The sequence below is a fragment of the Clupea harengus genome, chromosome 16 (assembly GCF_900700415.2).
Source record: "Clupea harengus chromosome 16, Ch_v2.0.2, whole genome shotgun sequence".
NCBI lineage: Eukaryota > Metazoa > Chordata > Actinopteri > Clupeiformes > Clupeidae > Clupea > Clupea harengus.
In genome coordinates, this window is record NC_045167.1 from 2943491 (window position 1) to 3015579 (window position 72089).

At 43.1% G+C, this 72089-nt stretch overlaps 1 protein-coding gene across 2 annotated transcripts; it reads right to left on the reverse strand.

Moving 5' to 3' along the window:
- Positions 1-6116: 6116 nt before the first annotated feature.
- On the reverse strand, positions 6117-37430 carry arhgef39 (Rho guanine nucleotide exchange factor (GEF) 39). Of its 2 annotated transcripts, none has more exons than XM_012823763.3 (12): positions 37277-37430; positions 32285-32451; positions 31547-31641; positions 27846-27966; positions 25047-25165; positions 17876-17946; positions 15001-15129; positions 12135-12358; positions 8735-8823; positions 7423-7594; positions 7178-7293; positions 6117-6978 (listed from the first exon to the last, which is right to left on the reverse strand). In XM_012823763.3, exons 2-12 carry the CDS (start codon positions 32438-32440, stop codon positions 6939-6941), a joined length of 1332 nt encoding a protein of 443 aa, XP_012679217.2. In that variant the 5' UTR covers positions 32441-32451; positions 37277-37430; the 3' UTR covers positions 6117-6938. The 2 variants fall into 2 exon arrangements, with proteins under 2 accessions (XP_012679217.2, XP_031439070.1); XM_031583210.2 differs by lacking the exon at positions 37277-37430 and adding an exon at positions 37060-37200.
- Between the last annotated feature and the right edge of the window lie 34659 nt (positions 37431-72089).

The following is a 72089-nucleotide window of genomic DNA, read 5'->3' on the forward strand; positions in this document are numbered from 1 at the left end:
GTGGCGGGGTCACACAGGTGCCCCGTCACAGGGCCATGCAATCAGGATGACCACTTGAGTCAAACTCCATCTGATTGCAATTTACCATCCACCAGGGAACATGAATGGACAATTTAGTGGACAGTTTCTGTCTTCTGTTCCAGACAATGGCTGTGTATTGCTTATCTATGAAAATGCATGTCTTTCCTGACCTAATATGACCAGAAATGAATCTGCTTCCCTAAAATTCAAAGAGCTAACAAACATTCACCTTATCCTGATTCAAAACTGTGGCACGAGCACACATTTACATTTATTTTAGCATTTACAATTCCGCCCAATGTTTCAGTACAACCTAACCTCTAAACACTTATCCCCAGTATATTTCCACAGAAGAATGATGCCACATAAACTCTAAGCATTTTAACTGGCCAGTCTTTGCCCTCTGTCCTCCAGACCTGCCTGGGCTAACAGCTGCTGCTAGACATGCACACAGTTTCAGTGGGAATCAGTCTCCTCCATCATCATTACTACTCCCAGCATCATATCTGTCAAAACCACGTCCTGACATGGCAAGATCAGTAGTGCAACTGCCACTGGCAAATCAGTCAAAATCAACATCCTCTTTGCTTGACCTCCTCCACCAGCCACCTCTTCAACTGCTGACGACTTTGCTGTGTTCTTTACAGAAAACAATAGCAGCCATCATTGGCCAATTCTCTGGACTTCCCAGGCACAGATCTCACAGAATAATGTATTTGCTCCAAATCAGCCCAATTTTGAGAGTCACCATGGCACTGAAACAGTCCCGTTAGCCCTGGCAAAATATGGAAGTAATCAGTTCTTGTCTTGTCTTGACTTATCAGCAGCCTTTAACACTGACCCAACACATCCTCCACACTCTCTGAACTGGCACTGTTTGAGACCTACCTCACAGAGCAATCATTCAAAGTGTCATGGCAGGGAGTGACGTCCAAGTCTTTCTGCCTTTCCACTGCAGTGCCTCAAGAATTGAAGTCTGTCTATCCATCTGGACAGAAACTCAAAAGCCTGATGGATATCAGTTTTCCTCACAGATGTTCTAACATGGTTAAAATCTGCAAGTTTCCCATATAATATAGCATTGTTTTCTAAATCATGCCATTTCCCCCTAGATAAGATCAAGATTAGCAGACCCCCACTCACCTTGATAACGGCAACACCTTTCTAGCAGGTCTGCAGGCACAGTGGATGATCCAGAAAACAGTGGCCCAGGTGGTCTTCGATCAGCAGAACAGGGCATGTTATTAGACTTTAAATCACTATCCACTGACTTCCCGCGACTGATTAAATCATTTTCAAGTCATTAATGCTGACCTACAGAGCAGCCATTAGCTTGATATCTACTTGTCTGATCTTGACCATTCAGGCCTATCCTCCTCCTCTCTGGGGACAATATGTTAATGAATCATGTCTGGAAATGCCATCAGTTTAAAGCTAGGTACATTTCTCCTCTGTAGTCTCACTGTCGTGAAAGGAGGTACTGAACTCCATTAAGCGATCTGAATCCCTGTCTTCAGAAATCTGACTGGACATGAAGCATTAAATTGTATGAAATCTAAAATCCCCTAACACTTACACCTTCTTTTGTAGCTCCTGTCCACTCATGCCCTTACTCTCTGCAAATACAATAGTGTACACTTGTATCAGGCAGAATTCAAACTAAATGATCTATCACTTATCTCTAATGGCTTCTCCTAGATGCATTGTTTCTTGGGCTGTAATCTACATCTACTAAATTAGAGATAAGTGATAGATCATTTAGTTGCCTTTGCCTTTGTAAATGTCAATGAGACGATCTCACTAATTTGGATTGACTCCCATAAACCCAGTATGAAATGTAATGTAATGTATCCAGACCACAATGAATACCGTAACTGTGGAATGGCAGCACCAAGCTAACTTTAACCATACAAACTCAAGACAATGTCAATCTTCGATGCAACTTTTGCACCTTATCTACAAACATCCTCAAAATATTTTTGAAGCAGCTGTCTACATTTTCGGACCTTCACACAGTCAGTCAACAAGCTAGTTAAAGAGTTATCTTCAGTTCTTACAAGAAATATTTTTTCAACTTGTTTGGTTCCTTTAGGCTGTCAATTCAAGAGGCTGCCATTTGCCTACCGACAAACGCTTTTACCTGATATAAAATGCAAAGTGATTGTCCATATGAAATTATTGTAATGACGGAGCAACTTTGAGAGCATTCAGAGGACTGACAGAGCGCTTCTGTCACTCGTGGCGAGGGAGAAGGGGTAGGCGGCGCGGTTACAGTCTCTGAGTCCAGGACTAGCCAGAGGCCAGTAGGGTGCAAGCCGGTCCTAGTGAAGAACCACTGCTCTCCTCCGCTGAACAAGAGTGAACAAGAGTAGCTATGGATAAAGACAGTAAAGAGAGAGTGAAGAGGGAAAATACTGAAAGAAGGAAAGAAAAAAGGACTGAAAAAAAGTAGAGCATGGAAGGTGTCTCTTAATATTCCTAGTTATACAGTTGAATGGAGAGGGACAGAGAGAAGAGGAGCCTTGGAACCTTGGCGCAGGTGTCAGTGAAGCACAGGTGCAAGCCAGTTTATTGACCCTATTATGATGTCATAATGGCCCAATGTAAGTCAATGGGAAAATTTGTATTTGTTTTTCTTTAATATCTTAAAAAGTATAAAGTTCATTCTCTCGCAAGGTATTATGGGGCGAGTCGCATTACACATACACGTGTCCCTAGTGACCCATACATTCAAAACTAAGTCTCTCAAGTGCAAGGGAAACTGTTTTTGGAGTTTGGAGCGCTTCGGTCACTCGTGGCGAGGGAGAAGGGCTCTGAGTCCAGGACCAGCCAGGGGCCAGTAGGGTGCAAGCCGGTCCTAGTGAAGAACCACTGCTCTCCTCCGCTTGACCCTATACACCCTAGAGTACGTCTGACAGTCTGGGTAGCACAATACATGGAACATCAAGCACAGAATTAAACACTGAGATTCTCTCACAAGGTAGTTTATTAATACAGAGAAACTATAAAAGTCAGTTACTTATTCGGTGACAGAGTAGACCTTTATGTCGACATGAAGTCTGGCAGTTTAATTTAAAAAATATGTCCAGCTGAGGATGCTGAATGCTGATATTTGCTTTGAGCAACTGGTGGCTGTTAAATATTTCATTGACAACCATCAACAAAAGACGACTAGACCTCAGATGGCGGAGATTGAAGCATCCACTTTCAAAAAGGTCTGTGCATTTTTATAGTTTATAGTATAGTTATAACTAGAAATACTGAAGGTCAAAACAACTTAACTGTCAGTCATCACCTGCAGCCAGAACCCCCCAAGCTTTACTCATAGTGTTAGGCTATTCAACTGTGGAATGTCTGAGGATTGGATCATAAGTGCTGAAGTACAAACATAAATATATATTAAAGTTTATAAAAATTGTGGTACAAGACCTGGTAAAAGCTGCTTGTTGTCACTATAAACTGTCAAATCTGGCATGTATTTGAGGCATTCTCTATTAGTGATATTGGGATGAATGTCACATTCAGAAAATATAGTTCTAAAAGGGCACATTAAAGCATGGAGGTGGTTGACTAGCTGTGTGGGTCCGGTGTGAGGCACAGTGTCCTCCTACACTGGTTCAGCTACAATAACAACTAGAAAATGCATTTCCTGAAGGAAATACCAGTGCATGAAATGCAAAAGTTAAGAAAGGAAGAAGAGTGAAATAAGGAAAGAAGAGTGGAAGAAGGAAAGAAGAGTGGAAGAAGGAAAGAATAAAGGAAATAAGGGTGAACAAGAGTGGCTAAACATAAAGACAGTAAAGAGAGAGTGAAGAGGGAAAATACTGAAAGGAGAGAAAATGGAGTGAAGCAGAGATGGAGTGTGAGAGAAAGTAGAGTGAGAGGGATAGAGAGAAAGATGGAGAGTAAAGTAGAGTATGGAAGGTGTCTCTTAATATTCCTAGTTATACAGTTGAATAGAGAGGGACAGAGAGAAGAGGAGCCTTGGAACCTTGGCGCAGGTGTCAGTGAAGCACAGGTGCAAGCCAGTTTAATGACCCTATGTTGATGTCATAATGGCCCAATGTAAGTCAATGGGAACATTTTAGTTTTTCTTTAATATCTTAAAAAGTATAAAGTTTAGAAAAATGCATAGCACAGGTGTCCTTAATAAGACCTACGCGACACAGTTTGAACGAAGTTTCTACGTTAAGTGGTTCGAGCTGAATTAAGCGCAGAAAAAGGTAAAAAGAACTAGAAAATGCATTTCCCGAAGGAAATACCAGTGCATGAAATGCAAAAGTTAAGAAAGGACGAAGAAAAGAAAGAAGAGTGAAGAAGCAAAGAAGAGTGAAGAAAGGAAAGAAGAGTTGAAGAAAGAAGGAAGAGTGGAAGAAGGAAAGAAGAAAAGAAAGAAGAGTGAAGAAAGGAAAGAAAAGAAAGAAGAGTGAAGAAAGGAAAGAAGAGTGGAAGAAGGAAAGAAGAAAAGAAAGAAGAGTGAAGAAAGGAGAGTGGAAGAAGGAAATAAGAAAGGAAAGAAGAAGGAAAGAAGAAAAGAAAGAAGAGTGAAAGAAGGGAAAAAAAAGTGGAGAAGGAAAGAAGAGTGGAAGAAGGAAAGAAGAAAGGAAAGAAGAAGGAAAGAAGAAAAGAAAGAAGAGTGAAAGAAGGGAAAAAAAAGGACTGAAAAAAAAGTAGAGTATGGAAGGTGTCTCTTAATATATAACAGTTGAATAGAGAGGGACAGAGAGAAGAGGAGCCTTGGAACCTTGGCGTAGGTGTCAGTGAAGCACAGGTGCAAGCCAGTTTAATGACCCTATTATGATGTCACGCAGACAAGCACATCCAAGTTACACTAATAATGCCTTTTTTGTACAGTCCTTTTCAAACCTTCGAAAGGTGCTACATATAGACGCATCAAGTATGTGTACCTTTGTAGATATTAACCACAAACTGGAAAATATTGAAAGGAGAGAAAATGGAGTGAAGCAGTCATGGAGTGTGAGAGAAAGTAGAGTAAGAGGGATAGAGAGAAAGATGGAGAAAAAAAAGTAGAGTATGGAAGGTGTCTCTTAATATTCCTAGTTATACAGTTGAATGGAGAGGGACAGAGAGAAGAGGAGCCTTGGAACCTTGGCGCAGGTGTCAGTGAAGCACAGGTGCAAGCCAGTTTAATGACCCTATTATGATGTCATAACGGCCCAATGTAAGTCAATGGGAAAATTTGTATTCGTTTTTCTAGGGTTAATGTGCATGTGTCCTTTACAAGAATAAGAATAACAATACAGGGCATTTCATGCACTGTAATAAGAAGGAGTATAAGAAGCCTAGGAATAACAATACAGGGCATTTCATGCACTGTAATTATGGCAAGTAGTGGTCTTGAAGTTGCACAAAAAAAGACAATCTAAATTCTCAAACATTCTGCACCCCACACTGGGTATACTCAATAAGTGCAATACAAACACCTTCTCCAACGCGTTTCTGGGTTTCCTAGTTGATCATTTAGATTCTATTCTGTATTTCAGACTTGGAGTTAGCGGATACAGCAAAGCAGTATCATCCTCATCCATACTGCTGCAGCACATCTGATTTCTTAAAAGGCTGGTATCATCTGTTTGAGATCTATGAAGTATCAACTTGCCTTTTCAAGAACAAACCAAAAGAGGGCAGCCTTGTGAAAGATTTGGATAAAAGCCTGCCTTGACTTCAGGTCAGATATATCCTGTAAGTAGGGGATATTTACACACTACTTCTGTTCAGATCTTACTTCCTGTTTCCCAGAGTGGTAAGAGGTGATGGTTCCACTTAGTTGTTCTTGCTGTGACCACCTGTATTTGACCTGATGCAACTGCTTATCTATTTAAATCACATTACAGGACTTACGTATGACCAGCACAAGGCACCATGGACAGTAGGATTGAATGGGAGAAAATAATATATTTTCCATCAGTCAGTAGTGTGTGCCATCTATCCATCCTGTGGTTAATAGTCTAAGTCAGTGCAAGTCAATAGCAGAAAAACCTGTTAATGTGGGGCGTTAATGTTATTTCTGTTAGGGCTAAAGCTGTCTTTAAATCTTTAAAACATGTAAATAACAGAAAACAAGACAAAAGAAATTGGGCATTAATAACGCTGAATTTATTGCTTTTCAGAGTTCTTCAGCAATATGTCCAAAGTAATAGACATTGTTATAAAAAGCACCTATAGATTTATGACCCCATTACATTTAAAAGCAATGAACCCCAATGGAAATTGATTTTTTTCTCCACATATAATAAGATATTGCGACATAAAATCATTGTGGTATATTTTGCTGAGTATAAATACCATAATATTTGGTCCAGTGGATACACAGTCATCAGTGTTCGTGGGGAGTGCCTTATTTGAGTAGTTTCTTTAAAAATGGTAGGTTGCTGTCACACATCATTCAACTATTGCACACATTTCTTCCTCCCAGTAGACCACATAAGACATTTGAGTATTCCATAAGTAAGTAGTATTTGCAGGCATTGTGTTAGTAGTTAGTACATGATAAACAGCTTCATAAATGGAATTAAAAAAGTAGTTATATAGACATTTGTATTGACTAAGTGAAATATCATACTATGGAGTATGGAGTGTCATAAGGTGTTCTGCTGTCATATGCTTTGACTAATCTTCCGCTGCTGGTGCTAGAATCGCAGATCCATTTCAGTTGAAAAGCAAATCATTCTGTAACAGTCTTTTCCACAGTATATTTACCCCCCAATTCTAGTCTTTGGTATATATTACAGTTTAAAAACACAGGCTCAAAATACAAATCATCTGAATATACTTCAGGGCTCCTCGGATCCCATGTGGCGTCTACTGATTGTAAAGGATTCATAACCTGATAAGCATCTTGATAAACACCTGTGTGTAGTGCCTGAGCTCAGGGTGTTCTTAAGCCTCTCATCTCATCACAGAATCACACAGCTGGAACCCGAGGACTCCTGAGACCTGGAGTTAGATGGGAGAAATGACGACATGACTGTGTGTACCTTCAGTGTAAATCTTGTAATACTTCGTGCTGATGTTACGCCTTTATGAAGGTGTACATACATACATAAACTGTACATCTTTCAGGAAGGAAGGAAGGAAAGTCAATAAAAAAACATAAATAAACAAAAATACAATAATGCTCATGTGCGAACCTTACCCTGCCTTGGGAGCATCAGAGAGCTTCATTCTTTTGGGGGCGTAGGAAGCTGTTTGTGATGGTGTGGCCTGGGAGCTGGTGAGGATCTGACTGCCTCCTCCCACCTCGCTTGGCACCTGGGGAGAGCACAGGAACACTCAAGACACCTACTGGACCACTCAATATTCTACACAAACATGGGCCTTAACGTAGAGCAATGACTGCATTTATATAGCGCTTTTCTACTCATAGAGTAGGGATCTGACCATGTTCCTCTTCCTGCCGTGGGGTTGGGGGCTGGCTGTGGTCTGCTGGTCCTCCGGGGCTGATGCCAGGGCAGCACTGGGAGCCGTTTGCTGGGTCTCCTCATATGATCTCAGGGGCCTCCTGCACAGGTCATCTCTCCGGTGCACCACAGTGCTCTTGGACTTCAGCTGCCTGCGCAGAGGTAACGGAACGCTCCCATTGTAGGTGGTCATGACACAATGGAGTGGTGGTCTTTGTGGTAGCTATAGACCTTCATCACCAAATACGGCACAGATTGATCTATAGGCCTTGATCTCTAAGATTGTGTACTATGGGGAGTGATCTGCATGCTTTTTCAGATCCTATGGACCACACATATTTGAGGGTGAACATGTGTGGCTGTGTAAAGGTATAAGATAACTCCTCACTTTTTTGTGAGCTTAACAATGGCTACTTATTTTCTCCTCCAATGAGTCGATAATGTATGACATAAAGATTGCTGGAATGCAATAATGTGTATTAAGAGTATGGATTGGATTTCTCAACCACAAGCAAGAGCTACAACATGATCCCTTATTAAAATAGGAACTGGACACTCACTTCTGAATGGAAGCGATTATATTTTCAGAACCAATAAACAATAGCTATGGACAATGGATTTTAAGATCCATGGTTAGTAATATGATACAAATCCATACTATTATTCCAAACAAAAGCAGATGAATTAATTTGAGTAACTCAAAGACGGTGTGTACAAAATCTAGCAGAGCTGAATGAATGTTTAGTACGTGTTCCTACAATACAATCCTGCTCGTTCATTCACTCTCACTCTAATTTACTAATTCACTTCTAAGTGTGAACACATCCTGTCAAATGCTGCCCTTGAGTTCGCCACCTCCAGCTCACACAGACAGTCACCAGCTGTGCCACTCATTTGAGCTGTCAGTTTCCCTGGCCTTGGTCACTCCAAATAGCCTTACTGTGGGGCACCACTAATTGTGCTCCCGTGAGTCTCAAGTGAAGGGGGGCCCCTGCTCCGCTCAGAAACATCCCTCTGGTGTGACATGATGATGATGGACCAGACTTCCTCCTTCTCTTACTCCATTCTCCATGGCAAACTCATTAGCCCAGACACCTAGACGCTACTTTGTGAGCCACTTGCGCCAACTTTACCACTGGACTGAGCCTGTTTTGCTGCAGGGCTGCGGTAAGGACCGAGGCTACAGTGACAGGCCGAGGGCAGAGGGTGGCTGGCGGTGGGATCGATGCTCGTGAGCCGGAGCGCTGGCGTCGGAGAGGCAGACGGCCCGGGCCTCGGCTCGTGGCACTTACCCAACGGCTAGCGACAGGCTGCGATACCAGTCGTTGATATCCTCCTGATTGCTGGACATCAGCATGAGTTTGGCTTTGGGGAAGGTCAGCTGAAAGGAAGAAGAGAGAGAGAGAGAGAGAGAGAGAGAGAGAGAGGTCACTGTGTGTCGCCGCATATATACAGTAGGAACTGGACTCATCATTCAAGAGTGGAGAATTCTGAGGGATCAATTTCAAGGATCAGACAGTTGTCTCCCTCACAATCATTACTCATCGAGCTTCTTGTCTCTCTAATGCTGCCATGGCTTTGCCTGCGCTGATGTGAGCACAATTTAGCTCATCTGATACACTGTTGTGAATCAAGTGAACACACTGTAATGATACTCTATGAACACTAGAGGGCATCCCAATCCAGGTTGGGAAAAAATACAACCTCAAAGATTTTCTGATTGTCAACATTTCTGAAGGAGTTTTTTTCTGTGCAGACTGCCAGTTAAATTACAAGCAGTGAGCTGGAAGAAATGTCATGCCAGTTAAATACACGGAAGAGGTATTACAGACAGATAAGGACAACAGTACAATTATACACCCCATCAATGCTGCATGCAAGACATGTGGACAATAAACTGGACACAACACCTGTGGAAATGACTTAGTCCATAAAAATATGTTTGCAAGAATACAGCCACTTAAAATATAACTTTCATTGTTTCGTCTTAAAACATATTTTTTTTCTTATTTAAAATCAACAAGTCAGACAAAAGTAGTTCAGCAAAGAGCAACTGTTGTGATCACCTCTTGACACGCTGCCCCTGGCGTCTGAGACCCAGAGGTGTGTTGATACAGTCAAATGATCAGCAGTACTGTACAAACTGACAGGCCGTTTTCGGGCCCCTTTCTTCTCCTTCCTCCTGAAGCGCTCATATCAGATGGTTCATCCGTTGAGTCAACAGTAATTACCATCACTCATCCACATTAGAGAGACTTTAAAGCAAGATTACACATGTCAAACAAGAAAAACGCCAGCCATCCATCCCCAAACAAAGGGAGGGTTTTTATCCCTGAATAATTACAACAGAATCCCATTAGAGTGGATTATAATTAGGGTCCAGGACATTTGAAGTGACCCCTCGCATTTACCTGAGGGCAGGGGAATCATGGGAATCTTCCCACGCTACTGAGAGCATATCAGTCATCAACTTTAATCTTTAGTACCACTGGGTTTGGAGTTTTGATGTATGGAAGCAAAGTGGTGAGCACCTGCTTTAAACTGATACCTGCCAAAATAGGGGAGGCCTTTTTTCCGTGCGTGCTGGGGTGGGGTGGGGGGGGGGGGGTAGGGGGCTCTTCATATATTAAATGGATTAAGATTTCAAATGTACCATCATCAAAAGCATTATCTAATTACAGAGTTCAGTGAACGAGGCCAAAATAGGCGCTGCGCAGTATTAGGTACCAGCCACTCGGGGGGGACGCATGGCTTGATTTATGCACAAATAGATTCCACTTCTATGGCTGCGCAGTAATTAGGGATTTGTCAAAAAATCTGACCCTCTTAGGTGGAGATGACTTTGTATAATAGGAACGCTGGAGCATGGAGCCTCCTCACTGCACATAATTTCGCTTGATTATTTATACATCAAAGGGAATCTGTCACGGATGCAGAAAAATATTCAAGTAGCAAGGGGAAAGGGGGTGGGGGGGGGGGAGACAGGCAGAGAGAAGGAGAGGAGGGTGTGAGACAGAGGACAGAAAGGAAAGGAGGAACAAGAATGATGGAAAGAGAAAAAGATTTTTTCCCCCCTAAATAAAAAATGCTTTTCTCCTCCAAACATGTGCGTGGCGAAAAAAGGAGGGACATTTTCACCAGTCTCCCCTCTCTTTTTTCGCTGCGAACTTTGCATATAGATTGCCATGGCATTTCCAGCTGTCAAATTTAATTTGCCTTTAATTCTTCATGGCACAGATGAGGAGGGCCCCGGAGTGCTGACAGCCTCTTTCCCTCCGTCCAGGTGCGGCCGGTGGGGGTGGGGGTGGGGGGGGGTGGAGGCTCCGAGGATCAATAATGTGTCCTTATGAGAAATTACGCCTAATGCTATTGAGTATGCATGTGGAGCCTCCATGGGATAACAAGCTAATGAAATGTCATTTCTTGCCATTAGATAATGTGTAGCTGCCTGGCTGCTGGAGAGTACAGGGTACTGGCGACAGGGCGCTTGAGCAAGACGTATGGACTGGAGCAGAGGAAGAGATGGATCTGATGGATAATGGGGGGCAGCGGCAGCACTCCTCCACTGGACCACCGACCGTCAGCAGCCCCTGAGTGATGCTCCCCAGCGGACCCACGGCCTGTTGCGGCTTGTTGTCAAGGAAACCGCAATTGTGTATAAAAAAAAAAATAAAAAAAAACTCTGGTTGGACGGATCTTTGAGTGGGCAAAACTCTCTCGTTTGTGAAACGGTATGACAGCCAAGAGGCCACATTCAATCCGCACATGCACCAACTGACTTGAGTGAACATGTAAACTAATTAATATTAAGAGACCAACTAAAACCGTTTTCTTTGGAATCCAAATCTCAAATCTGGATAAAGTTCAAAGTTGTTAAGGGCCTTGCTGGCAATGGCAAGACATAAACTGGGGTTTGCATGGAGCTGCACAAACCAAGTTAATATTGATAAAAGCAAACCCAATCCTGACTGCCTAAACGCTTTCGTTTTGAAGCTCAGCACCACATTTGGTTCAATCTTTCATGACGGGAATCACCATCCACTATTTAGACATAATTTGTCACAAGCCGCATGGAACATGGTGCATGGAGACCTGGAAAAGGATCAAGCAGAGAGGAGTAAAACACATTAAATCTAAAAAGTCTTATCTCCTCACATGAGGAATCAGGGGCAATTAGCAGGGAAAGAAAGAAATGATATGGAGCTCTCCAGCACTCATAATAAGTCTGGCAGATAAACTCTCCATTTAAACAATGAATCATCTGACCCTGGAGGAATGCCTGTAACCTAGGGGCTCGCTGCTTGATGGAGAGGTGCTATTGTCTGCTCAGAGACAGAGGGAGATAAATTGAAGAGAGAAAAAAAAAAAATCGGATGAATGGCTTAACTCCCTGGCTGAACAATCATCAGTTATCTTTTCAGTTTCTTCATTATTTTTTTTTGCCTCTCAGTTGGGTAAACTCTCCTGGTATCACGAACCATGATGAAATATAGGTATGAATGTATGAAACCTAACTGGTTAAGTTGTAGAATGAAAGTGGCATGGAAATTCCCTCAGGTAACATCTCCGCCGCCTATTCAGGCACTGAAGGCTGCCGTTGCCATTATGTTTGTAAATATTAAGACTGTTGTTATGTCTAGAAATCTCAGACCCCATAGGAAAGCAATGCAGTCCAGTGCGGAAAACACTCACACTGATAAGGCCCCCTTGGCTCTTGGTGTGGCCAAACACCTTGTCCACGGTGCACTCCTTGAGGGGGAAGCAGCGCTGGCACTCAAACTTGTCTGAGGGATGCAGGGAGCCGCAGGGCTTGGTCAGCAGCAGGATGTCGGAAAACAGGAAGAACATCTTGGGTTTGGTCTCCATGCCTTTAGGGGGCACCGTTCTCAGCCAGCCCTCGCGGATATACCATCTACCTAAAACACAGGAGCATGGGAAACAAGAAGTGTGAAAGAAGTGTGTGTGTGTGTGTGTGTGTGTGTGTGTGTGCGTGCGTGCGAGAGACAGAAAATTTAAGGATTTCCAAAGAAGAATCTCCTCTTGGTGACTGACAGCCATTTGATGGTTAATAAATTAAATGCTGACATTTGGACAGATAAGATGAAATTTTCGCCCCGGCCACAGGTTCTTTAATTGCTCCAACACTGAGTGATTGCCGTTTGGGGACCAGCCATAGCTGAGGGGATCCAATTGGACGTTCTCAGACACAGACAACCTTTCCATGATTAGAACAGGGGTCAATTCGGGGTGATATTGCTTTTAAAATGTCATAGGTTTAATACGTAGTAAAAATGAGGAGACATCGTCCCACATGGTCCTCAGAAATGAGATTTCATGCCTCTAATACATTGGTTACACTGATTGGACCTCTCCCTCAGATTGACTCAAATGAATAGTCAGACTCCTCAAATATCATCTACTACGAGCACTAACATGCATACATATGAATGCTGAAACTTATGTGGTGTATCCTTTCCCGTGTGTTTGAAATAAGTTTGCCTTCAGTATCAGCATCCCACAACATGGCCCAACTTCAGACAGCCCAACAATCAGTCAGACGGCGAGCCGTCAGAGAAAGTCTTTTGCAGGAGGCCACTGTGGACCTCTCCTTAATTTGTGTTTGGGGAAATCAGGTGCAGCAGGGCAGACTGAGGCTCTGAAGACTCTACATCAAATCTCCCCCCTCTGCCTCTCCATCTCATCCCTGCCTGAGAGTGACACATCCAGGGAGAGACTGTCTGCACCATCAAGAGCCCCAGGTTCAAAGAGCAGGAACTTGGAGCTCCCCTCTCCATGTCGAGCACTTTCAACTTCCCCTGTCAAAGAGCACCTTTGGTCAGCTACAAAGGCCCAGTGGTTTGTGCGGTGCTAAAGGTTGCACTACAAAGCCAGCAGGTCCTCCTGATGTGGCCAGGCGCGAGATCATGAAAGGCTTAAAAGGACGCAGCTATGGGGATGACGGGGGTGACCGCAAGCATGATCATTGTTAATTTGAAGTGGACTTTGTTTGATAGGACGGGCTTTGATGTGGTGAACCTGGCTGAAGTCCACCGTTAAGGGGCTGGAAGTGGCTGCGGTTCCGCATACGAGTCGGGGCACAATGCTGACATCATTAGAATGAAACAAATTCTGTCTTTCTGGAATGTTCTCTGCAACAAAAAAAAAAAAAAAAAAAAAAAAAAAAAACGGTTTGCTGAGAAATGGCAGTCGGAAAATCTAGCTTCCCGAAGCAGATCTATATGTTTACTCCTCTGCTGCTCATGGTGCATGAGAGCTAGGTGGTGACTTGATCAATGCTCAGCGCTCCTCGCTGGCCATCTGTCTGTGGCTGTGAGGCTGTGAGCCATGCCAGGGCCTATGGACGACCACAGTGCCACCAGCGGCCCTTCCAGGACTCCAAGGAAACAGACAGTCTGTCTGGCGTATCGATGTCCCATTGATTCAGCCTTTGCGTCTCAGAGCCCTGTCGCCCCCCCCCCCCCCCGCCCCGCCCCGCCACTCCTCTCTGCCATTGCCATTCCCTCCCCACCCGACCCCTCCTTATCTCCTGAAGCGCCACTTAATATGTTTCAGGGGCTCAAAAGCCTCTCATCTGTATAGCATGGCTTTCTTTTACCCACATTCGATGCTGTGGGGGTAGAGGTGGGGATGGGCTTGAGTGGAATGGCAGGACTTCTGAAGTATAAGGGAAAGAAGTGGCACGAAGGTTTGTGGGTTGGGGGTGGGGGACGGGGGACGGGGGGCTCAACAGATTGGACAAGAGAGAGAGAGGGCTCTCGGTAGAATTCAGGGGGTCTGAAAACTGGGATGAGCACAAGCTTCTTCAACTTCCCACATCCGCATCAGCAGGAAATCAACCCGCAGCTCGTTGGGTATTCATCGCCAGCCTCCTCACCACCTTTGTGCACACACTCAGAAGCACTTGCCCGCACACACACACACACACACACACACACACACAGCTTCCTTTTCATCTGCCGGCCCACAAGATGAGGAGAGACGCTAATTGGTCCTGGGGGAGATTGGCAGGCTGAGGCATTCACAACGAGGCTCCTTCCCTCTTTCCCTCTGTCTCCCTCTTTTTTTTTACTTTCTCTGTCCTTCTCACACTCTTTGCCTGTCTCTCTCATCTGTTGTTGCACACGTGGCCATCTCCCTTGGGACAAACAACATGGAAGAAAGGGCCACCGCTCCACAAGTAGCGCAACACAACAAAGGCAGAGAGCTGACGAGAGAGAGCACAGTCCTCCTTGCCAATTAGTGCCCGAGAATCCATTGATACATTCCACTCATTCTGTTGTCGAGACACGACTGCTTACAACAGAAATTACACATCTCAAGTCATTTTGCACACGTTCGATCGATTACAGACAGGCTGTTGAATGTCTGTGAAATTACACATTTTCCCCTCTTTTCACAACTAACTTCTCTTCCGCTTTTTATTTGCCCCCTCCCTCTCTCTCTCTCTCTCTCTCTCTCTCCATCCCTACAGACAGCTGAAGGAGAGAGGCAAGTCTTCAGCAGGAGATAAAAGGAATGGCTGATCACAAGCTCTAACCTGGAGCCAGCAGCCGACCCTTGCGTCCCTTCAGCAGTTTCTGCACCCTCTGCAGCTGCAGGTGGTTCTCGTGGCTCCGGGCGTTGTCCTGGATACGCTGGGACACCTCAGAGACCGCCTTCGTCGCCCCTGCAACCATAAACATGGACATCTCAGACAGGAAGTAGCAGCACACCTACTCAATCTCAACTTCTAGCTGAATAATAAACTGTATGTCTACTTACAGTACTGTGCAAAAGTTTTAGGAACTTCAGTTGTTTCACAAAAACATTTGTTAGACAGTTATTTTCTATCCTTATTAGCATTAGTGTGCAATTAGGAAACATCATATTTTATATTAACACTTTTTGAAAATAGTATTCCAGTAAATATGCCATTTAGAAAGAGAGTAAGAAAGTAACAGACCACATTGCAGAATGAGAAAATAATTCCATCAGCTAAGAACTAGCAGAAACCAGTGTAACTTGGGATTATGTGAAGACAGAAATAATCAAGACAGTCTAAATCAACCAAAGGCTTGAAACAACCTCTGCTAAGCACCTTAAAAAAACTGTTCAAGTGTACCTATAGGCAAAATGAGGCTGTTTTGACAAAAGGGAGGTTTTTTTTTTTTAAGTTTACTGTATTTTATATGTTGTTATTTGTATCCTCACATCTTTTTCACAAATGCTAAAACAAAATTACCTAGAACGTTTGCCTGGTACTGTACATATTAGAAGGACTTGGCCACACACATAAACCACTCCAATTACTTATCCAACATTCTCAACCAAGAGTTTACACTAGCCTGAGTACATTCTATATAATATTGTATAATAGAATTTTGAAACGGCACACATTATGTTTCAGCTGAACATGATTCGAAAAGAACTGTTAGCTGTTTTGACGTACATGAAGTATGTTTTATACTTAATTATTACAGTATGAATGGACAACCCAGTGTCAGATAATATCCCAAACTGGGGTGGGCCAATGCGGTATAGCTAGCTTTGAGACCAATGCGGTATAGCTAGTTTTGAGGCCAATGCGGTATAGCTAGCTTTGAGACCAATGCGGTATAGCTAGCTTTGAGACCAATGCGGTATAGCTAGTTTTGAGACCAATGCGGTATAGCTAGTTTTGAGACCAATGTGGTATAGCTAGCCTTGATACCAATGCATGCGGTATGGCTGGCTTTGAGACCAATGCGGTATAGCTAGCTTTGAGTTCCATTGAGTGAAGTGCTTTCCCATTTTTCACAAATTTGATATCTGGTTGAATATCAAAATGAGAATAGCCTCAATAGCCTGTTCAACATCTGTACACACACACATACACATGTTTTTTAACACACGGTAAAATAATATTTCCAATTACAGAATGCTAGTTATACTTTTACTGCAGACATTTACATCATTACTAAAAAAAACAAAACAAGCAAACATTTCATATTAAAATTCATTGCATTTTAGCTGTGTAGCAAATAGCCTTGAAATTGAAACTCTGCATAAACTGCTTTGAGCATCATCTTGGCATTATAATCACCCAGCTTAATTGAGCTACTTATCTTCACAACAACTACACTGCAAACCAAGCTAAAGCATTTGTCTGGAGATGGTCCACTAAACTGAAGATTTTCCTCAATTCTAAATGTATAACCATTGCTATTGCTGAGGCAGTAACAAACTGGGACAATGTAATGACATATTCCAAGGACATACGTTATCAGCATGCTTATTTCATTCATCAAGTGTGCTTAAATAGAAACTTTGTTGCCGGAGCTCTCCAGTGTTAACTTTTTTAACATTAACCTCTGGCAGAGCCAGAGAGCGCGTCACGAGATGGCGGTTCAAGGCGAGGCAAGCAGAAGTGCGGCAATTACCGCAATTAAAACAACTGCTTTCCACTTGAAACACAAGAGGGGAAAAAAAAAACCGGCACAAACCAAAATAAAACAAACAAAAGAGACCAAAAAAAGAAACAAGAGAAGCCGAGTATGAAAAACAACAACAAAGTCTCCTGCGATTCTCACTGCTGGTTCACTTAATCAGATACAATGTGATTTGTCTGGGGTTGTTTTTTAAATAATTCCCTTTACAATACGCCCCGGCTAAGTACAGAAACTTCTTTTTTTTTTTATTCCACTCTAATAAAAAGCAAGGGAGTTTTAAAAAGCTGTTTTAATGAGAAGAGGAAGAGGCAATGGAGGGGCAAATTGGGATACGTACCTTCATCTTAGAATCAGGGGCTGTTTTAATTTGTAAGCAAAAGCAGCACACAACCAATGAGATTCTAATTGATACACATAAATAATTCCTTGTGTACATGGGCGCTTAAGCCGGATTTGCTGTTTATTTGACGATAGAAATTAGTCATTATCGAGCCTCTGTTGATGTTGAAGATTTTATTTATTTATATATCGCACACTTGATATCCTCTGATCTGTGCCCAATTAATTATGTCAAAATCCACATCCAGAATTTAGGCTCACGTTGGGCTTTACCATACTTGAATCCTCCAAGAGCGCTGTCTGCTGTGACCGTAATGGCTAATGAGAGATAACAAAGAGACTGAACGCTCCTGTTTGTCAGAAGAATAAACAGTAGACAGTGAAAGCCATCACTTACACTGACAAGCCCAGACCAGCCTACTTTCACACAACTGGTAAGCCACCAAAATATATAAGTTTTACTTGCAGTCAGCCCAGGAGAAAAAAAAAATACAACCGAATGTCACACTAAACTATATTGTTATGCCAATGCAGCAGATTCAAATAGATGCTGGCATGTCAAGAATACTGAAATGGCACAAGGGTTAACCAATCACCATTTCCCCGTCAGGGCGGCGTAAAGATGAGAGGTTGTTTGGAGAGGGGTGTGTTGATGGAGTCTCTTACTTGAAAGCTGCAGAAACTCAGGGTTGTCTGGACTTGTGTTCTCTGTCAAGTCTTGCAGGAAGTGCTTGTACCTAAGAGAAGACACAAATAAACAAACCGGGACAATGCCTCACACCCATTTCTAAAAATAACCGCAGAACAGAGCTTAGGGTTAGCAGGTAGGCTTTGTCATTCTAAACACGATGCAGTTTGAGTTAGGCATTGTTTTTGGCAACTGGCATGAGAACAGAAAAGAATCTGTCAGGGAGAGATCAAACACACAAATGGAGACACATTTTGCCGAAACCTTTAAAAACACACCAACACAAACACAAGCAAATAAATAAATAAACACACACACACACACACACACACACACACACACACACACACACACACACACACACACACACACACACACACACACACACACACACACACACACACACACACACACACACACACACACACACACACACACAGCACTGCTGGTCAAAATGAAAACTGGCTTCTGTTATTCCAACGAGATGGGCCATTACGGCAGACATTGAGAGTATGAAATAGAAAAATCCCTGCCCAAAAGAGAAGATCACAAACATCCAACTGTATCTACCAGTGTTACAATCCGCACACAAACCCGTAGCCTTCTGCAGATGGATTGCTGTGCAGGAAAAATTCAATATTGATTATTGTGCTATTGTGGGACCATCTGAAGATAAAGGTTATTAATGACAGGCCAACTAAAGGGCTCCATTAAGGAAATGACCCCCATCACAAGGTGATCCGAATGATGTGCAGCAGAAAGGGTTATTTATTTCACCGTTTCTGGGAGGGGAAAAAACCGCTAGCTGGGGGAGGGGTGGGGAATTAAAGGGTTGGGTGATGTAGAAAAGCCTGCCATGTAACGTTACACTTACCAAAAATTTCACCAGCCCTCAAAACACCAAAGGATCCTCAGAAATGAACCATGCCTGCTATATTTTGGGTAAAGTTTTTTTCTCTCTCTCTCTCTCTCTCTCTCTCTAAAGAAAAATTTAAGCAACTTACGCTGGGCCTCAGTGGAATTGATGGGTGGAGGAAGCATCATAAAAAGGATGGCAAATGATCGTAATAATCACTAACGAGGCTTATTTGCCTCACCTACTATTAGCATACTGGGCGCAGCCTTGTGAGCCAGCACTTGCTCTTGCACTCTCACCCCTTGGGTAGCAGATCCCCCTTCATGAGGCAGACTGCCGTTCCCCGAGGGCAAAGAAAGTTGAGCTTAAATATTCCGATTTGCGGCAAGCTCCGCTACGGATGGGGGCACGCAGGCTTGTTAACTGGGGTGGGGGAGGGCAGGGAAGGAGATGCCAGGGAGTGCTGTCTGACGTTCCCTGCAGTCATGTCGACGCAACGTAAACACTGGTGGCAGCGCCCGCATCACCCGTCATCAGCGCTGAAGATGACAAGGGGGGAGGGGGGGTTGAGAGGAACATGCCACCTCGCTTCTTTAAACTCCACTTCACAGGGCAGGTTCAAGCAAGCAGGCCTGGGAGGAGAGGGAGAGCCAACCAGCCCCCCACCACACCATCGCCCCATGCTCTCGTCTCCATGTCCCCCCTCCTTCCCCATCGCACTCCCGCCATCGTTGACACACATGATGAGCGTGAGTGATGTGTGGCTCCATAAAAAGCATGTTTATTCAGCGCCGGGAGTGCGGGATATCTGCCAAAGCCGCCATATTAAGAGCTCAGGCTGGAAAAACCCCTGATTGTGCTCATCCATTAATTTATCTCCTAAGTCCTTAATATTGTTTTATCTGCTATGGAAATGATGATCAAAGACCTGGAACCTGCTCCATGCCACACTAACAGAAGGAAGCCGGATAAACAAAAAGCCTAAACTCTTAATACCGCTGTTGTGGCTCAACTCACAATTAGCTCAGTGAGGTATGACTCCAGGTTCGATTCCATTCTCATAAAATGACAGATGGCAGACAGAAAAAAAAACGAACACATACTCCAGGCCCAGACTGACAGTGAAGAAAAAGACACCACAGCTAGTCTCTATAGCAAAAGTAGATTTTGAGACCAGTTCCCATCTCAGAATGCTTAACCTGGGTCATCAGAGTGACCTTGGAGTTCATTGACAACAGGCATTGATTTCCACTGTGTCTGTCTCTCCCCCTGTCTCTCCCCCTCTCTCTCTCTCTCCCTCTCTTCTAGTGGCAGACAGAAGTCCCTCTCAGTGAGCTGTCTGGGAGGGGTTCAGCAGACACACAGGTGCCCGACTGCCTTTCAGCGCCAGGAGTAAGTCTGGAATGTGTCAGCAGGCGCTGATACTGGGTGACAGGTTCACAAATTCATGACAGGAAAAGTGGTTGTGCTTGCTGTTTGTCTAAACAACCGCTCCGCTCTCCCTCCACACCTAGCAGCACCACTACATGCCAATCCTCACCGCTATATCTTAGCTGATACAGCACATTATGTGGAGAACACTAAGGCCTACACACAAGTCCTTTACATGTGTGTGGGGGGGGGGGGGAGGAGAAAAAAGGGAAAAGTGCTATATTACTTGTTTGAAATGAATGAAAAGCCAAACATGCCCCAATTAAGTCTTCAATTAAGGAGTGCTTTAAAAAAAAGAAATGATTTCACTTCCTTTTCTCCTTGTCTCATCTTGTAGTAACAAATACATTACAGGCATTACCAGCCGTGCGGCGCCCTTGTTAAGAAGAGGGGGGGCAAAGGCAATCTAATTAGAGACTCCACGTAACAAAAACCAGAGCTGTCTAATGAGCATTTTTTGAGGCACATTCCTAATAATGTAAACTGAACTCCCTCGTTTAGCCGTCCTGTCCCACTCATTAGTGCCCGAGTAAAGAGAGAAAATAACGAGACAATAACATCATCTGAACCAGATTTATAACAGTTCAGATATTCTAATGAAGAAGAGGAGTGTGGTATTAGAAAGCAGTGCTGGCCTAGTTAGCGACATAGACGCCTCCCCGTGCTCGATCCTTTGTAATATGCATAGGAAACGCGCTCAGTGCCTCTGCTCGCTCTCCCCCCCCTCTCCCTCCCTCCCTCGCCCGCCCGCCACCCACAGACATGTTGGGTCAGTTGCTGCTTACACACACACATCAGCGAGGAAGAGGCGAAAAGTGTCTAATTATTTTCCTTTAAATACGCACATTAAGAATTCAAATTCCTAATTAAGAGACAACAGGCGCCGTCAGAATTCGGCACGGGTTATTGAACACAGCATTGGGCTGTTGCATAATTACTCAACCCAACGTTTGCTTCTGAGGTATGAGAAATGAATATCTGAGCTCGGAGAGGCAGCAAACGTCTCATTACTCTTCCTGTAAACTCGGAGGTATCAAACAGAATGACAAATCATAGTATGGGTCGACAAATGAGAATAAACTGCTCAGAAAATGAAAGACAAACTATTTTACGGTCAAATTTCATTTCATTACTGTGAGAGGGGATGACAAAGGTTGTCTGGTTTAATAAATGTGAAAGCTATATCGTGCATTCAAATGATGCGTTCTTTTTCCTCTTTTCTAACCAGTCAACGGGGGATCTGATCACTCACTCGATAGGAGATTAAATGAATGTGTGATATTCAACCCCATAATTGCACTTTTTGTGTCCCCTCCACATGGACTTTTTTTTGCGTTATTACCTCCAACCAGGAAGTGTTGTTTTCGTTGCTGTATGGTTTTTCTGTCTGTCTGTCTGTCTGTCAGCAGGATTACGCAAAAACTAACCAGCCAATATTGGATCTGGATTAAGGGATTTTTTTTAGTTTTTCACCTTTCTTAAACACTGCGAGATAGGGCTGGCCTTGGCCTCATCTATTGGCTATGGGGCAGCATTGGCTTTGGCTGAGGTCTGCTAGTTATTCATGCAGTTGCTTTAGGACTAGGTGGCAGTGAATGGATGAAATGCAGTCTTAGCTAATGCGGTGTTGTGTAGCAAAAAAAACGAAATTTAGGAGAAGAGGGAGAACTGAAGATGAAATGTCGGAGTAATGTGTATTTCTATGCTGGTTCAGAATAAACTAAGACAACATTTCAGCACACTTGTCTATGATGTTGTTTATTCAAGTGTGCAACAAATGTGATGTACACAAAACTTGAATCAAAGTGACCCCTTCTTCAGAATGGCTTGAATTCAGGGCCCTCTCGCATGATGGTGAATACTGATGCTGGAGTACTTTTCTTTATTCCAGGTTGCCTTTTCAGCTATTTATGACACAGTTGAGTGGCAATGACCTGTCGACGTCTGGCGTGATAACAATCAGCACCAATTTCACTCCACTCCACTCACAATCCACTCCTAACTCAGTGAAAATCTTTCAGAAGAGGTGCTTTGATGTGTTCAATCTCGGCTTTTTTCACAGGACAACAAATAGACCTAATCTGAAAAAGGAAATCAGACCAACCTATTACTTTTCCTCGTCACACGGTTGCAAACCTAGAAACATCTGCTTTGCACCTGTACAAAACACTTTAAAATGCTAAAATGATCACCTTAAAGAGTAATTTCTTATTCTCCAAAAAACCTACCCTGTTCTTGAAAATGGAGACTTAGCTCTCTGCCTTGAGACATAGACCTTAGAACCCACACTGTTCCCAGGCCTTAAGACATCGACCTTAGAACCCACACTGTTCCCAGGCCTTAAGACATCGACCTTAGAACCCACACTGTTCCCAGGCCTTAAGACAGACCTTAGAACCAACACTGTTCACAGACCTTGAGACATCGACCTTAGAACCCACACTGTTCCCAGGCCTGGTTACCAATGCAGAGTTAACATAAAACTGTAGATTGCCACCGTGATCTAACAGCCCAGCCCAGCCCAACCCCACCCCCTCCTAGAATGCTTCACAGTTGTGTAAGTGTTCAATGGGCATGGTTCAACTCCACCTTCAGCAACTGATTATTGCATATCAACACACCCTAGCAACTGTTAAGATGGCTCCCTCATGTAGAGTTAGATAGCTAGGTGGCTAGGTTAACTGGCATGAGACCTTAACTATGACTGTGCCATGAATGAATGCTCTATTTGAACCACTATACTGGAAATCTGTGTTGATTACTTTATGCCTCGCAGAGGTTCGCCCTCAGTATTCCTTAACGTACTGTTTCATGTGGGAATGAGGACACACAGAACTTTGCTGTGATTGACAGCTAAGTGGGAATGGCAATTCGTTATCGATTACAGTTTTAAATCTGCCATTGTTACGAAATTTCATAGCTCTAGAGGAGGTTTCTAGTGTTACCTCCATGAGTCAGACGGACAGATGGACTTGTGGTTTACTCGCCGTCTAAAGATCACCTCAAAGCAGCATGGGGGCCCCCCATCACTGTCAAGGCCAGTGTGACTCCGGGGAACCTGCGGCCAGCGAGCTCCTAACAACCCTACAGAAAGCCTCTTAATAAGCGCAATGATTTTGATCCCACTCCCCGCCTCTGCGTATTAAGTGCCAGTGCTCCAGACATAGTGGCTGCAGCCATCCATCATCCTCAGAGGCGATAAGTGACAACAATCTCCGCCGCTTCCCGGTTAGAGGTGAGACTCCTTATTATGTGGGCTCTCGGTGAACGGAGCACTTCTACAGCGCCACTTAGGATCATCACACAATTATGTGTCCCCCGTGCCTCCTCGGTCTCTTTGTGGAGAGGCCCCCCGAATCAATGGGAGATGATGTGGAGGAGAAAAGCACTGATCAAGGCTGAAGTGGAGGAGCACCAGAGGAGCACCAGAGAAAAGGAACATGTCACCGCTGGCCGGAAGAAGAAGCTGAACGGCAACATAAATACATTCCATCTCTTCAGCTAAAATTCAAGGGCATTTCTCTTCATGGACGGACACCGATGCAGCAGTGCACCGATCAATGAAGGTCTAACATAAATACAAAAAAACTCTCTCTTGCTTGCTTGCAAACAGAGCAAAAAAAAAATGTGGAAAGGGTGAATTTAAAAGAGAGGGGGGCAGTTTAACAAGACGGATGACTATAAAGATGTAATTATCTTTGTGCCTAGATTGACGCGTCTTACCTCTTTCATGTTTAGATCTCATTTGCTAAGTGGAGGTGACACGCGAGCCTAATTAAGATAGACTTGCACAGCTTGATAAAGCAATGTCGTGTCATTTGTGCTGGTTCTTAAGCATGTTTCAGTCCGTTTCTCACCCTGTTTCACTAATTAACTATGGGGACTGAGACCGCGTGAAATTACAGCCAACACAATCGGCTGCTTAACAAAAGGCAGTTGACAGTTATTGGACAGTCTAGGGCCTGGCTCAGGTCCTATCTCAAACAATAATTGCATCTGTCGCTGAAAGTCTACAATTCGTGAGATGAAGAGGGCGACTCGCAAAAACAACAAAACAGCGAAGGAGAATTCAAGCATGAAAACCACGACCCAATGGTGACAGTTTTCCTTGCTGTTACACCTGATATCCTATAATTCAACAAAAAAAATCGTATCTCAAAACACAACCAGACACACACACTCTGTGCAAGCGCGAGGGGGGGGAGGAGTGATTTGACAGCAAATCAGAGGACTTTTGTCACATCACAGGAGGCAGACTCACCAATGTCAGAAGACACTGATGCAGAACCAAATGCACTGGCTTCATTTTAGAAAATGACTATATCAATGCTGCAGTCGACGCTGTCGAAACATGATCGCATGTTTTGGAAAGGAAGAAAAAAGGGCCTTCTCTTGCAAAGGAGCAGGTGGTTGAGAAGAGGAAAATGTCTGGAAGTCCTGCTTCAGTTTCTAGTATTTTCTCAGGGACAGGATATGACAGAGCAAGCATGTTCAAACTTTTCCTCAAGTGAGACAAAAAAAGCAAATGTTCCTTTATATCAAGGAACCTTATATCTTAATATCATCTCGTTCAAGCAGTTTACACGTAAGATGCATACGAGTTCCAAAAGGGATCTCTGTTTCCATAAGCTGGAAACAAATAATGACATATGTACACTTTCTATGAATGAAACATGAAACCATCAAATCCTACGCAACAATGCTTCTCGAAAGGGTGGGCATGTAACATGAACCTATGTTAGGATGAGGGTAATAAAAAGTATCACATGTACCTGGGCATCAATTCCAGCCACAGAATGACTAACATGTATATGATGCATTAAACGATGCGCTGGTGTAACGGGCGCTCCCAGGGGACTCACTGCTGAATGCGCTCCAGGGGCAGAGCGAGCAACTCCTCCAGTTTCATCTGGCGGAACTCAGGCCGCGACTCCTGCAGCTTCTTGAAGCGCCTGAAGGCTTTGTTCTTCTTGATTTGAATCTGAACATGGAGAAGGAGATGACAACGTTTAACTGCCACTTTAAAAAAGCACATCTAAAAGTAGAAACAAATACAGCATTATTGCGAGAACAACATTTAGAGGCCATCCCATAATGTCTAGTCAAAATGTGTATTTATTTATCAATCAATAGTCAGTAATGCAGGAAAGTTAGAGCAGTAAAGCAGAAAATAATATCAGTGTCTAGTGTATTTATCCATTGCTTTTACGAAAACTTCCACTTTGAGGGATATATGCTCACATTTCTTGAATTGAGAAATCGGCAAGAATTTCTTTAGTGCTTTTTGTGAACGCATCCACCATTCAGTCTAACACCTGGATCACACAACCATGAACAAATGTTGCCAACACTGCAATTAGTGCTCCAATTTAAAGCTCCATGTTCTTCCATCTCATTTGTTTTTGGCCCCGGTCATGAGACTGAACATAACGTGGTGTATTCCCCTCGCTCTTCCCAACATCACTGAACTCACTGAACCTATTCAATGGATGGGTAATAATGACCTGTGGCTGTGGGATTTAAATGTATGTGACCCATCAGATATTGGTTACATTTTCCAGCTATCATGACTGAAGAAATCACAGAAACAATAAATGATAAAAGGGTGGACTGGGGAACCATCGGAATCTTTGCTGTTTGTTAAAGTGTGGTGTGATTTATGCATGCTATAGTTTATCGTCTGTGGGTAGAAAGTTCTTCCAACATTTTTTAAACGTTTTCAAAAGTATGGCATGATGTGATATATATTTGATTTAAGACTTCAGGTTGCCTTCAATCCAAAACTCCAGATGTTGCAACACATATCCAGCCTAACACTGATCCTCCACCATGCTTGACTGACCACTGTAGACATGGTTCAAAGAGTCTTACATTCCTTCTGCAGCAGTCTATAGGCACCGCCTTCTGTTACATTTGAAAATCTTAGATTTAGATGCATCAGTCCATGAAACCTCAAACCCTGTCTGGGGTGTCCAGTTTTTGTGTTCAGCAACAAACCCCCCTCTCTATTGTCTAGATTGTCTTTTCAGCAGTGCCTTTTGTTGTTGTTCGAAACAAAAAAAATCCTTCCAAGACCTACTAAGATGAGTTGTCTACTGAAGGTTGGAAAAAGTAACAGAATTATCTGTAGATTTTAAACTGTCTGAGTGTTGAACATTTGTTGCTGTCAAATATCTATATCTGTGAGTTACATTTGATCATTTTCATATTTAAAACTCTCTAAATGAGTCAAGCATCTCATAACATTCTGTTGAGATCTGAGGAGATGCTCATGGTAAATGGTGACTTAGGCAGACATGGGTCTGTGTGGGTCTTATGTAGCGTAGTAGACTACATGCTTAGGCAGACATGGGTCTGTGTGGGTCTTAGGTAGCGTAGTAGACTACATGCTTAGGCAGGCATGGGTCTGTGTGGGTCTTATGTAGCGTAGTAGACTATATGCTTAGGCAGACATGGGTCTGTGTGGGTCTTATGTAGCGTAGTAGACTACATGCTTAGGCAGGCATGGGTCTGTGTGGGTCTTATGTAGCGTAGTAGACTACATGCTTAGGCAGACATGGGTCTGTGTGGGTCTTAGGTAGCGTAGGTGACTGCATGCTTCTCAGCGATATACTGCTGCTAGCGCAGAAAGCCCCATGTTCCAGCAATTACGGTCATGTAGACCCGGTGAAGGAATCAATGCGAACGTGTGCAGCTCAGTCCGTAATCAATGGGATCAGTCAATTTGCTGCAGACACATCGCTCCTCTTAATTAACACATTAATATCACTGAGGCTCAGGACATCCTGCACATAAATAAGAGCACATGTTAGCAGCAGAGCAGCTCCTGAGTCTTCAGTCAGAGAGCGGAGAAGCTGCGTGGTGAGGATTACACCGTAAACACCATTCACTCAAACTCGTGGCAAACAACTCTGGTCAATACAGACACGCACACCGAAAACATAGACATGAATTACTTTCCATTTGGAAAGAGATCAACCTAAAGCCACCCTGCCAAACCGGGGCCTACTAACACAAATCAGTTGACTAGCCATCTATAACTGAGGATGTGTTAGGATTTTAACTAACGGAAAAGCTAATTAGCGCATGGATTTCCCCCTGCGCTATTTCTTCTCCACTCAACTTGATGGGGGCTGCGGACTTACACGGAGGTGAGAGATTTAAAAAGGTACAATTGGTCTGTGGTTCGGAGACAGAGAGGTTGCAGGTGTCATCTCCCAGCCTTAATCCGAGAGAGGTCTCCATTTTTTTTACCCCTAATAGATTTTCAAGTGACTGACATAACAAGACAGAACACTAACGGCAGAGAAAAGGGGTAATTCCGAGAGAAATTGCACATAATGGCCTAATAGGATGGGACTAATTGGAGAGGGAAAGCAACAGAACTCATTAGCATAGATCCATGATGAATGCATATTCATGAATAAATATTGACAGCTGGTAGCATTAGTTAACTGTGATGCGGAGTCGTATTTAAATCCTCCAACTGTAAAGGAAAAAAACACACAAAAAGGCCCCTTGTCTTCTTGACAAGTCATTATTCAAAACAAAAGATTTTAATTAGACCCCTTTTAAATCAAGCAAATGAAGAGACAAAACGTATAAAAAGGTAATCTGCAGTTGGGCATCACATATAATGTCATTAGTCTTAGATCTCTTACCTGTAGGGTTTTGTGTGCAGTCTGAATGTTGTCAGCATAGGTGCTGTAATGCGGCAGCTGTGGGCAGAACTGCTCGAAGCCCAGACCAAACTTCCCCTGCTCCAAATGAGCCAGCAAAGTCCTGATGGCAAACAACGCATTCATGAGATACATACACACACGACCCAGCGGGGTTACTCTGTGATCTTCATGAGAATCATGGCTGCCCTTTGGGAACATTTAAAGCCTTACACAGCCTCTCCTGGCCTTCATGTACCAATATGACCTGGGTGAATAGAAGTTCACACACTGCCAACTCATGTCTCTTTTTTTCCCGCAATCAGATAAATAATATAATTGCCACGGCACAGTTTCGGTAACCCTGCCTTCTAGGTAAAAAAAAATAATGAGGAGGTTAAGCAAAGTTCAAAAGGTGACAGTCCTGACAGATGCAGCTGTCGGGTAGTCAATCGTGCGGGGTGTCGTCTAAGGTCTGCTCCCGGTGGATAACGTATTTATGTGGCACTCAGGCAGTGGGTCTCCCCCTGCGGGCACCGACGGGGCTCTTTGAGAACATGCTCACCAAGAGACAGGAACAAAACAATGGCTTTAAAAAGGCACGGCGCTAATGCAGACAGGCATCCACGCGGATGGAAGTCGGCGAGCGTGTTGACAGTTGGGAAGGAGCATATTCAACAAACTTGGAGACACTAATATCCACACAAACAGGCGTGCATGCACAGACACAAACGCACAGACACAGACACACACTCACAGGCCCCGCACAAACACACACACACACACACACCTTCTCTCTAATGATGTTCCCCGAGATGTAACGTTGTTACATGCTTGAAGAGGGAGCACTTTGCTGTTGAAGTTGATTTAAATACATTTTAATGAAGTTGCAAGCCAAGGTAGCCTCTGTTTGTACTAAGGCAAAGCCAGCACAGCCAAGAGAGTTCTACCGAGGGCAAGGGGCAGGGAAAAATCAGTTGCCGATTTTCTACCCCCCCCCCCCCCCCCCCCGCCCCCATACAGCCAGAGGCTATTATGATAAATATAAAATTATGAATTATATTTATATATTTATTTAAGGGCAATTTTCTTCTCGGGCCGTCGGGAAGACGCCAAAGATAACATTAGCATTCCTCCTACATTATGTTAATCCACATTAATTCTTGGCAATTGCGACATCTGGGCTGGGTATGGCCTCAGCCAAACAATGACAGCCTATGAAACATCATGCGTGGAGAGCTGGAGCAAGAGAATACTAATTATTGTCACCAGGTAGTTAAGTAAGAACACAAAGACATAGTGATGCACTACAATCACAAGACAATGACACACACACACACACACACACACACACACAAAGAATAAAGAAAAACAGGACATTTCATTTCAGAACTAAAATCAGTGCAGAGTGTAACATTTGGTTAGACGACTTATTCTTTTTTTTTTTCCCCCTCTGACAGTGACAAGGACCGACTTCCGTCATGTGGGGATATTTTTTGATCTATTTTCATACCACATTTACTCTCATTAAGAAACCCCCTAGACGCACTCTTTCCGGAATATTCATCTTTCAAATATGGTTTTGATTCTGCACTACTTACTCTGTAAAGTGACAGCACTTTCAAGTTTGTTATTATGGTTTTGTCATGGAGCAGTCAGGGATAATTGGGTTGCTCCTACCACGCCTGGTCCCGGCACTCCCATGAACAGCCAAACGATGATGAATAGCACTGCTGTATCAATATATTCTATTTTTTTCCCCTTTACTGTTCAGCACTGTTTAATAAAATCAGAATGTATTACAGTTGGTACTACCCCAAGAGTACACAAACAAAACAGGGGATGTCAATTGCATCTAGTCCCCACCCCACCCCCCCACCCCCAACTGCTCACGTGCATGTGACTGTAGCTTCCTGGGCGTTTTTTTTTTACCAGGCCATGCCCAAGTAGTCGGTTTATTTCTCGGAATATATGTATTGTTTTGTGAGTGTGGTTTCCAAACTACAGTGGTTAGTAGTTGATTTAGCACATCTTAGACATCAACAAAAGGTCATTTAGCAGAGATGGACATTTGAAAGCACCCCTAAAATATTTACAGGAGCATATATGAGGATAAAAAATAACTGGTTTTGGACTGACCACTTCTACCATTGGATGAGTGCTTCAGTAAGAATGCACCAAAGAGGTACGTAGCTTCAGTTCAGGATGATTTTTTAATCATCAGTCGAGCACTACCATTTCTGAGTGTATCCAAATTGAACGGGTGCCACTGCGCTTCATCCTCCCTCACACACACACACACACACACACACACACACACACACACACACACACACACACACACACACACACCATCACCCCCTCACAGATTCAATAACTGATCATAATGATGATGCATGGTGATAGGTTTCCAATTTAACCAATACATCAGACTTGGAGATTCCTCTCTCCATCTTCATTGGGGGGGGAGCAGACTAAGGATGCCTGTCAGTCTTGCATTGATGGAAGCCTTAGGGAGCCACTGTGATTCATTATTCAGACTGTAAATATAATTTTCAATCAGGCGGTCGGTGATGAAGCCCTCCCTGGCTGTCAGAAGCCTCCAGATCCTGTTGTTCCAAAGACTACGGAAACTCTAATCTGGAGTGCTGCTCCACAAAATGGGGCAGAAACTCGCGCCGGGGTTGATGTCAAGTCTGATGAGGTAGACCTCACTCCCTCCAAAATTGTCTTTCCAAAAATGGCAAAACTCATTGGCCAGGCAACGGGCAAATCTAGCGAGCACTTTGATTTAATGCGGCCAGGCTAGAGTCTGTTTGCAGATCTGTTTTCTCTAGGGCCACTGGAAGCCAGGACATGGACAGGAGCTGCTCGTTTGCCAGTAATTATTTGCTCAGATGTGTGAGGCCTGGGTGCATCAGAACGCGTGATGCCTCATCAGAACTCGGCGCCCAAGCCAGCTCATCCATGGCGCTCTGATGAGCCTCCCATTAAGCGGCATGGACTTCTGGACACCTGCGAGTTCATTTGCTGTTTGTTTTTCTCCAGAAATCAGCTCGCAGATCAATGCCAAGGCTGCACTTGAGGCCAGTTTTGTTATTTCATCTGTTCCTTCTCATTTCTCCCGTCTCTGGCTTTTTTCGTTTTGCAGTTTCTGTTGTGCCGGCCGGCCGGTCGGCTCGTGGACCAAACTTCCCTCGAGCAGAAAGTCTACAGGCCCAGAGACTGGGCCTCATGAATTAGTACTAAGGCTCGGCCCATTAAAAGAGTACGCTCGAGCCCGGGCACATTGATTTCTGAAGCCTGTCAAACTGACCCTCCAACAAAAAGTAACTATAAAGAAGGTTGCAATAGATGAGTGAATCCATTAACATGTCAGAGGTTGTCTGTGTTTTTCAAAATACGCCTTAGTAAACAGAACTAATGGAGAGGTAGGCATTAAGAATAACACATCCCCAAGGCAACATGGCTGAAACATTCCAAAGGCCTTCGGAGCAGATCAGCATCAATTCTCGGTCCCATTTGTATGAATAACATAGGACAAGAAAAGCCAGACAATCTCCAAGTTCATCTGAAACTTTGTTCTCATACTAGACACTTATTAATTGCCCAACGCCCCCACCGCCACACATACACACCCTTACATTCCTCCCCCACCCTCTTCACAGAGCAGATATGCAGTTAATTATTTAAAGCACACTTACTGGTTTACCAAATGAATGGATTTAATTGAACTGAAGATGCTCTCTCTAATGTCCTGCCTCAGGGTTCCTTTGGCCTTCAAAATCTCCACAAAGTACTGTAGAAAGAAGAGGAACAGAAGGAGGAGAAAATTAAATCTTTTTCTGAACCTCTTGTGTAGGACTCTTCATCTTGCTGAGCCAGCCACCTTCTATAGAGATACCCTTGGAACAATGAGAGAAAGAGGTCTTGAGAGAGGGGAGAGACACTTCTACATGGCTGACATCTCAATTACTCTTCACAACTTAGCGTGTGGAGTTTAGCTACTTCACCATTGCCAGGGGGCTGGGGTGGGGTGGGGTGGACAAGAGCACTGCACAGAATATGTAATTTCTCATAAATTGGCGTTACTTTAGATAATCAAACGATTCATTAATATAACACATATGCTAAACTATATGAAAAGAAATGTGGGTGGTGGTGGTTGGTGTGCAGAGTGCAGTGCAGTGCAAGGTAATTACACAACGACTGGAGAAGGGCATAATAAGATATTACATAAAGCCACCAATGGGTCATAGAGGACACCATACACAGCGGTAAACGTGGGTGAGATGCAGTTGGGAGAACATAATTACATAGAAAAACCCCATGGCATTGATGGCTGCATATAGGTTGTTATTCGTGTCCTAATCATAATAAAGTGACCAGTGGCCTCTGTGCTTTCAAACAGAATCCTAATATCTCAGGTGGTGTCCACTGACCGTGGTGACCAGCTCCAGCTGTGCACAGTAGCGCTGCTCGGTCTGGACCAGCTCCCGGCCAGCGCAGCTCCTTTTCTTCTCCCAGCGCTCCCTCTGCTCCCGGACGCTGCGGACACCAGAGGGGCAGGACGGGCTCGGGCTCGGAGCGAAGCTCATGGTGCAGGACACTAGGAGCACAAAACAGAGAGACAGGCTGACCTCAGATCAGGAAGTGTTGGAGAACACACATACAGCGAATTCCTTTAGTCATTTTGATGGTCACCCTGCCATCTCTCAGATACTGATATAGAACATAGTCATAATCCGATCATCTATGCATCAGTTCTTCTTCACTGCCTCAAATTCGTTTCTGCATTGTGTTACTTATGCTAACAAATGAAGCAGATCCTGTATTAGTTTTATTTACTAGCTACTTTTTCTGCAATAGATAATAATAAATATGCAAACAACATCTAGACGTGGCTAAGGAGATACCTCATGTACAAAGCCTTGTGTAGAATTCCTACTAAAACATGGCGTACACACTGGACATTGGGTACACACAACACTGGAAAGCTAAACACACAAAACATTTTGGATGCATGAAATCATGTGCACCCATAATTCTACACACCCTTTCTTTGTCAAAGTAAGTATTGGTACAGCATTCTGTGGCGAAAAGATTGGCATTACTGCAACCCGTGTCAATAGTGTGACCATTGGTATGGAATTCCGAGACGATAAGATTAAATTAATGTTCAAGTGTATTGGTGGCACAGGTACCTGGGTTCGGTTCTCAGTCAATGCAGGTTGTCTTTGTGTAGGTGCTTCAGGCCCAGTTTTAATGAATTGACTATGGTTAGTAACTTTAATCAATTTACAATGTCATAAAGTTACTGCCTAAACATATGACCTACACTGACTAAGACGCGTCATGGAGGTGCGCCAACAGGGGGCCATTGGGCCCTGTGAGGCTCGCCCCGAATGAAGGAGGGAGGACTAGTGACATTTCAGCGAACGCAAGGTGGAAGTGCACAAAAAATATTTGTATTAGGCAATTTGTGTGGTGGGGTCAAAGCACCACACAAAATAATCCTTAGCCTGTCTGGGAGTGGCCGATGGGGTTTAGCAGCCACATCTTTAACTGGGCATCCACGGTGTCTTGATAGGCCGTTAAAAAGTCTATCAAAATAACTGCACACATAAATGAAAAACATTCCGACATCAAATTAATTGTGTCCCAAGAAGCCACCAAACCCTGCCAACTTAGGATAAATTAATCATGAGTTGACCTAGGCCACCTTGCCACTATATCAGTCGGTCGCATTTCTGCATCACAGATCATTTGTACGACCGCTCTTGCTGCAACTTTAATGTTAGCCTCCTCAGCCACATTATATCGGAACTTTGTACACCTGGCAGACATACGGATGACCCTGTCCCATCTGGAATGCCCCTGTTGTTGTCAAGAAGCCCAGTGTGGTCGGCACATGTAAGGGAACGGGCAAATGCGTGACTGCTCGCAGCATTGCACTTTAAAGCTGGACTTCGAAGAGGATATCTCGGGGATGTCATTTATGGTTAGGGGTGCTAAGCCATCACTAGGGGCATCTACTTCATGGTCTTGTACATCTTTGCAGATCTATGTATGCAAATTAGTCCCGCCTCTGTCTCCACCCACCCCTCGGCCGCCCGCCAGCAGCTCCAACTCCACTCCTCAAACACACAAACCTCTGCTTGTTTTGTGTTTTGCTTGTTACTGTACAATAGCATGTGGTAATACGGGCGTAATTCAGGCATACATGTTCGATCAGGAAACCGACAACAAAGAAGAAGAGCAAATTGTACAGGGTCGGCAACAATCGATGTGTCAGAATGATACTGTTTTTTTGTATTGTAGAGATGTATCGCTCTCTACAATATTAGAAACATCACGGTAATTGATAACACGAGCCTTCGGCTTGACCACATTATCAAATAGCTAATAATGTGTCGCTAATGTTAGATAAATGTTGGTCCAGCTCTGACTTAGCTTGACTGAAATGATAAATACCCAGATGTGCCGTTAGAAAGAAATGTATTGAACACCGTATAAAGTCTGAAGAAAGCCAACTAGTTCATCAAAAGTAATATCATACATGTATACAGACGTTACCCCTCCTTCCTGACGGGATTGGTTCCTTAGGTTTGTGACATATGGAACCCAGGCTATTTGATTCTGTGTTTTTAAGGCTGTCCTTGGTGCACTGCAGATCTAAGATGGAAATATTCAGCCATGGCACTGACTGCTTATTATGCTCATGATATGATATGATATGTAGCGTATCATATAAAAACACCATATGGACATGTATACAAGGTTAAAAACTTGATTTTCACAACACATTATTCTTTTCCCTGTTACCTGTTAAATCTTCTAATTTGTAGCCTTAATTAGACTAATTATCATTAACATCATATCATTAATGTTAATGTTACATTTGTATGATGACTCAGTGGGATGCAGTTTGAAAGTACACTCCCCATTGTTTCTAGCAGCTATCATATTGTATTATTGGAAATAATACTAACGCCCCCCCCCTAAATAGGCCTAGCGATGCCCCGGAGATAGCTCTTGGAATACTGAAACTTTCTATTCTGCCATTGGCAATATCCTTTAATAAGCCTAAAGCTGTGATTGTTATTAGACTCAGTATTGTCTAGCATTTGCGCAGGCTTACATGTACATTTCTTTAACTCTTGATACATCCTGCCGAGAGAGTGAAAGATGGCCATGCGCAACGTTTTTGGGCGTGTGCAATGTTTGTACATGAGGCCCTAGGGTAGGAACAGAACGACGATGATGATCTCCATGAAACCATGATCTCAAAGAAAAAATAAAACACACTAAAATCAAAAGCCTGTGTGTGCTTGTGGAAAACAATTCCTCCACACACTGCAGCAATTCCCAGGAGCCAAATGCATTATTTCTGAGACCAGCGCTCAGTCCGCAGTGCTGTCTGGTTTATCAGCATACACCCCAGCCCCAGCAGCCCTGCTCCTGCTCCTGCCCATCCAGCCCACACCACCTCCCCACCACCTCCTGTGTTGTATGCGGTCCCTCTACTCAGGGGTGTCCTCCCTGCACTGCCTCATTAGTGTCATCTCTGTGGGCCCAGACCACCGCTTTAGCAGCAATTAACCCCTGTCTGGCCCCGTGGGAGGCCTGCGTCAAGCGCCCACTAACACACTGTAAACAAGCCGGTCTGATCAACGCCAACAAGCAGGGAGGAGGGGGTCAGGAAGAAAGGTCCCTCTCTGCACTGAATGACAAGATGGCCGACATCAGAAGCCCCATATTCTTGCTTTTGTGGGAAGGTTAGTGGCCAACGGCTCAGCAAAAAATAAACTGAGCAGATCAGCTCGGCCCTAGTTAAAGGAGGCAAGAGTGGATTGCATTTTGAAATATTTCCTCTGATGTGGGTAATGTAAGAAAACATGACACAAATTGCACATTATATTTTCATCTACTGCTGCAGTGTCTGTAGTGCTGTACTTCTGCTTTATCCATCACCAAGTGTTAGAAGGGTAAGGGTTAGTTTCTAGGTTAGTATAGGTGTATTATATTATATGTGTAGTATATGTTTAGTATATTGTACATTGTCAGTATATTTAGTATAGTTAGAATGTGTTTAGTTTTCTAAGCTAGTACAGGTTTTTTATATGTTTATTGTATGTGTAATTTATGTTCAGAGTATTTATATGTTATGTTATGTTATGTTATGTTAGGTCGTTGTGCAGTGTCTTGTCATAAGAATTTCAGTGCCCAGTCTGATTCTGTTCTGTGCATCTGACAATAAAAGACTTGACTTGGTTATCACAACGGTTGCCTCCCCCGCTGTGGTGAATCCTGCGACACCCAGTCAACGCAGGGGGCAATGGAGTACTACCTGGTGTGGGCACCTCTGGTCACTAGCTCTCTCTCTAGGGTCTGCATCACAGGGCCCAATGGCCCCTGTCGGAGCACCTCCATGACGCAGATTAGTCAGTGTAGGTAGGCCATATGTTTAGCCAGTAAGTTTGTGACATCATAAATTGATCATCATAATGCTGAAGTATGTACCAGAGAGTTCAGTTCAAAGCAACCTACACTGACCAGGAGTCAAACCCTGGTCAGCTGCTTTGGATGGCAGCTATGTTAACCTCTGACAACCAAATTTGGCATAAAGCACCAGAGGGTTGACACGGATCTTATGCAATAGTGACAATGTTATCGCCACTGAATCAGCACCAACTGTCACTTTCAAACCCAAAACAGATGCAAGAGCGGTTCTGCCAAATATGAGTGGCGTGTGTAGGCTAATACAGACACTGCATAGGCCTACGATATGGAGCAACTGGACAATAACAAAGGGCGGATTTCGTTTAACCTTCACTTGAAAAAGTAGGTACACACATTGCTTCAAGGCTGAAACCTTCCGCATTTAAAACATGCTCCGGTAAGTCTTTTTACTCAACAGACAACACTATTCGGGAAGTTTCCCCTCACATCTGCTTACTAAACCGCCAAGATAACGCCGTAGTGTAAAACGACACTAAATGACAAACAGATGTAGTTTTATGTCAAAGTAGACTCATTACCTTTACTAGCCACACTTGCCCAGTGTTACAAGTTAGCCTACCAGAGTAACTCAGTAACACTCTGCTGGTTTGTTAGAAATAATGTAACAATATCATCGTTTTTTGCTCATCACTGTACGATCAGCCGTGACACATGAATATGAGTGAAATAAATATAACGTAAGGCTAAAACCTACTTTGACCGTTACTGACGACCCTGTCCTTGCTACAATGCTAACAAACTAACATTCAGTAGTCTAACTTTGCTTTCGCCCAGTCGTTACAAGCTTAAGGATTTTAGGACATGGTAACCTAAATGCCACGTCCTAAAAGTACACTTAAATGAGGATTTTTACGAATTCTAGTTGTGCATTGGTTAAAGTGTGTATTATTTGTGTTTGCGAACAAACTGACCTGACTTGCTTCTCAAAATTGAATCCAAGCGGGCTTTTCAGTTTTCCGGGTTTACGTCAAACACCATTGGCTATTTCTCGAGCCCTCAGGGAAAGGAAAACCAAAGGGAACATCGAAACTCAACCGCCCACCTTCAGCCCTATAACACTAACGTGGCATTATTTGCTTGCAAGTAATAGTGGTTGTAAGTAATATATTGTATACTGAAATTATATTATAGAAAGTATCACCGAGACATGGAGATGGCATGTGTCTTTGTGTACTTCTAATAACAACTGTGAGAGTCTGTAGCATACTCAATCTAGCCTTTGCCTTTCTGTGCGTGAAAATCCATGTGTTTTGTAAAAAAAAAAAAAGAAGAAGTTCAGCCTGGTTTAACTCTGTTTTGCCTTCAAAGTTATTTACCGTCAGGCTGGAGAAGAAAATTCTTGTTGTGACTTTTGCTCTGCAGGAGTCTATAAGGGGAATTTATACTCCAGATGATACATCTTAGGAAATGAAGGAAAGAGAAAACATATCTCAGCAAATTTGTGCTAATTATGAAAATGAGTGGGTAAGATGAAAGTGATGCCCCCTGATCAGGCGTGGAACAGTAATAGCCCTAACTCCTCAAAGACAGTCCCTTGCAGATTAACAAATCCGTGTAGACCACGGACCATGCAAGTATAGGTATTAACTTAGTTTTCTTTCATTTCCACTGCCTCACAACCTCTGCAAGTGCTTGAGTGCTCCATGATTGTACTCAGCAGGAACACTGACATCTAGTGTTACCTGAGCTGATTTTAGGAATCGTTGCAATAGCCTTTAGACTGTTCAAATCACTCCAAAGTTGCTATTCATTGTCTCAGGAGACACCACTGCATGGATTTGTGGTGATCCAATTGATCCAAAACGATGTATCAATATGTTGTAGATCAATATGAGTGTTGATTACCTGAATTTACTGGAAAATCTCCCCCCTTCTCTCAATCATGTACTTCTGTTGCACAAACAGAACTGCAAATGTGGATGTTGCATACACCACATCAGTGCTTGTCCATTCTCAACAATACTGCTGGGGACTTTGCCCTTGAGTAATGTTCCCTCTATAAAGATACAACAGATACAATACGAAGAAAATATACTTCCACATAATACTTTATACAAGGTCAGATAATTATATACTATGAATTGATGACAAACTGCTCTAGAGTTCATGCGTTTACAACTGGCCATACCAGAATCTGATACTAGTGCATTATATTACATATATAGTCATATTATCCATATTATTCGAGTGACGTCTTTACCAGATGATTATTAAAGTGAAACATTGTAAAGAATTTTCAGTACAGTATCATCATTCTGTTCAAGTGCATGTTTAATGAGTATTTCATTAAAATGTATGACGATATTGGCTGGTCCATTCTTTATTGTTTTTTTTTAAATTTTATTTTCATTTTATTGTGTTTCCAGAGTATTTGGTATTATAATAATTGGCCCCCAAACAGACCTGTGCAAATTAGGCCCATTTTGCCTGTAGGCTATTGAGGCATGAACGGTAAGAGACACCACAGACAAAGGGGCTTTTTTTACCTGAGGAAAAAAATGTATGAGTGTCAATAATCTACACAAGTAAAGCAACTCTCCCAAGGTTTTTTAGGCCTGTGGTGCATTATTCATGCTCACCGTTGCCAGAGGACTCTTAATTGACCCCTGCTCCTTGCAAAAACTTCATGAGATGAAAGAATGCAATGTTTTGTAATTCAACTTTTGAGTCCCTCTCGCTCTATTCAATAGTATTGGATTCCGGGTCATGAATAATTCAAAACCTGAGGGGTTACCTTGGCTTGAAGATGTCATGAGGAACTATGCCTAAAGTCTAGAACAAGGTGAATCATGTAAGCACAGACAAAAAGGAGTATCATCATAATAAACATGGCCTGCGTACAGTCAGCCGACAGGTGATGATACCTGTCTTGATGAAGCACTACGGATATCTTATTTTATTTTTTGTTCAGTTACTGCCACGTCTATAAAAGCACCCTCACAGAAATGTATGGCACATGGTGTTAAAATCAACATGTCAACATTTATTTAAGAGAATCTTTAAAAAAAAATATAATATAACTAGTTCATCTTAATTTGTGTGAATTATTATATCTTCAGGTTATTATAAAAGTGGTTTCAGCCATGTCTGAGGTAGCGTCGCTCCAGGCTCAGAGAGGCAAAGCCCTTTTAGTCGCTAATTACTGATCTACATAGAACCTACTGCATACTCACATACCTCCACTAGACGTCCACGAAAGTCCTCTCAACTTTTCAAAAGGAAAACCTTTAATTACATGGCCATAACAGCAAGTAATAGATTAAGCCATGCAATGGAAATGAGGTTGTGGACAGAGTTGAACAAACAAACACACCCCAAAGATTTGGTGAAAAAATACAAATGGAGAGAAACTCTGCCCAGGATTTTCAAAAGCAATTTGCAGTAATCGCCTGTGGTCTACCTTTGGTGACCTTGATTAAAGCTCTCAATCAGCCTCCACAACCTGGCACTCCATACTTGTCAGTGTTCTGTATGTTTGAAAATGGTGAGCTCATTAAAGTGAAATGACTGTTTGGCCCTGGGAAAAATAATCACACAGAAACAAATAGACACACGCACAAAAATTGAATGACACTCTAGTGGTAAAGGACCATTGAAAAGCGTTGTGTTTGGCAAAACCCAGTGGTTTTCATGGATAATGATAAACTGTCATGGCTGCAATTACGACAAGCAGAGGATGGCAGGGTTTTATGCGTGTCAATGAGGTTTGCTCCTAATTGACGATGGGGGACACTAGCTCACTCGAAACCTGTCACTCAAACATCAAGCGTCAGAAAGAGCTGCTATTGAATTTGTGTGCATGAGGTAGCATTGGGGAATTGTTGAGAGGTGTCCTTGCAATACATGGAGGTCCACTGCTCTCCCTTTAAGTACTATTCTTCCCAGTTATATATGCAAACAAGTGGAAAGAATATAATAATCTCCATGCACTGTTTAATGGCGGTCACAGTCTCTCAATGGAGATCCATTTGAAAGTGAAACTGGTGCCAAGGGAATGCCATGCTTCAGTCTACTGAGTGTTACTGCTTCAGAAAGTGCTTGAGTTCATGGACTGGATGGGACTCTACACTAAGCATTGCCCCCTTCCTTTAGAGGAATAGTTTGTTAAAGGAAACGCAGTGAAAATATTGAAATATCAGTATTATTTCTAAAAGATGCTGTGACTTGAATTGCCCATGCATTGGGGAATATGTCATTGGATTTCACTTTTTTTTGTCCATCTCTTACTGACAAACAGAGCTTGTGTTGCAATTGAAGGGGCTTAACCAGTGCACAGACCTCTTGGATTCTATTGAAGTCAAAGCTAGACTATTCTAACCGTGATCGTCAACAAGAACAAACATGAGCAGCAAATTCCTTTTCAGTGCAACCTTATTTTTAGCTTTCTTTTATCTCATCATAATTGTTTTATCCTCCTGAGGTATTTTGCCTTTATTTCAAAGTGATTGCATGCAAAGAAGGTTTGAGAGTCTTGTTGCTTATTTCATTTGGACATATTATTAGCTCTCTGCTGTTCCTGAAATGTCAGTTTTAATTATTGTGATTCACTCTCCTTTGAACATGGATGCACCATACATTACAGCACTACCAAAATTCAGCTAGCCAGAATCTATGCCACCTACAAATGCAGTGGAGAATCCCTGATAGCAGAACAATGAATGGACATATCATGAATTGTTAAAGCTGTTTTGTATATTGTTTCCAAGTTATGTTGGAGTTATTAGTTGATGCGTGGCTAAGGATGATCAATAATAACAACTCCCTGTTGTGCCTTGAGTCACTCATGGCACACATACATACTGGATGAGAGGTGCCAGTGTAATAACCTGAACCGCCAGTAGCAGGGAGTAGCTAAATATCCTGTTCAAAATGGTCAGGCGCAGGTATGTGACTAATTCTACATTATAACAACAAATGCAATTCTGAGAAGAATATGTATTGACGTATAACAAATTATGAACTTTGCTGTATCATAGATTAAAACAGATGTAAAGACTTTATATTGTAATTATTTTCTTTTTTTTAAATAGTAGGCTTGTGTTTGAACCTTGGAATCACATACGGTAGTTAAGAACTGTGTCATTTCACCCAAGCAGTGCGGCTTGCTAGGGACATTGCCAGTGAGCAGTTAAAAATAATGAATACTTGGACAAATACATATACTGTATCAGTCGCCAGATCGCATAATCAACAGGAATAACTAAATGTGAATTAATTGTCCATATTTATGGTGTGAATTTTTTATTGGAGTTCGTGTTTTTTTATACCTTTAAAACAACCATGTTTTTTTCACCTGGCAAATGAGAAGATAAGATAAGTTGCAAGTGAAAGTATGCCATCAACAAAACAATGACCTGACCACCAGGTTGTTGCATTATTCAGAAATATCACATTTAAGTGAAGAGAATCGTTAAAATGCCCTACATCCATGGGGTACAGCATTCACCCATTCACCCAAATTTAGAAAAACACTGAAAGTTCCCTCCAGGAGATACTCCCATGCTATAGTTTCTGCATTCAAGAATGTGTTGACAGCACTGAAGTGTGTGCTGGGTCAGTCTTGTTATCATCATAGATCTCATTTGCAGAATTACCCTACCACTCCATTTCCTGAATCTGCAGCCAGAACCAAGGTGCTTTACTCTCCTAATGAGAATGAGTATCTCCCCACAGCTAAATCCCACAACGGGCTCCGTGCCTTTAAACTCAGCAGAAAGCCTATTTACCAGCAAATTAAAGCGCTGCATCGCCATGGCACCGGAATTCTGTGCATTCGGAAAAACAGGGCAATTACTTGGAAAGAGTTTGCCAAGGGAATAGTCCTCATCGCAGGAGAGTGGGTGCAAGACTTGCAAGCAGTCACAAATTTGAGGTTTACATACACAGACACAAAAACTATCTGTGCACACACACACACACACTAGCACACACTAGCACACACACACACACACACACACACACACACATACACACATACGTGCGCACAGAGCAATAAAGGGAGAGAGTGGCAATGTGAATATCGGTTTGTATAGACAACTTTAACAATTAAAGCAAAAAAAAAAAAGTACAGCCCAAAACCCGGCGCCGGGAGGAAGACAGAGCGGGTGAAGCCTTGCAGGTTCATTACTGCACGGGTGGAGAGGAGCCTCTCCTGGTGCACAGGCGGCCACGGATGGCCGGGTTCCAGTGGGGATTACTTTGTTGTCTTTGTTTAGGGTGTAGACCGGTGGGCCCATGGGAGAGGATGGGAGACGGGGAATTGGGGGGCGGCGGGGGGGAGGAGGGGGGGGGGGGGGAGGAAGTGGGAGCTTCATCTCCGCGATTTCATGTTTCTCCATCCCTCCTCCGGGCCAGTGCTGCATCGCAGCTAAGAAGCTTCTAGAAGGCAGGGTGTGCAAAAAGCCGTTTCCCAGTGTGCATTCCCTTTGGAATGGCTTGCCTTGGGAATGACTCCAAAGTGGAGGCATTGATGGGGATACCAGTCACTCAGGGACTGATCGTACAGTATATGTGCTGTATCTGACTTTTTAAAAGCAAAAGTTTTGCTATTTGATCAAGTGTGGAAGTTCTACATGAATATGCTCAGAACTACTCCTGGTTCTCCTTACTCGCCCCAAGCAGATGCTATGGATTTTGTTCAGGAACCGAATACACTCTAGTTAAGACTTAACAATTCTACAGCCTATCATTTGAGGCTCTGTGCCCTTGCTTTAGTTGTGATCTTTTGCCTTTTGTACAAATGAAGTCTTGGCCTTGAAATTCACAGAAAATGTTATAGCATTTCCTGTAAAATCAGTCAGGCTGAATGCTGTTACTCGCTAGATTTTAAAACCGCCCTCCACTACAAAAACACTGAATGTGTTCACAATAGACCTGCACAGAAATCAAAATGAGTTTGACTGAAAAGATATGCTTAAAAGCGATGAGCTTGGACTAATGCTGTCTTTACAACACAACTAAGTGGATTTTGCGGTGACTGCCTGTAAAAAGTGTGAATTCCTTTGTGCTTGCATCGCTGGCCTTACTGTCCCTTTAGTTGCTATGCCATTGACTCAAATTATATATCTGCTAACCTGAGTGCCCCCCGTTCAGATAGCTTTTGACTGCAATAAATTGCCTTCTGAATTTGCGCATCATAAATGGCTCTTAAATCGAGATCTTGAGTGGTCTGATGATGTTTTAATTGTAACTCCCAGAATGTATTAGCCATGACCTACAGGCTTTTTGTGGCAGCTTCCATTCAATATGTATGTGTGTTCCGACACCTTAGGGTTTAGAAAGGTTAATTAACCTCTGGTGGTAGACCTTTCCTTTGCACTTAACTTGGTCTATGTCCTGATAGTGCCATTAACCCCTGCCCTAGCCCTTTCACCTGCTCTATCATTACACATATAAAACCCATTAAAACTTCCCATTGATTTTCTCCGACTTATACTTTTTTTGAAAAGCTTGTTAGCATTTTTCATGTTCTGGGAGGTGAATGCCATCTTTTGAGTGTGGACAGGAAGGATTACAAATAAAAAGCTCTTAGTACGTGGACAGCTTTAGTTTGTGCGTGTGCAAATAAGTGGCTTTTCCTAGCAAATTATGCAGATGCCATCTACAAATGATCCATTGTGTTGGAGCTGTATATTTTTAAGTTGCGTGTAATCATTTGACTGCTTTTCTTTAATTAAATGCCAGGTGTGGCAATAGTCATGGGCAATGGAGTACGATTGAGGATGCAGAAAATAGAGCACTATATTGGTCCATAGGTGTGGATTCATCCCAACTGATAATGTCTCATGTGTGTCAGCCCCTTTGGATGCCCACCTGTATAACCCTCTGGAAAAATCGAAAAAATTCGGTGGCTGCACAGGATATTGTGCGACACTTCACAGGAAGCATGCATCCGGTCTATGTTTGAGTGTTCATGTGTTGTTTTAACGGGAAAAAAAAGCACAAAAATAAGATTTTATGTACATGTCATAAGCCATTTTCTACGGTGGCCCTACGGAGACATGGAGGAAAGACATTTTGAACGCTTCGGGTGCGGACGAGAAAGTTTACCGTTAAGAAAATATTGCGTGTGCATGAGGAGCGCACAGGAGACCACCCGAAACTTTCTTGTGCACCCCGCACTTTCTCGTGTATAATTGAAATGGGGGGGAAGGGGGATCCATAAGAGTTGACATTTATGATGTCTTAATTAAATTGACTGAAACATTCTCCTGCAGTGAGTTGTGAGTTTCCAAATGAAGACAGAGTGCAGACGCGGTGTGATGGAGAAGCAGAAACAAGTAGATCATCCCTGTAAACGGAAGTCACGCAGCAACCCCTGCTCTGCCTCTCTGTCGAAAACAATAAAGCACAATTAGTGGGGGGACTTGGTTTTTGCTGTTTGTTCCGTTACCTTGGCAACAGCATTGATTAACACTTCAGCAGTCTCAACATTAATGAAGTAAAAGCTCCCATGAGCGGCTGCTCGGTGCTCTAAGCGTCAGAGTGCATGCTGGTGTTCCAAAGAGATTGTTGAGCCTGTAAATGGAGGGGTGTACAGGTGCAACAACCGCCCCCCCCCCCCCCCCCCCCCCCCTCTCTGACATTTGAGATATCTAAAAAGTAATCCCTTAAAGAGACAGGATGCAACAGTTTGCCACATTTTAAGCATTTGTTTATAAGCAACTAGTTCTAGTGTCATCATCTTGGCATATGGTCATGTGACGGACAGATAAGCACACCTGTCGTTCCAACCAGCCACCTAGGCATGTGAAAATGCGAAAGCTTTAACAGCAGGAGAGCTATATAGTGAAAATGCTAGCAATCCAACTGTGCTGTTGTTGGTGTTTGTAAGGCTTTTGCATGCCTTTTCAGTAGTTACATTGCTAGTTTTCAACCACAACTCCTCACTGCTGCTTTAAATTGACAGTATTCCAGTTTATATAACTTTTACAGCACCAGACGTTTTGTAAGATATGAACTGTGTCAATAAGTATTATTATAATAGCTATTGCCTATTGTGAAATTTAAAATCCCTCCTACTTGAATTAGTTGTTCTCTTAATATCCAACACAACTGAGGTGAAAACATGCTTGAACTAAATTGATAATTCATTCATAGTAGGTGGCGGTTCTCTTGTATGTGCCCCAAGAAAGGACTGTCCCTTTTAATGGGCAAATCCTAATGACTACGCTTTGAAGGGAATACAAAAGACTCTGAGCTCCCTACCGAACCAGCAGGTGAGCCCTAAGACTGCAAAAAGCAACAGCTGGATGAATTGGCACTATGCATCCTCTGAAGCACAGCTCTGCATCCCTGTATCTATATTGGCTATTGATGTCCCCTTAATGCAGCGTTCTGCAAGCCATACCAAGGACAAAAGAAACGTGTTCCCCATTAATCGTGGCCTCTGTGTGGAGGGACATTTAAGGCACAGATGTGGGAACAAAGGGGAAATCCAAGAAAATATATAAGATAACGTTGAATTAAAGGACAGTAAATCAGAGGATTAGTAAAACAAAGGACAAACAAAAGGTTTAGGATTCTATGGAGTCTATGGTGCCCCTTTCTTCAGCAAAGTCCTGTTCAGGTATTCTTTGAGTGTCAACACCACACCAGTGTTACCACCACAAGTTCATAACGCAGGACTTCTAAATACCACCCTTCCTCTGCCCACTTTGTGTGAGTGGGCTCTGCTTGACCAGCCTTTAAATGTGGAGAGTCTGCTTGAGATTTCAGCGTGCGCCCTCGTTTGCTTTTTTGCGCACGTTAATTCCAGGCACACACAGCCTGTTACAATGTGACAGGTGGGACGCGCGGCAAGACAGCGAGCTCGTGAAGGCTGACTCTCATTAGGCCCGCAAAAGCCCCACCGACAGGCACTTACAGCTGCTGCACCTTCATCTGCACCTGCATCTGCTAACTGTGGGGAGACGGTGGGAGAGGAGGAGGAGGAGGAGGAGGAGGAGGCAGAGGCAGAGAGAGGGTTTAAAATGGGGGGTGAGAGAGAGAGTGCTCTTTAAGTCTGCTTAGAGTCTTGATTTCTACCCAACAGAATCAGCAGAGAAACATCCTATCCGCAACCGCCTAGCAGGCCTAACCCCTGTCAGGAACACCCCTGACGCAGTGTGCACGCCATACCATGCATTTTAGATTCTCTAATCCCAATTAAAGTCCAGAAGGAGAAAGAAAGGAGGAATCAAAAGGAAAGCTGTCCCAGAGATGAGCCGTGGGGTGGGATGTATGTGTGTGTGTGTGTGTGTGTGTGTGTGTGTGTGTGTGTGTGTGTGTGTGTGTGTGTGTGTGTGTGTATGGGGGGAGGAGGGTGAACCAATTATTTTAAAGGGTATTAAGTCATCAGATTTACTTTTATCTTGATTGCATTGTGGAAGTCGTGCATAATTAATGGGGGGAGCTTATTAGGAAAAGATGATTAGGCAAATTACACAGGTGTCGAATGCATTTTTCATGATGAATTTTGCTGGGACAATCCTGTATTTCCATCTGTTCTGCTCCCATCACAATGTCACTGCGGGGGGAAATTAATGCGACGGCACAATGAGGAAGAGGCCGAGGGGCCAGCAGAAATGCACAAATGAAAGAGTAAATAAGACTTCAGGGCTCGCACAGCAATAAACATAAACAGGGAATTAACATTTTTAGAAGCAGCACAATCATCACCAGCTTTATGGCAATGGGGGCTAATTCAGTCATAAAATAACTTGGTTTAATGGACGCAGGACCTCCGTTTTATGATTGCTCTGCGCAAAGCCCCACTTCGTCCATCATACAAATGTGTACATCAATATACTGAGCTCATTCTCAGGGCACCACAGGTTTGTGGTCTTTTTGTAGTTATAATTAAGACAGCGCTTCCATTTGGCCTCCCTTAGGGACCAAAGGTGAGGGAGCGTCTGCAATCTTCAATTTCTTTGCCGCCTCGTCTGCTTAATGGCGATCAATTGAAAGGAAGTAGTGTGACGCTGGTGCTTAGGATCAGCTCTTAAACTCACCTCACCTATATTACTTCATTTCTGCAGAGCACTGCACCAGCCCTGGAGCTGTAAATTGGTGAGAAATTACAAAAAAATATATTCACCGCAAGTGTTTGCTTTCACTTTTTACACACGCGCACTTTAGTTTTTAAAACCAGGAGTATCAAGTTTATATTTTATAACGTGTTTATCTGAGGGACTTGTGACCAAGATCCCTTTATTCCATTCATTTTTGGCTGCCTCTCTTTCATGGCCTGGTCCTCTTCCTCTCTCTCTCTCTCTCTCTCTCTCTCTCTCTCTCTCTCTCCCAGTTCCCCAGGGACCACTTCAAGGACCCCTTCTGATCATTAGGCACACACATGGTTTTGATTCTCACCTCTTGCACCTGTGCCACTGGTGCCTCCTTATCAGGGATTCCTGCTCCCCTACTCACTCTTTCTCTGTGGGCCAGTCATTAATGCGCTCTGTTTCGCTCCGCGCTCCTCTGTCCCTGCTACGGAAGCCCTGCTTGGCCTGAGTATGTTTTCACACATTGTTTAAATTGGTCTCAAGTTTTGAGCCGGCAGTGGCATCCATTTTGGGCCTCGTGCTTACCTTACACGTATCTTTTATTCTCATGGCATTAGCAATTGGATAGATCTGAGAGCTCAACCATCTGCTTCATGGCAGGTTCTAAGACGGACGGAAATGAGCCCTTGTCTGTTATCCAGTTCACTAAGTACCTTGTGATACTCCATTACCTCTGAGTGACCACAGATGAAGCACAGTTATGATACCCGATGTCAATGACAGATAGAGAGCGTTTGATGGATGGATGAATGGATGGACAGACGTGCGATCAGAGAGAGGAAATTGGACTTGGCTTGTGTCTCTTGGCACTGGCTGGGGGTGGTGGCAAGCTTGGTAAACACCCTGATGCCATTCCCATTTCATTTTCCGCAAAGCATGAAATTAAAGCTATTTATAGCCTGGCTGATAATTACATTATACTTATTCCGTCGTGATTAGATTTCTGGTTTTTTATGATACAATGTCACAGTTTTAATTAAAATGTCTCTCAAGCAACCTAGTGAGCCAAATGGACTGTTTGCTGATGTGCGCGCTCGCAGGGTGCTCCTGAAGCTTTGAGTGCCACTGCAATCTACATACCAATTCCAATGTGTCCAAAGAGTCAGAGACTGAATGTAAAGTTTAAATCTCAGTTATCTATACCCACGGTTTGGATATGTTATTTTTGGAAACCTAATTTGTGTTGTACACACTGCACTTGCATGTATGAAGTTCTGAACAGACATACAGTACATTACCAATGGCACTCCCTTTCTGTAAGCCCATGAAATGTTACAATAAAATAAAAAATTGTATAATTTCTATCATATCTATCAAGAATCTTGATATGATAATTAAATGAGTGAGTCACCATTGGTTGAGAGACTGGATGCATGGCAAATAAGAATCCATCTCCTTGAGCGTTGCAGGAAAGTTAACATCTAAGGCCTGCAGTGATACAGGGGAAATAAATCCCCAAAACGCAGCCCCTAGGTATTCTGTTCTGAGACCTGTCTTAGGGCTAAGAAAGAAGTAGGGAACACCCACTAAATAATGGATAGCTGATATATACTCAATAATAAATAGCTGGTTAATAAAATATGCTTGCTTGTCTTGGTATTCCACTCCCCTGATGCCAACAGGCCTTTGATACATGTATCTATGTGTGTGCAGTCCTTCTTCTTCTCTGCATTTCCAACATTTCCACTTTGTGTAACACACTTGAAAAGGGAATGGTTCTTGGCTGGAGGGATGTTGTACAGAGATGAGCCAAAGAAACGTTTCGCCGAAGGCATTGACTCAGGGCATTGATAGAAGCTGGGGCCACCCTGGATGCTCATTCATGTTTCATGGTGGAGAGACTATCACTTTAAATGTGTCCCACTTGAATGAATACTGAATGTGGCAACGGAAGATGTGGAGAAAAGCAGTAATTAATACCTTGTGGATATTTTACTTTTTTGACGATCGATTAAATCATGCAAAACACTCCTAATTAGAACACCCCCCACCGGATGTGTGTTTTCTGTTGACTGCACCTAGAGGAGTGTAGGCAACATGGCTGATTGCTAGGTAATTATTAATGCTTATGGGTTTGAACTTTTAACGCAGAGTGTTCTCTACTGAAACATTTTTTAGACTATTACAACACACATTGTTCAGAGACAAATGTTCATATGAAAACCCATGTCTATATGTTGGAGAAAGTGAGGCAATAATTGTTTGAAGAAATGATTGACATGTGACTGTCAGGCAGTTGACAGCTGGGGTCCAGTGTCCTTGACACCTCATTTTCCCATGTGAGCTTCAGAAGTCCAAGCAACGTATGATCTCAGAGAGGTTTCTCTTCCAGCCTCCCAACCCAATGCTACAACCCCGTTCCCATATTTTCAGTGAATGCATGAAGACTTCATCCCTGCATGCTGGCATGGCCCCTGTATGTCACCCAATGACTGTAAAAAGCATGAATATCTTAAGCCAATTTCAAAAGTGAAGCAACCAGAACGAACTATAGCATTGAGCAGATCGAACCACAAATTGGTTGGTTCTGGGCAGACCTGACCAATATTCTGTTTACTGCGCATGCCCTGGCTCCAAAAAGCACTTACTGCACAGAATCTGACTCCAATTTGGCTCCAATCACAGGGCAGCTCTCATCAAGACTAACTTTGGCTTCATTTCTATGTAAGGGAGGGGGGTGATGTCATACTAATTATATGGCATGGTCAATGAGCTCACCTCACGTTGAAGTCATGAAACAGACCAGGTTCTTCTTCAGGGATTTGGATAGCACTTGGATACCAGAACACAGGAGGTCCAAGTACTAACATTAAGATACGCTTGATGGTGTAATTAAATGTTATGCATCATGGATAGGTTTGGTTCATAAGATGTATTAGTCTGACGCAATTCCTTAAAATACCTTGCACATCCCGTTTAATACGTTTTCCTTGACTTTGAACCGTATTCTGAGGCATTCTATGGCACATTTAGTCCAAAAGCAGCCTCACAACATCCTGTGGTCATATGTATTCAGGTCAGAGATCAGCCCCAAAGGCCTTGACAGAGCAGCCAAAAGGGTAACCCAAAGCATAAACAGCACATATGGCCTTTAAAGTGCTGTTAAGGTGAAATGGATTGCCCCCCCTCGATGCCAGGACACTAAAGGTTGCGTACACTTCTCTTGGCAGAGGCCTCACCGTTTTGACAGTCCCTCAGTGCCAAGCTCTCATAGTGGCTAGCAAAAGACCGCTAAAGGTTTTAGCAAGAGGTGCCGCTGACCTTTTCTCTTTGGCAAATGTGTGTTTAAAGTCATGTCTAAGGCTAAGTTGAGCTGGAATTAATAGGCCAGTGGTCCTCTGTGTGTACCAAGGCCTTTATTTGTAAACTTCTTTTTAAAGATGCTATCGGGCTTATTATCAAACAAAGTGTAACCCTCTTATGTATCTTTCTTTCCCCATGGTAGCTTTGGTGTCTCTGATACAATACATATTATTCATATCTCAGAGTTATGCGGATGGAAAGAAAAGTTTTTATCTTAGGTTAGGGGTTAGGAAAGCAAATGGGAGCAGCTAGGGCAAAGTAGAATATAAGAATATAAGAATACAATCGATAGAATAATATTTTGTGCTTTTTTGGATGAGGTACAAAGGAAGAGGGATGTACACCATCATTCACAGGCTTCCTAAAAACCTTAAGTCGCTAGAAAAAGAATGTTAAGCAAGAGATCTCTTTGGTAAAGAGGTATCCTGATTATTGATCATCATGAATACAAGGAACAAATTGTCCACTCAAGCACCTAATTTGATTCAGGATGGAGTATGCACTACTCTAGAGTCTGAAAAAAGGCATTTCTGTGAAAAGCATGAAATGAACCTGACATTAACTGACATTCATGTGAGAGTAAATGGACTGTAAACAAATTGAAAATGAATTAAGTGTCCGTTAAGTGGTGTATTTGGCTGTGGCGTGAGTCTGTTCAGAGAAGCTGTCCTTGGAGTGATGACTAAATGAACTTTGCAGCATTTATGGCCCTTTTCCCATCAAAAGCATTCATCAGTTGTCCTCAAGGTATTACAACAGAATAAAAAAAGCCAATGAAAAGAAATATGACAGCCAATTGATCTATTTCTGAAAGCAGGACAATCTCTTCATAAAAATGTTCAAATTAAACTTTTCTCAACAAAATCAAAATCAAATTGGATTTATTTCATGGCCTGCGTGTGCATCGGGTAGTTATGCCAGTGCTAATAGATGTAGAGCAGCATGCATCGTTTTCCATTTCAGTTATCGTAGGCACTTTCTGCACCTCCTCATGCCTACTGCAGTCACATCAACAAGCAAAAATGGCTTCACAGCAGGAAATATCTTATCTAAACAATATTAGGAGTCAAACCTTGGCTGTTACTTCAGCAAACCCTGTCAGGTCCTAAAAAACCTGCGAATTCTACCGAATACACTGAGCCCAAAAGACCTTGCAGTATTCAACAAAAACGCAAAGGACTGTGTTAAGAAATGGGAAACTGCCATTTAACTATCACGCTTCAGTGAAACGAAAAGAAGAAGAACTTCAGCAAACAAACAAAGCAAACTACTGCCATTTTTCTGCGTGTAGACATGCAGAGGTTTTTGCAACCGGCTTCCATGGCACAATTTTCTCCGTTACCTGCTGGTTTAAAACACGGGGTGGGTGGGGAGCCTCACATACAATCATGAGGTCCCTAATAGCTCAATCTAAGACCTGCCAGCATTTCTATTTTTAAAGGCAGTTCCAGCGCTTTCATTAATGAACACGGAGCCACCTCTTGCCACGGCGGCCGTTTTCTATTGTGCAGTCTGCCACTCTGCTTTCATTAGGCACACCCACGCTCGAGCGGAGACAATAGAGCGGTTCTGCAGCGAGAGGAGGTAATCTTTATGGAAGGGGCGCAAAACAATGGGGAGCCGAGGGGGGAGTTCACATGGTAATAAGTGGACAAACCCAGGAGCCATTAACTCTGTTGTAATCCCAATGAGTTCAATCAAAAGGGAGCAAGTGGGACTTTTTCAAACGCAGGCGAGAGTGAAGAGCCCCCAGGAGATGAAAGACGTCGAGGGTAGGCACCTGTAGAAATGTGGGGCGCAGCCAGCCAGAGTCGGCCCGTAAATGAGCCCCACTCCGGCTCCTCCGGTGGAGGCAGTGTGGCAGGGACTGAAGCAGTCACTTGGAGGGGGGCATTCAATTACCTTACACAGAGGCCTCCGCACAGCCGGCTTTGGATTGGCAGTATGACTATCAATCTGTACAACTACATCATACCAGAAAAGTCGCTTTTTTCGCTCTGAAAAGTAATTTCACAATTACAGGCACTTAAACTAAATAGTTTACATATCTGATAATGATAATCTCGACTCGACTTTCTCGACTTAAACTGAAAGTTGGTTGGTGCCCATGTAAACTTTGGAACTTTGGCCTCACTGCATCACCTGATACACAGTGCTTTGGCTGCTCTAAGCAGGAACAGTAGCATTGTGTTATCCAATACACTCATAGGCCAATATCTTCGGTTTTTTTCCTCCCAGCACAGGAAATCCAAATCCAGTTATGGATTTAGTGTTTACTGAAATGATATGCTACTGTGATATTTGAATATGTGACTAGTCTCTCTGTCACATCAAGCATTCCCATAAGGAGAGGGGTCGATACCTAATCATCACAATGGCAATTCATAGAGCCCATGCTTCATTGATTGGAGGCTGTGCCTCTAGACCACTGGAGACAGGGATATAATGAGAAATCATACGGCACAGCAACATTTGTTTTCTTTGTGACACGAGAGAATGTATGACCTCGCAATCAATAAAGAAAGAACAGCAAACAAAGAATTGCCTCAAAGGTTTTCATTTAGTCATAACTTGCACATCATTTAGACAGTTTTTCGTCTATGGTGATCACTAAGAGATTTAATGAACGTCCACTTTCTCACTCTATGCATTACATCTAGTCATTTCATTTTAAGCAAACATATAAGAGTTGCACCAGTGCCCAAAGTAACCGTCCTTAACATTCAAAAACAACCTGGCCTATTACTTCCAATGATTTTCAAGACACATTCACACTTTTACAATATAATAGTTTTTGTGATGAGAATTAGCCAGCTATTGTTTTACCACTGGTTGCACAAGCACGGTACAATGGCAGGCTATAAAAGCACGAGTGACTGGAATAGGCAGGGGCCAGGAAGGGGACAGTATTGATAGGATGAGTAACCTGATCACAACAGTTTCCTCTACTTTTGAGAAGAGAATGGGGAGAGATAGACAGGTTTGAGAAGAGAAGGGGAACGAGAGATAGACAGGTTTGAGAAGAGAAGGGGAAAGAGAGATAGACAGGTTCTGCTGTAGTGGAAGAGAGATAGACAGGTTTGAGAAGAGAAGGGGAACGAGAGATAGACAGGTTCTGCTGTAGTGGAAGAGAAGGGGACAGAGAGATAGACAGGTTTGAGAAGAGAAGGGGAAAGAGAGATAGACAGGTTCTGCTGTAGTGAAAGAGAAGGGGAAAGAGAGATAGACAGGTTCTGCTGTAGTGGAAGAGAAGGGGAACGAGAGATAGACAGGTTCTGCTGTAGTGGATAGTTGCTCTCTCCTTTCTGGCTGTATCGCTCTAATCAGTGGAGGAGTGGCAGCCATCCTGTGTGATGGCCATTAAGCAGCTATCCCAGGGGCTATTGATGGGCCTTCAGGACAGAGAGACCGCCCAGCACTGCACTTTCTCATCGAGCACTGGAGTCAGCCGGTCTGTCCATCTTATATCCAAAAAGAGACGCCCCGAAATGAAGGAGGGTGTGGGCTGGGAGGCCAGAAGGGGGGGGGGGGGGGGGGGGGAGGGAACCAGGGCTGAGTTGGTGTATCATATCAGCTCGTCTGATAATGCCTTGCCTGCTCTCAGTGAGGGATTGGAAAGTGGCACCAGTTTTTAAGCCAGACTGATCAATGGCTCTTATGTATTGGGTCGAGCAGCACTGAGCAGATGTATGGTTCCACTTGTCTGCTTGCAATTAAAGGGAAAAATAGATTGCCAAAGCATTGCCGGGTAAGACGAACCCACGCACACTCTGTCCCTCCGGAGTCATTTGTCTTCTACAGTACATTTGAGTGTGAAGAGCCAGCCTTCTACTTCAAGGGTGAAAGGAGCAAAACGCACTCCTGTTATAATAATTGCTGGTGTCCTGGATAAGGATTTAACCTTGTCTGCAGCCAAATCATGCTTTCAGAAAACACCCGTATTTAACGTGGGTTTTCATTCAAAATTCACAAACAAGGTAATGATCCAGATGCACTGTGTGGAGAACAAGCCACGGGCAATGTCCATGTTCCCCTTCAATATTGCAGCGTTCTCTTATGCTCTTTATGTATGCAGTGTACACTTGCTCCACTGTAGATCTAGTAATGAGGCTCAATTATACTGTGGTGATGTAGTTACTGAGAGAGGGTCACTCGACGTCGTTGGTCATCCCGTTCTCCCCTCCCTCAGGCCACAGTGTGGGTAATTAGAGTTCAGGGGAGAGAGGTTGGCTGACCTCTGTTGGTGCACCGAAACTCACTGCTGCACCTCTTGTTTGATGTCTGAGCAGTTTGCTCTCCCCTCTGCCTACCTGAATGTCAACCAATTGGGACGGTGCAAGGGCTTGACATTATGTCTGCGGGTTATCATTATATGTATTTTTTTTTTTCCACCTGATCGATTGGCTCTCGTCCACGGTGGTGCTTCTGGGGGGAACTGTCACTGCTAGTTAGGGATTGACCAGTGGGTATCATTAGGAGAGAGAGCACAGGCTTGGGGGAGGCTTTGTTGGGTGAGGGGGGGAGGGGGGGAGGGGGATAGAGGGTATTCTGAAGAAGCCGAGCCTTTCTCTTTTAGCCTTCTGGACTTAGATGACCTTTCACTTAGGGAGCAGCTGGAGCCGAGAGATATTTAATTGAATGGAGTCTTCAGATGTATTTTGGAGGGCATGATGCGCTGGCGCGCGAGAGAGAAAGAAGGAGTATAGCCTACTGCCAGTTGAAGAGGGAATCTAGGAGAGTTGTGAGTGAGAGAGAGTTTGCTTGACCTTCAAAGCCTAATTGATAGGCTTTTCATAGATCTTGTTTGAGATGTGCATAGTCCCTGTTGTTCAGCAGACCCTTACAACTCCTGCAAAAGTACAAAGTCAACTGCAGGTAGGGAGCCCCCAGTGGCCCGGTGCAATCAATAGCCTAGCCAGCACGGCTAATGAGAGCTGCAGTCACTCTCTGCCTTTCACCGGCCCCGTGCACAAGTGATGCTCGGCCTAATTCTGGAAGCCAGCGCCCAGTGTTGTGACCAAAACCAAGTGAAAGAGCAGAATGAATCCAGCATGGAGACAGATGGAGGCAGATGCCTCATGCTTTATGCTACACAACATGCATAGTAGAAACACAGCACATATACTTTCTGTGCACGCACACTAAGAAGCACACAGTGTCAACTACACACAGAATATAAAATTTGTGCAGAGGAGTGAGTAAAACTTAACTCTGTTAGCCTTATCTGTGCTCTCAAACTTGACTCTTTTTCATTCCCCCCTTGAGCTGGTATATCTTGCTTTTTTATTTTCTTGAAATATTGCTACCTTGCATGGGGCTAAAAAAAGATTAATGACAATTCAATTTCTGAGCCCCTGTGTATCAACAAGGTAAAAAGCTGAGGCTTAGCATTAGCCCAAAGCCCTGGTGGTGGCTAGGGAGGGCTGTAAGAGGAAGAAGCCCAGTCCTTATTGTCTTTGAGAGCAATTTAATTAGGCCCAGTTCCCCCTCTCTCTGTGGGCAGAGCGAGGGAGAAAGGCAGGGGCTGACTCCTCCAGCAAGCTCCTGTGCAGGCGCTAGCCCTTGGACGCACAGAAAGGATTTCATAGGGATCATGTACGGAGATCAACAGATAAGCAGCTAATTTTGTGTACTTAGGGGAGCAAACGATTGAGCGCAGACCCCTCCGGAATTCCACCAGCAGAGAGGATGAAAGGGAGGAGGAGAGCCAGGATTTTGGCTGTTTTGGCTATTAATGCTGATCTTTAAAATTAAAGATTTATACCACTTGATAGAGCTCACTAGCAGCACACAACGGGTAGCAGTGGGGGAAGGGGTGGACGCCTTGAAGGTCTTTTAAAGTATATCAGTACAAGTGAAAGCAAAACAAAACAGTTTCAGTCGTAATGGATAATACAATACATTTGATCATTGTGGGCAAAAAGAGTCTTCTCAAGGTCATCGAGCACGGAGTGATCTAGGAGATCATGGAGAGTTCTTTTAAAAAAAAAAAAAAAAAAAAGTAATAGAAAACTGAAAGTGTTTTAATTTCTAACTAAAATTTAACAAACACAGGCCAAGCTAGTTTTCAGCTTTGCAATGTACTTGTCCATTTTAATAAACATAGCAGTAACTCAATCCTTGAAGGGAGCAAGTGTCCTTGACATCACTTCATAATTAATTTTGTGTTAAATGTGTGGTGATTTCATACATTTTGTGCACTTAGCATAAATCTAATAGTGCGGCTACAAAGCCAAAGGCTGAAAGAAACTGACTACCTGAAGAAATACCGGATAAATAATGACATATTTCACCATCTGTGGCAGAGAGAAATAGGAAATACATCACAGTTGTACAGTTTTTCCTTGGAGAGTTTTTGGTGCAGTGGTGAAGACTCCTATCTGGAGGTTTTCTTATTTCCAGGAGGAGTTGTCAGAATAACACCCAACCAAGCAGAGGTCTTTTGTTGACTAGTCCAGTCAAATGTGACTTATATTAGTTGACTAGTCCAGTCAAATGTGTCTTATATTAGTTCACTAGTCCAGTCAAATGTGTGTTATATTAGTTGACTAGTCCAGTCAAATGTATCTTATATTAGCCAGGAAGGCTGAATCTCAACCGCCAGTGGTCAAAGTTAGAGTGTGGTCTGATCGCTGTTGGATTCAGCTGTGCCTATAGCATGTCTAATCTGAACATTGAACATGTCTCTGTCCTGAACAGAACATTGCTAAATCTGCGCTACAACATGAATGGGCTGATAGCTGTGAATTAGCAGCTCCCTTCTAGGCCTGCCTTAAAATGAATGATATAGTGCACAGGCAGTACACTAGGCTACAGTTGCAGTTGTAGGATAGGCAGCAGTGCTTATCTTTGCGGAGGGAAACAGGTTAGTAGTAATGGAGCCAATGAAATATACTGACACCGTTAATTGGGCTACCAGCAGCCCTGTGGTGAATCATTGACTGCCTTATTACACCCAAAAGTGCCAACATACAAAGCAGTTTGTTTTAACACAGCATGATGTCACAGCAAACTGAATTATTTGGTTAGTTTGGTAAAATGGGCAATAATGTAATTTGACTCAGATTCTATTACCCACTATAACCATTATATGCAAGGGGTTTCGGCTATGCAATTAGCCCTTATTCATTTCACAAGGATGACAGTGTGTTATATTGTAACGTGAGCATGTTTACATTATCTGACAACTTGCTGCACTTTCAGTGTAGATTGCCATGATTTTGGCCTTTGACTTGGTTCATTAAGCATCCTGTGAAACCACACCACCTTCTTGTACACCGTCATCTTCTACTGTTAATTAGGTGTTAAAAACGAAAAAGAAAAACTTTAGACACTAAACATGTTGATAGACTTAAGCTGCAGTCTAGTGTAAAATCGAGTGTGTTAATGTGATATCCTCCGTATCATCACCTCAGGCAAAGTCAAAGCTCGGGTAAGAATGGTGTCAGTCAGTCTGGAGAGAATTTACATTAATAATCGGGTCTCTTTTCTGAGTTACTTCAAATACACGTCATCAGCCATATTCTATGGCATATTGCATGCTATTTATTTTAGTCACCTAGATCCTACCAGTGCCTCCATTACCAACGATGTGTTGAAATTACCAGATGTAACCAACGGTTTAAAAAAATACATTTATTGCAATTTCCAGATAAACCAATCAACCAGTTAGCATTACAGACATGAACGAAAACGATTAGAGTAAAAGACATCCTCTTTATAGATGAGGCAAAAATAACAATAAAAGAGACGCAGAGAGCAAGTGAAGCAGAGAAGCTATCAAACTAAGAGACTCTTGTTTTATTTATAGGGCTAAGCCTAGACATTACATCATTATAATGTGATCTCTCATTCCACCAAACAGAATAACACAACAACATTAAGCAAATCATTTCACATAAAGCCTGAAGTCCGTTGACTCAGTGAGGTTAAACTAGAGTATCTAACATTATGATACATAAATGACAATTCATCATAACATATACTGAAACATCTTCTTTCAGGGGTCTAATAGACATTCACCAGGAATCACTCTCACACTCTCAACTCTTCCCAGCCTGGCTCATCAATGACTGGTAGCTGGGTGCCTTTAGCTAGCATAGCATAACTGCTACATGGCTAAGACTGTTTAACTTTTGTCTATGTATATATATCGATTTGGTTTAAATGGGATCTCTTTTCATGGTAAGGTTATTGGGTAGTTGGCTTCGCCCCACCCCTAAGTTGATGTTAGTTATGCTTCACACAGACACAGGGTCTTGCATACCAACCATTTTTTCCTAACCTGGCGCAATTATCTTATGCTGACTACACGCACTTGGTCGTGAAGATAGCAACACATTTAAAGAGGAAAGTAAAAATTCCCGCTTCATATACTCTACACACTGTGTGTTCATGACCATGGTGGCCGTCGACAGAGCCATTGTATGTACGTAACTTCCCTGCGTGAGGACCAATTGGTTCAATACATCAGGAAGTAGGCATATCCTCCTGGGAACCAAGAAAAAAAAGTGTCATCCAATTTCTCTTTTTTTTGTGATTTCCTTATCAGTTAGTGTTTAAAAAACTGTCAACTACAGAGGACACAAGTCTATGGGTTGGTCCTCAGGAGGGTATTACTTACACCGCCAAATGCCTACATGTACATAAGTTCATAAGGTCATCAGAACTCAGCAACAATCACGTTGACCTAAAACAGAAAACAGGTTACCTAAGGACAAGGGTACATGAGGACATGCACATGCAATCCTAATTATTAACTCACTGCTACCCCAACTTCAGTGACATTAGACTCACAGTGGAAGATTGCTTTATTATGGCATTAATAAAGCCTTATTTTTACATCACAATATTTTCAAGTGTATTGAAACCATAACCTATTTTTTTGCAAAGTTCATACAAGTTGTTCATTCACAAGGGCAAATAATCAGACTTCCATTTGTTATGTTTATCAGGCAAATAAAAAAGGAAATATATCTAAATTACCCATGAAGATTCAATCTATCACTTGCTCTCATTATTTTATGCATTCACTTTTCAGACTTTGCAGCAAAATGGGAGCATACTCTGTCTGGGGACATCATCACAGCAGACCCAGTGGATCTGTACAAAACATAAATCAACACGGTCTTATTAACAATGACCTTGATATTCTGAATGTGGTTCGAGCTGCCAGTCAAAGTCCCACTCTCCCTGCCTTTGCATTTTGTCCCTTTCCTTGGCTTGGAAGGGCTGTGTGAGGCCGCCATCTTGTTTTTGGTCATGAATGATCAAAGTCCTTTTTTTTCAGGCCAACAGGGTCCAGTTGAGACTTAAAGGAGGGCAACAGGCAGGGTACTGCAGCCAGTGGACAATAACTAGGGGAGACTCCCCAGAGAGTCTTGTGGACTCAGAGCAATGACGTAACTCCGTTCTTTCTAAGCTGATGTCCCTCAATGTTTAATCAAAGTCCAAATCTGTCTTGGTTTGAGTTTTTTTTTGCAGGATTCCATTTTTCTTCGTTAAGAACATGTTGCTGAAAGATCAGAGCAGCGGGATGATATGATCTTGTGCCAAGTGTTATAATGAGGTTTGAAACAGGTTTAGGCCATGAAATGTACCTCTGGATAATGGATGAACCAGTTGGAATTAAGAGTTATTCTATCATCTGGGCAACACTTTTCAGATGTCAAAGTCATGCATGTACTCAGCAATGTGAATCACATCCAGGGTGCGATTTGTTGGGGGGGATTCCCCCCCCCCCCCTCTGGTTTAAAAAATAATAATTAAAAACCATGTATTTTATAGATTTTAGTTTGCATTAAATGTTCAACTGTTCAAAATGTAACCTAATAGGGCCTACCGTTAACTTGAAAAGAATTAGGCCTATTTATTGCTTGTTTAAAAAAAAAAAAAAAAAAACATCCCCCTGTTTTTTTGACAAATCGCACCCTGATCACATCAAAGCATTAGGACAAGGGCCCTGTCAGAGAGTTATAGATATAAAGTTTATAGACGCTTCTCCCAGCATGGAGATGACATCATCCAAATGAAAAAGTTAGTCTGACCACTGGATGCCTGCTGTTCATAGTGCCACCTTCCTCAGTCTTGTCTGTGTGTCATACTTGAATGGATGGGGGGGGGGGGGGGGGGTGATGCTTCAACTCAGGTTAATTAATAATTACAATCGTTAAGGTAGCACCCTTGAAAACCACTTTGCCTAAAGCTAGGAGCATAGGCGGACAGCCCGTTGGGAGCACCAGGACATTTCCCGGTGGTCCGAGGGTCATTTTGGCCTACCGTGACCAGTCAACTTGACCAGTGATAATGGAGCAGACAGGAATTACTTGATGGACCTCTCAGAATCCACGCATCAAGCGAGCCTCTCACTCTTGCAGCAGTGTCCTCGGCCACACTCAGATGTGCAACACTGTAGTCTGTGTGACTCAGGCAATGACATAGATCATTAGCGTTTTCTGCAGGTGCACTCTAACATTAAAAGTTATTATAACAATATATTAATGTTATTCACCAAATGTGGGGTCTGGTAGTTAGTGCTAACAGGGTGGTCTGGGATAGAGTCAAATTCCTGGCCTGAATTATTGTTTCAGTCCACCCCTGGCTAGGAGTGTACTGTATGCCTTAGAGCCAGGGACTCTATGGTTGTTGAGGTGAGGAGAAGCTGGAGAAAGAAAGAGAGAGGGAGAAAGAGAGAGAGAGGGAAAAAGAGAGGCTGACGCTTTGCTAAACAGGGTAAACGGAGCGCAGCTTTATTGTAGCCTTATCTTGGGAGTTATTTTAAAGCTGTGTAATTCATTTCAATTGCTTTTTGACATTTGGAGAACCGTGCCCGTAATCACTTCTCCATGGCGTGCTGTCCAGTAATTATTCAATTACAAAACCTAACTGACACCCAACATTGTCTTTTATTGGTTGATTTATTGGGCAATTTCTCTACCACTAAAAACCAGCACTTCACCCTCTGCAAGGAAGTGAAGCCTCCTTTTAGGAATAAGGCAAATTGCCATGCCTGGGAAATGCCAAGAGATGGTAGTAAGATTAGACATCTAGTCCATTCTGCAGTGGCTCTCTTTTTTATATATATATTTTTGTTATACATTTTTTGTAAATAATTTCGTTATTTTCTGTTAATCATCACTAGAACTTGTGTTAATTACAGCAGTTAGGTTACTTCGGTTGAGAAAAATCAAATTTTAAGTCTGTGTCATGCACACCCCCAGACAGACACCCTCTCTTCATTACTTCAGGTGACTTCTGGCGGAAAGTTTGCCTGTGCGGAAAGAAGTTCTCTTCAAAATAATAAATCATAAGACTTGCTTAGTGTGCTAATTGACATTTCAAAACATCATTTGCATAATGATTCAAAATACCCTCAAGGGAGATGCTGAAAAGGAGGGAAACATTATGGTTTTGCTAATTAGCCGTCGTCAATTCCTTTTGGTTGTTGTCATCGTTAGTTTGAATGAAGAAACTTGATCAGACAACCGTGCTATTTATGACAATCATCACCAGTATTCAATCAGGGTGGCTGGTGGCATTGTGATTGCCTTGTTAAGAGATTAATGTGGCTTCAATTTAGAAAAATTTCAGATTTCTGTTTAAAATAGACTAAAGATTATTTTGTTGTGTAATTTCTCTCATCTGCCTGATTCATTTTGTTGACACATCCTCTGATGTAGTCATCTGTCAGCACAGCGGCATAACAGTATATATGTGCACTTCTGAATAGACATACTGCCTGTATAGTGGACCCTGATAGCAGGGCTGCATGTAGTTCACACTGTGCAAGGTACAGCAGATGTCATACAGATACTCCACTCTATCAGTGAGTGTTTCTGTGACTTTTATGTAAATGGTGTCCCAGTAGAGGTCTTTTTCTGGGGTGGTGGTGGGTGGTGGTGGGGGGGGGGGGGGGGGGCTCTCTTTGTTGATGGTCTATCCTTCATAACGGAGATGAGCACCATTCAAACTAATTGCGATGTATGTTTTAATTTGCTGCTTTTTTCAGAGGACGTTCTGTTTAAAGGCTGCAGAAGCACCCATCAGGGATGAAAAAGGGTCAGCTTTCCTAGTGCCCTTTGGCTCGAGCTCCATCATGTTTTTGTTTACCTGCGCTTTGATTGAGAGCTACTCGATAAAGCACGCCAGCATAAACCCCACTAAAGGTTGTGACAGTTGCAGCTTCGGTGGAGAAAGCCGGCACTGGCTCGGTGAGAGTGTACACTCATTTCTGAAAGTGCATCGTGAGTTTATTGTTTAGCTCACTCAAATATGAACGCTGAAAAAATTGGGGCATCTCTCAGTCAGTAAAGTATTTGGAGATGTCATTTCCCATGCGCAATTTACTCATGAATTTTGAACAAAGTAATTTTCCAAAACATTTTTTTTCTGCCCTGAGCATATTGCTTTTCACCACATTTGTATCTATTTACTGCTAACCCATGGAATACGAGTAACATAATGTTACAATATTGAGTTTGAACTTCAAAGCGTTCCCAGGCCGTCATGGCTGAATTATGTTTACTATTGGACTTAGCTGAAGCATCCTTGGGCATTAAAGATGATTGGCTATAACTTGTTAAAGGTAGATAAAAACCCCTTTCATGCTCTTACTATATATTGTCAGGTAAGCAAACACTTTCACCTTGAATAAGCAAACATTGCAGTCAGGTCTTAGCAGAAGACAAGCTCATTCTGTTTATTTCTTCTGTCTGTCCCTCTCCCTGTGTTCTGGCCATGGATGCTCCTTGTGTCAGGCGCTTTCTGTGATAGTCCTCTGTGGACCCCCTAGGCGGTAAGTGCTGGCCTGCAATCTAGCTTGGCTGGGGAGCGGCAGCTTGGCTGGGCCGGGGTGGCGGCGGCGGCGGCGTCACCCAGACATGGCTGCTCCCCCGCGCCCTGTGGCCCAGGAGCTGCTGAGAAGGTTCTGATAAGAGAGGCTCCGGCGGGGAGGGACTGATGCCCAGTGTCAATGTCAGGAGTGGCTCCAGGGTTGAGACTGTCTCCTCAGCGCTGGGGTGCCCTCTCACACACACACACCCAGACACCCATGCACAGAAAACAGACATACATTTAGACACTTGCATTCATACGCACGCACACAAGCATTCATATTTGCCCTTGTAAAATACAAACACAAGGAGATGAGGCCTGGCATTTTAACTGGAGATGGTAATGTTGGTGATGATTCGACGTTTCCTGTAGCCCTTTTGTACACCAAGTGTGCAATTTTGTAGCATCTGAGAAAGAATGTATAATAATAATAACATGATGGGCTGATTTCTGCCTTGATAGCCAAGTGTGCTAATGCTAGTTGGATAATCATTGGGATTTTACATACAAATCATTTCCTCACGGCCTCATACACAGTCCACACAAAAGGTCTGATTTCCGAAGTAGAGGGAACGGCAATATTTCTTTTACCCTCATTTCTGCCTTCCTAACACCTCAGCAGAAGAAAGAAATGAGTTGAGGTGCCCATTGAGAGAAGGCTCAAAACACAGAATAAGCGTTTATACTCCAGCTGAATGTGGAGGCCGAGTTATTTTCTGAGGTTAAGAAAACACGACCATTGGAAAGAGCAAGTGTAAGAGGGACTGTGAAATAATTTCCTGTCAAGGGCATAAAATGCTTTTCAATTGAAGTAAACATTTCTACTTTCAAAAGCAATTTATTTTCTAACAACCACTGAAAGCAGCAGACAACATATCTCATGTTCCCTCTCCCTGAATTTTCATTTGATATTTTCTCTCCCCCTTCCTCGTTTCACAAGTCACTGTTTACCACCTGCTCTGGATTTGAGCGGAGGTCTTAAGACTGGCATTGAGAAATTGCCTGGTGCGCGAGTGGTTTTGGATTAGGGTCAATGTAATAATGCATTATTTTGAAAGGAAAAGACCTTGGGTGTTTCATTGTTTTTTTTCCCCCCCTTTTTTCTGTATCAATTAATATAAGACTTTCTTTTCTCCTCGGCCCAGAAAGAGGAAAAATCCCTTCCAAAGGAAAAAGCTTTTGAATGATGTTTCGTGGATCAATCATTATTAGGTTTGAGATTCAGAGAACACTTCAGGCTTGTTGGTGGAGATTCTGAATGGGATCTGATCATGCCAAATGATCCGAGCAAGGATCAGGCTGCTCCCCCAATGATTCTAACCTCCATCCACCCTTACACGTCCTGTCTGTCTCACGTCCTGTCTGTCTCACGTCCTGTCTGTCTCGCAGACAGCTAATGTTCTGGGGAAGCAGAAGGAACCTCAGAGAGAGTTCCCACAATGACTTCAACATAGACAGTGGCTATGTTAAATACATTAAACATAGAATCTTTTTTATATACCTACACACACATACAGAGTAGAGTGGGGTAAGATGAACCAGTGGGTAAGTTGACCCACCACCTGTCATCCACCTTCGGTGCACTGCCCTGTTATTGTTTCTGACATTACATGTGACAGGGCAACAGCCGAGGGATTATTTTCCAAATTGAAACTGATTAAGACCTACCTGAGCAGCATGGGGCAGGAGAGGCAGAATGGGCTGGCTATTCTGTCCATTGAAAGAGCAAATCGTGCATCACCACTTTTATGTTTGAAAGGCGTCGTTCGGCAAGTGGTCTTGGTAGGTCTTGACGTTCAGATTCTGCGCCTAAACTAGCTATATCGTATCGTCTCGTCACATGATCAAATAGAGACTTGACATTGGCGAACAATATACATATTACCCAGCAATCATCATTGCATATCTGTATATGACAAAAATAACAAATTAAATAAGAAATTATTCATTAAATTGAATCAGCTTTTTAATAGTTTCTATAGTGTATGTATGATAAGCATATAATTGTTTTATAGATTGTTACTGACGATTTCCCCCTAAAAATTATGAATACCATGACAGAGACAGGTTTGCCATTTTGAGGGAATATACAGCATAAGGTATCACCAATGGGTCATAATATATCATCCTTGATCACTGTCGTATTAAACTAGCGACACTTTGACATCCCTATGTTCGATAAAACGTAGAAAGCAGGGTCTTCTTTGCCTATGAACCTTCCACGCTGGCTGCATTGTATAGTTACGCCCCTGGCGCTGCACTTTTTCTAACACAGCACAGGTACACTCAATTAAAGCCATTAGCAAATGAACAAAATATGCCTTTTTCAACCACAAATAAGAAATACATAACAGCGACTTCACGCAGAGGCTCTGGCTTAGGGGCCCCTTGAGCTCATGGGCCCCCTGAGCTCATGGGCCCCTGGGCCTGGGCCCGTTAGGCCCGTTCGTTAATCCATCCCTGTCTGCAAGAACATTTACGTTTCGGTTCATACCTCGAGAACCTTATGGGTTAGAACAACGTTTTTTCCCTTTGATTCCTTGAAAGGTCCCGAATCTAACACACACATTACTGCCAAATGCCTGCCAAATTTTCTCACCATTTAAAGAAAATCGAATGAAAGCAAAACAAGCTAGTCGGAGGCCGATTCTCATGAAGTTTCTCTTCAGACAAAATGTTGCAAAATAATTTAGTTTGCCATTACGTTTGAAAGTTACGTACATGTCAATCTAACTTTGACGCGTGGCTCATCATGACCCTACAGCTGATATCTTATGACGTAAAGGTCCAAACTTAATTAAACTTAAACACACTCAATCGATTCCGCTTGGACCCCGATGATGACCGTTTGCGGCTATATTCATATTTAGAAGTATACTTAAAGATCTGGTTAATACAATAGTTTTTTTCTTAGGTAGCTCAACTTACCCCTCATTTTTTGGGGGACCCCATATTTTGTGTATTTGCGTTGGGCACACTGCAAAGGTTTCAAATGATGACACACATCCTGAACTTGGCTACAGGCCGACTTAAGTCAAAAAGGTCTCATCTTACCCCACTTTCCCCCCAATACACGCACACACAGCCTGTGCACACAAACCCAACCTAGTGTTGACACCTAGCCATGGGGTGTACTTATCAGGTGTGTGTCTTTCAGTGTGGCAGAGACATGTGGGTGTCCTTATCTAGTTATTTATCTATTTAGCTGAGTCTCAACCTCACCCAGCTGCACAATCCTACCACTCTGGCAGCACACCCCACCATCCCCCCGAACCTCACCATGGCTTAAAAAAATCCCACTTTAACACATTACACTTCCCATTTCACCCAGATGATTACACAATTATCCTGCTTCACTCAAAAAAATCCATCCGGGGGTAATTGGTGGAGAGGGGAGGGGGGAACTCCGTGGCTTTCCAGTGGCTGCAGAGGGGTCTGGGGGAGCCAATCCAGATAAGTCAAGCAGAAGAGGAAAGGAGAGGGGGGGGGAAATCTGCACTTATTCGATTTTAATCTAGGCACTTTGCAAGCATTTAAATAGCCTTCATCAGACTCCTGGCTTGCAGCCCTGTCCATAACCTGTTATCAATGTTGAAAATGAAATTTCTAAATGTCAGTGTGTGGGCTTCTGAATTGAGGCCTGGTAACAGGTGCTCAGCTCATGGTGAACCGTAATAATGTCCCCATTATTGGTTTCTCATAGAGCTGTAACGTGTTGCATTGTTGCTATCCAGGCAAACCATTCTCCTGGAAAAAATGCCCAGCCCAATTATTAGTATATATAAACACTGCCTTGGCACACAATGACTGCTTTCTCTGGCTTAGAATTAGGTTTTGCTCCAGCGGTGTCTATCGTGTATGAAATAACCTTGATAAAAGTAATTGAATTTTGCTCAGATAAGATTAACTAGCGGTAATTGTCAGCAAGAGAGGCTACCGGGCCTATACAAAGGCGACAGCTGAGAATAATCACTCTCATAGTCCCCACCCCTCAGAGCAAACCTCCGAAATCATACAGAAAACAAGTGTGAAGAAATCAGCCTGAAATGAGGTTCTCACGCAGCAGCCTCGCTGCTCAGGATGTCCTGATTACCATGCATACTCCTGGTCCTCTAAATGTGCTGAGATGGGCTTTAAACAAGATTCAACACTGTTAAACCCCAGCAGACTTCATTAAGGGTGGGACCCAGAAACATGCAGAGCAGCAGAGAGAGGGAGAGAGAGAGAGAGAGAAGGGAGGGGAATAAGGAGAAGAGAGGAGGGTAAAAAGGGAGAGGAATGCACTGAAGTGTACACAGTGAGTGGGGGAAGAGAGAGAGAGAGAGAGAGAGAGAGGGAGAGAGAGAGAGAGAATGAAGAGATAAGTTTTCATGTCTTTTTTTCCACTGATGCCTTCAGTAAGCAACCTGCAGACACCTCTCTAACACCCCCTCCCCACCCCTACCCCCCCCCCCACACACACACACACACACATAAACACAGACTTAAACTCCCCATTACTTCTCCAAAACTGCCTGAAATATCAAACAATGTGCAGCCGTGGGGGGGGTGTGGCGCGGTGTTAAAACAGCGCTGTCTCATTTCCATACAGCTTTACATGTTTCCAAAAGATATGCATAATTATGGGGTTTGTACATAATTGCTCCAACACATTGCCGGGAAAAGCCAGGTTTGTTCTTTTTTTAAACACTGGCTCCGAGACTCCCGTCTCTCCTCCCTTCCCTTCCGTTCACAGCTCCAACAATTAAAACAATGCATCCGTCTTGGAAAGGAGCTCCACTCTCATTATCACGTTCTCTTCTCCCCCGTTAGAACATTTACCGCTTAAAAGAGGCCCAGGCACCTTGGCATTGAAATGCAGCCTTTATATTTCTGGCTGTTTCATTCCTCCCATTTTTTCGAGAAAAGGAACAGTGAATAATATGAGAGAAAAGAAAATGTAAATACGACAGAGGTCTGTCGCACATTCTGTTCCGCTCTAAGAGAGAATGTGTGCAAGGCAATCAGACTTTTTTAGACTTTTCCTTCAAGCTGTTTTGCCCATTTTCCTCTAACTTTTTGAGTGCTGGTGTATTGTATCTGACAGCTTAGCGTATTTAACTTTTAATTCCAAATTAACTTTTTAAGACAAAGCATGTGAACTTTGCCTGCCCTGACCCTCTGAGGTGCGCTGGAAAATCAGTTTCCACGATGAGACAATTGTTTATTTCAGCGTTTGAGATTCTAAAGGTTGTGTGACGTGCCTGTGAAAGCCTGGGAGTGTATGGATACTACACTGATCAGGCGTGCTTCAAGGGAGCAAATTAAAAAGAGAAATCTGCCCCCGTTCTTGCTCCTTCAAACGTCCAACGATAAAGCAACAAACCAACAGATTATGGGAACCCAAATGTAAAAAACATTTTTTTTTTATTCCACTCCCCTGGCAGCTTTAGATTTAGAATGACGGGGCAGTTTCAAATGCTTAGACAGTGTAAAGGTAGAACATTGTTAAATTGTTGTCGAAAAAGTTGTTGGTAATCAGTTTTGGATGATTTTGCTCAGACAGAATAAGACATGAATTGTTGAATTACCCTTTAAGTGTTCCTGTTAACAAACACCTGAGAGCTGCTGAAATCCTATGCAATCCCACAATACAACAGGTTGCTTTAATCTACAGCCACGTATTACATAGTCCAACTGATTATGGGATTCAGGAGTATTTAAACATCTGGTGATACCACAGCTTAGTTTTGCCTTCAAAGCTTTGTGTGTATTAATCTTCTAATAATCTCCAAAAACATTATCATCAGCAGTTCTATCACGGCTTAAGTGTTGTGGGCCTAAATTGGTCCCTGTGGACATCTCAGCGATGGTGATTGCAGTTGGCTACAGTGATGTATCAATGCAGCGAGGAGATTTCTTCATCCCAGCACAATGCACCCTACTCTGGGGACAGGGCGGGGGGGAAAAATACATCCTTTACAAGATAAAATTACTTTTTTCCCCCCAGGAAGTCAGAAAAATGATGGAAATAATACACTATTCATGGCATTGGACAGTATGGGGGAGAAGGGATGGCAAAAGCGGGTCTCGTTTTATATGCCTTTCTCATACTCATATACCCCACTGCTGACCAGTGCAAAAAAATCCAGGTATCCTAATGTTTAAAAAATAACACCATTATTGGAAGCTATTGAATCCAATTGCAAGCAATGCAGGTTGTAACAGATAAGGACCTGATGGAATCTGTCTTTGCACTATCTGAGCCAAAGTGGTCTCTGTATGAGCCAAATGGAAGCAGCCGCATTGACAATTCAAATCGGACAGCTCTTTGCAGGCAATTCACCCAGCAATCTACATGCATCCCTCACCAGCCAGCCAGGACCAGATTGCATTTTATATACAAAGGGCCCGGCTTCGGAGCACCATTGCTTTCAGTCACAATCTAATAAAGTCTGGAAGTTTACAAGTGCATCCACAATAACACCATTGGAAGATTGTTGAACGTATTAAAAAGGAGGGAATTTGAAAATCAAGTTAATTTCCTTCATGAACTCCATGTTTTGCATGGAGCCAAACTCTAATGGAAGTCCTCAGTCGTTGACAGCCAAATACCCTGGAGTGGAAGAACGGAGGCATTTGAATAGTGTAATTGCACCCAATATCTGTCTCTGACTCAGACTCTCTTATGACCCAGCTAGCAGCTGATTGCGCTGTGGATTTGGCCCACATCCCACCCAGATGTATTTCAGAGTCAGCTCTTCTCTTGACTACTCGCTAGTTTCTCTTACCATTGCTCTGTTAGTCTCTGTCAGTGGCTGGGATAGTCACAGGACTCCATGGCCAATCACCTAATCCATGAATTGACTGTCTGTCTAGTGGATTACAGTTTGCTTTGTGTAGTGGCCATGTACTTAATCCAATATACACATCCACCATAGAGAATGGAAGTGGTTCAGGACTGAAACAAACAGCGATTGAAACCGTTCAGTCTAGGTTCTCCACTCACTCTGTTCAGGTTCCTACTCTATTTACCATTCAGACTTTGGCTTTGTGGTCAGATCCATGTGTTACAGCGCTGGGCTCGTAGTATAGCACCATCGTTGCAATGCAAAAGAAGTGAGCAAGAGTGGTGGTGGGGAAATAGATATCATGCAGTACAGTAACGTGTATGCGTTTTTAGAGGTACACAATAATCCTGCCCTTGAAACATGCAATTTGTTTTTCTCTGCTTGCCGTAGGGTTAACGCCGACCTCCTGACCCCTACCAATCTCCGAGCCTGGCTCCCTGATGGCCTCGCCTTCATGAATCTTTAAGGAGGGGGGAGTCTGGAGTTCAAAGTTATCGTGAACCTAAGAAATAATAAGCTACCTGATTAGCGCGACTAAAAATACCTCTGGCCGAAAGAGGCCAGGTGCCAGGGCCGGGCGAGGGGCCATTTGCATGCTCCGAGGCTGTTTGTGTGTTGGTGCTCAGGTCCAGCTCCCATCAGTGGAGACGTGAAAAGATAGACCCTAGACTCATAGATAATCATATGATATCCCCCCCCTCTTCTATCCACCCCAACCCACCCCCACCCATACATAGACATTACTCTCTCCATTTCGAGGAGAAAGTGTTCTCAGTGTTCTCTACTAGGTACTGATAAGCTGTCTTAGGGTGTCGGACAAGGCTGTCTTAGGGTGTTGAGCCATGTTCGGCCAAATGAATTTGTGTTAAATATGATGCTGATATCAGGATAAGAAAGGCAAATGCTGTGCCTGCACTGGCGTATGCAGCTGAAGACCTGCTTCACAGCAGCTCCATCTAATATTTAGAGATGATCGTTTTAACCTGTCAGGCAGAAATCTTTAATGAGACCATTTGGAGGCCCATTGATGCACATGATGCTGAAAACACTGGCCAATTAGCCAAGCTTCTTTAGCAGTTCCAGACCTATCCATTAAACTTAGGAATAAGGAGCGACGGCTGAGAGGGGGGGGGGGGGGGGAAATAAAACACCCAGTACCATGGTTAGCCACTCCAGTAATTGTAGCATTCATGGAAGGATAACAACCATGACTTGTATGTCATCCAGTGATTCTAATGTATGTCATTTCAACTTAAAAGTATGTCTTATATTGTTACATCGGTTGTTTAACCCACGGATATAAGTATTGTTGTGTAGCACTTTGTAGACTTTTGCAGCGTTTTGTGAGCCCAGACAGCTTGAGTCTGGCTTCTCATATATTGTAATAAATGTTAGTCATATTGTCCTTTAACATGTCCTCTGGGATAGTTTGACTGACAGATTTGAGTTGTCCTGATTCTGCATTGCCTTTCTGATGTGCATTCATCTCTGGCTAAGATGCTTATTTTAATTTGATTCAAAAGTAAACGCTTCAAAGGGAGTCTTTCTGGGGATAAGGAGGCGGAGTTGGCCATGCTGTTGACTGTGACCTGCTCATTTGTCAGGATCCCATGTTTCCAGGGAGGAAGAGGAGGATAAACCCTTTCAGGCGGCCATGCCAAGGACAGATTAATGGGAGGAAAATTTGGAAGTGCTCACCAAAGGAATAGAAGTCATTT

Coding starts and splice junctions, on each gene's coding strand:
- arhgef39 (XM_031583210.2), bottom strand. Junction 7,595..8,734: donor AGCCTGTCGCTAGCCGTTGG/GTAAGTGCCACG, acceptor ACCTCTGCGCAG/GCAGCTGAAGTCCAAGAGCA. Junction 6,979..7,177: donor TCTGATGCTCCCAAGGCAGG/GTAAGGTTCGCA, acceptor ATCTAACTCCAG/GTCTCAGGAGTCCTCGGGTT.